This window comes from Ornithorhynchus anatinus, chromosome 11 (genome assembly GCF_004115215.2).
Source record: "Ornithorhynchus anatinus isolate Pmale09 chromosome 11, mOrnAna1.pri.v4, whole genome shotgun sequence".
Lineage (NCBI taxonomy): Eukaryota > Metazoa > Chordata > Mammalia > Monotremata > Ornithorhynchidae > Ornithorhynchus > Ornithorhynchus anatinus.
In genome coordinates, this window is record NC_041738.1 from 60,487,424 (window position 1) to 60,555,974 (window position 68,551).

Genomic DNA, 68,551 nt, shown 5'->3' on the forward strand with positions numbered 1-68,551 from the left:
AGAGCACTGTTCTAAGCGCTGGGGTAGATACAGGGTAATCAGGTTGCCCCACGTGAGGCTCACAGTTAATCCCCATTTTACAGATGAGGAAACTGAGGCCCAGAGAAGTTAAGTGACTGGCCCACAGTCACACAGCTGACAAGTGGCGGAGCCGCGATTTGAACCCATGACCTCTGACTCCCAAGCCCGGGCTCTTTCCACAGAGCCACACTGCTTCTCAAGCAGTGGGAGAAGCAGCGGGAAGCAGCGGGGCTCAGGGGAAAGAGCCCGAGCCTGGGAGTCAGAGCTCATGGGTTCGACTCCCAGCTCTGCCCCTGGTCAGCTGGGTGACTGTGGGCGAGTCACTTCACTTCTCTGGGCCTCAGTGACCTCATCTGTCCAATGGGGATGAAGACGGTGAGCCCCACGTGGGGCCGTCACCCGATGACCCCGGATCTCCCCCAGCGCTTAGAACAGTGCTCTGCACCCCCTCTACTCCCTCTGCCACCCCCCCTTTACCTCTCCGCAGCTAAAGCCTCATTTTCCCCTTTTCCCTCTGCTCCTCCACCTCTCCCTTCCCATCCCCACAGCACCGTACCCGTCCGCTCAACTGTATATATTTTCGTTACCCTATTTATTTTGTTAATGAATTGTACATCGCCTCGATTCTATTTAGTCGCCACTGTTTTTATGAGATGTTCTTCCCCTTGACGCTGTTTAGTGCCATCGTTCTCGTCTGTCCGTCTCCCCCGATTAGACCGTAAACCCGTCAAACGGCAGGGACTGTCTCTATCTGTTGCCGACTTGTTCATCCCAAGCGCTTAGTACAGTGCTCTGCACCTAGTAAGCGCTCAATAAATACTATTGAATGAATGAATGAATGAACACATACCCACATTATTATAAGGGAGCCACTCTTCTTCTTCTTCTCCACTCCCTCGTGTCAGTGCCCCCCCGCTCGCACTCTGCGCGGCGGCCTCCCGGACGGACGGAAGCTTCAGCCAATGGCAGAGCGGCGGGGGCGGGGCCTGCAGAGGGGGGGCGGGCGCGCGCCCGTACGGGCGTCAGGGCGGGCGTCAGGGCGGACGGACGGACGTAGTTTGTCCCCCGTCGGCCGCCGTCGGCCCCCCGCCGCGCGCCGGCTGCATTGTTTCTTAGGGGCGGAGCGAAGAGGAAATTTAAACGGAGCCGCGGGCGGAGGAGCCGAGTGGACTCCGGTCTCATCGGGTCGCACGGACACAGTGCAACGGCCCCCCACGCAGGTAGAAGGGGGGGGGCGCTGGGGGAGGGGAGAGGGAAGGGATTCCTAGGAGAGGGGGCTGGGGGGGAGGGGGTTGGGGGGGGAGGGGAGAGGGAAGGGGCTCCTAGGAAAGGGGGCTGGGGGGGAGGGGAGAGGGGAAGGGGTTTCTAGGGGAGGGGGCTGAGGGAAGGGGAAGGGGTGGCTGGGGGGAGGGGGAAGGGGTTTCTGGGGGGGAGGGGAGAGGGAAGGGGCTCCTAGGAAAGGGGGCTGGGGGGGAGGGGAGAGGGGAAGGGGTTGCTAGGGGAGGGAGCTGGAAGGGGAAGGGGTTCCTGGGGGAGGGGGCTGGGGGAGGAGGAGGGGGTTCCTGGGGGGAGGGGGCTGAGGGGACTGGGGGGAGGGGGAAGGGGTTCCTGGGGGAGGGGGCTGGGGGGGAGGGGAGAGGGGAAGGGGTTTCTAGGGGAGGGGGCTGAGGGAAGGGGAAGGGGTGGCTGGGGGGAGGGGAAGGGGTTTCTGGGGGGGAGGGGAGAGGAAGGGGCTCCTAGGAAAGGGGGCTGGGGGGGAGGGGAGAGGGGAAGGGGTTGCTAGGGGAGGGAGCTGGAAGGGGAAGGGGTTCCTGGGGGAGGGGGCTGGGGGAGGAGGAGGGGGTTCCTGGGGGGAGGGGGCTGAGGGACTGGGGGAGGGGAAGGGGTTCCTGGGGGAGGGGGCTGGGGGGGAGGGGAGAGGGGAAGGGGTTTCTAGGGGAGGGGGCTGAGGGAAGGGGAAGGGGTGGCTGGGGGGAGGGGGAAGGGGTTTCTGGGGGGGAGGGGAGAGGGAAGGGGCTCCTAGGAAAGGGGGCTGGGGGGGAGGGGAGAGGGGAAGGGGTTGCTAGGGGAGGGAGCTGGAAGGGGAAGGGGTTCCTGGGGGAGGGGGCTGAGGGGACTGGGGGGAGGGGGAAGGGGTTCCTGGGGGAGGGGGCTGAGGGGGGGGAAGGGGTTCCTGGGGGAGGGGGCTGGGAGGAGGGGAGAGGGAAGGGGTTCAATACAGCAATAAAGAGGGACAGTCCCTGCCCGCACCGGGCTCCCAGTCTAGAGTCTTCCCCCAGTGCCCCCCCGCAAACCCCCCAGTAAGCGCACACAGTAAGTGCTCAATAAATGCAGTTGAATGAATGAATTGTACGTTCCAAGCGCTTAGTACAGAAGGGGGAGGGGGCTGGAGAAGGAGGCTTTGAGCCTCACGTGGGACAACCCGATTCCTCTGTATCTCCCCCAGCGCTTAGAACAGTGCTCGGCACATAGTAAGAGCTTAACAAATACCAACATTATTTTTTATCATTATTATTATTATTATTACCGGAGGGGGTTTCCGGGAGAAGGGGGTCCTAGGAGAGGGGGCTGCGGTGCGGGTGGGGGGATCGGGCGGAGGAGAGGGAAGGCGTTCATAGGGGAGGGGGGCTGGAGAAGGGGGATCGGGGGGTTTCTGGGGGGCCTCGGTGGGAGGGGCTCCTAGGGGAGGGGAGTGAGGTGGGGGGATAATGGGGTTCGTGGAGGGGAGAGGGAAGGGGCTCAGAGGGGAGGGGGCTAGACTGTGAGCCTGTTGTTGGGCAGAGATGGTCTCTGTTGCTAAATTGTACTTTCCAAGCGCTTAGTACAGTGCTCTGCACACAGTAAGCGCTCAATAAATACAGTTGAATGAATGAATTGTACGTTCCAAGAGCTTAGTACAGTGCTCTGCACACAGTAAATGCTCAAAAATATGATCGAATGAATGGGGGTGCAGGTTGGGGGGATCATGGGGGTTCGGGGAAGGGGCTGATACGGGAGGGGGCTGGGTTTGGGGGGCAGGGATGCGGGTGGGAATCACGGGGGGAGGGGAAGGGGTTCATTGCAGAGGGGGCTGGGGATGCGGGTGGGGGTTCATGGGGGACTTGCAGGGAGATGGGGGTCATGGGGGAGGAGGAAGGGGTTCAGCAGGGAGGGAATGGGGGACTTACAGGAAAAAGGGGTCTTGGGGGGTTTTCACGGGACATTGGGGGAAGACTCTAGACTGTGAGCTCCGTGTGGGCAGGGATTGTCCCTCTTTATTGCTGTATTGTACTTTCCCAAGCGTTTAGTACAGTGCTCTGCACACAGTAAGCACTCAATAAATACGATTGAATGAATGAAGGGGTTCACAGGGGAGGGGTTGGGGCCTGCGGGGATTGGGGATGCGGGTGGGAGGAATGGGGGACTTGCCGGGGGAGGGGGGATCATGGGGACTCACAGAGGGGGGTTCTCATGGGAGGAAGAGTGAGGGGAGGGCATTCGGTTGAGAGAAATTGGGGGGCCTGCCGGGGCAAGGGATCGGGGGGCTCAAGGAGGGAGTGGGGGCAGGGGCTTAATCAATCGTATTTATGGAGTACTTTCTTTGTGCAGAGCACTGTACTGAGCGCTTGGAAGAGGACAGTAGAACAACAGGCACATTCCTGCCCATAACGAGCTCACGAGCTCTAGAGGGGGAGACAGACTTTAATATACATAAGTAAATAGATAAATGAACGACAGATATATACATATGTGCTGAGGGGACAGGAGGGATGAAGGAGCAAGTCAGAGCAGTTTACCGGGGTGGGGGAGATGAGGTGGGGAAGGGTCGGGGTCTGCGGGGCAGGGGATTTGGGTGGGAGGAATTGGGGACTTGCAGGGGGAGGGGATCATGGCGGGCGTTGGGGAAGGGGTCGGGGACTGTGTCGGGTGGCTTGGGGGGGCTGAGCGCCTCCGCCTCTTGTTCCCAGGTCCCCGGAGCGGAGGCCGGACGGTCAGAGCCGCCCCGATGGCCGAGACGAAGCTCCAGGCAGCGGACCCGGGTAGGTGGGCCAGGGGGATGGACACCCCCCGGGAATCACGTTTCGCCGCAGAGTCCGGGGCCACGGGCGGCTCCGCTTCCCGCTCTGGGCCCGACCGGTGAGGGGACCCCAAGCCTCGCAGTCTCACGCCGGCCTCGGGCCCTGCTTCCCACCCAACGGCTCCGTGTGCTCGCCGGCACCATTCTGTGGGAGGGGAAACTGCGGGACAGCGGGGTTTAATGCCACGATTCTTCACCGGGCCGGTGAAATAGGCTCCCAGCGAGAACTGCAGGCCCCAAATATCAGAGGGCTCCATTCTGGGCCTTTTTCTTTTTTTTTTTAAAGGTTAAATGATCTTCACTTCTATTCCTCCTCCCCCTGGTCTCCCCGACTGGACTGTAAAGTCTTTGAGGGCAAGGATTGTGTCTACTAACTCTATTTGCTCTCCCAAGTGCTCAGGACAGTGGCTTCCAGTCGATCGATCAATTTATTCATTTATTTGTGTTTACTGAACGCTTACTGTGTGCAGAGCCCTGTATCGAGCACAATACAATAAACAGACACATTCCCTGCCCACAACGAGCTTGGAATCTAGAGGGTAATAATAACAGTGGTATTTGTTAAGCGCTTACTGTGGGCCAGGCTCTGTGCTAAGCGCTGGGGTGGGTCCAAGTAAAGGGGGTTGGACACCGTCCCTGTCCCTTATGGGGCTCACAGTCTCAGGCCCCATTTTGCAAGTGAGGGAACTGAAGCCCAGAGAAGTGAAGCGACTTGCCCAGGGTCACACAACAGACAAGTGACGAGGCTAGGATTAGAACCCGTGACCTTCTGACTCCCAGCCCCAGGCTCTGTCCTCTACGTCATGCTAGGTGCAGAGCACTGTACTAAGCACTTAGGAAAGTGCAGTATAACAGTCGGTAGACGTGGTCCCTGCCTACAGAGAGCCTGCAGTCTAGAGGGAGAGGCAGAAATTAATAGAAATAAATTGTGGATCTACGTGGTGGGGCTGAGGGAGGGGCAAAGAGAGGAAGTAATAATGTTGGTATTTGTTAAGCGCTTACTAGGTGCAGAGCACTGTTCTAAGCGCTGGGGTAGATACTGGGTCATCAGGTTGTCCCACGTGAGGCTCCCAGTCTTCATCTCCATTTTCCAGATGAGGTAACTGAGGCACAGAGAAGTGAAGTGACTCGCCCACGGTCACACAGCTGACAAGTGGCAGAGCCGGGATTCGAACCCGTGACCTCTGGCTTCCAAGCCCGGTCTCTTTCCACGGAGCCACGCCGCTCCTCTTCCGCCTTCCGCACTCTTGGCACTCAGTAAATATTACTGAGGGGATGTGGCGGGGGGGGGGGGGGTTCCGACCCTAACCGTGGGCGAGGGCGGGTGTCCGGGCACGGCGCCTCGGTGCCGCCGTCGGTCCGGGCGGGCGGACGTCTTTGCGGGCCTCCAGAAGAGACCCTCCCTCCTCTTCCCCTGATCCCGGCGTTCCCAGTTTGCCCTCCTGATCGCCCCTTCTCATTCCCTCTCTTTCAGGGGTCGGAGCTGCCGGCCGGCCCGCCAGGCCGGAGAGAATCGCCAGGAGGCCGCCGGGGCCCGGGCCCGCGGTCAGGCCCCAGCCTCTGGCCGGGAAGTCCTTCTACTTGGACCTGCCTGCCGGCAAGAACCTGCAGTTTCTCATGGGGGCCATCCAGCAGCTGGGCGGGGTAAAGCGGAAATCTCTCGTCTCGCGTGGGGGTCGGGGGTCGTGCGGAGCCTTGCGTCCACCCAGCCGAGACCTCGATATGGAGCCCACGGTGGCAGGCCCGAGACCGTCCTGGACGAAATGGGGACCCTCCGCGCTTGGGTCACGCTCTGGGATAATAATAATAATGTTGGTATTTGTTAAGCGCTTACTATGTGCAGAGCACCGTTCTAAGCGCTGGGGTAGACACGGGAATCAGGTTGTCCCATGTGGGGCTCACGGTCTTCACCCCCATTTTACAGATGAGGTGACCGAGGCCCAGAGAAGTGAAGTGACTTGCCCACGGTCACACAGCTGACAAGTGGCAGAGCCAGGATTCGAACCCCTGACCTGTGACTCCAAAGCCCGGGCTCTTTCCACTGAGCCACGCTGCTTCTCCACCCGTCCACCCCTCCTCGGGACCTGCCAACCTCCCAGTCAGCCAGTCGTGTTTATCGAGCACTTACTGCGTGCGGGGCGCTGTAATAATAATAATAATGTTGGTATTTGTTAAGCGCTTACTATGTGCCGAGCAATGTTCTAAGGGCTGGGGTAGACATAGGGGAATCAGGTTGTCACACATGGGGCTCACAGTCTTCATCCCCATTTTACAGATGAGGGAACTGAGGCACAGAGAAGTTAAGTGACTTGCCCACAGTCACACAGCCGACAAGTGGCAGAGCCGGGATTCGAACTCATGAGCCCTGACTCCAAAGCCCGTGCTCTTTCCACTGAGCCACGCTGTACTAAGCGCTGGGAGGAGGACAGTAGAACAATAAACGGACACATTCCCGGACCGCAACGAGCTTACAGTCTAGAGGGACTACGCTACCGGGAAGCAACGTGGCTCAGTGGAAAGAGCCCGGGCTTGGGAGTCAGAGGTCATGGGTTCGAATCCCGGCTCTGCCACTTGTCAGCTGGGATGACTGTGGGCGAGTCACTTCACTTCTCTGTCCCTCAGTGACCTCATCTGTAAAATGGGGATGAAGACTGAGCCTCACGTGGGACCATCTGATTACCCTGTATCTACCCCAGCACTTACAGCAGTGCTCTGCACATAGTAAGCGCTTAACAAATACCACCATATATATGCCACCATATATACCAACATAGAACATTGTAAAATGGGGATGAAAACTGAGCCCCACGTGGGACGACCTGATCACCTTGTATCCCCCAGCGCTTAGAACAGTGCTTTGCGCATAGTAAGCTCTTAACGAATACCACCATTTTAACAAATACCAACATTTATTCTTACAGTCCCTGCCTTCCTCCCCCGGGCAGAGCCAGCTGGCGGGCCTGGGAGTCAGAAGGACCTGGGTTCTAATCCCCACTCCGCCGCTTATCTGCTGGGTGACCTTGGGCAAGTCACTTCCCTTCCTCTGAGCCTGTTACCTCATCTGTCAAAAGGGGAGCGAGACCGTGAGCCCCGGGTGGGACAGGGACCGTGTCCAAACCGATTTGCTCGTACAGCGTTTGGCACGGACCAAGCGCTTACCAAATACCCCGATGATGATGATTGCCAGGTGATCGAGAGCTTCCTGAGCCGAGAGGTGAGCTGCATCGTGTCCAGCCGGCGTGAGGCCAAGATGGACAGCGGCCCGGCGGGCCCGCACCCCGGCCGCCCCGCCAGAGGCAAGCCGGAGACGGCCCCCCAGCCGGCCCCGCGCGGGAGGCAGACCCGGCTCCCCGCCTCCAAGCCGGAGAACTCGGTGAGAGCCGTCCCTGGGCCGGGTGCGGAGCTGGTTCATTCAGTCATATTTATCGAGGGCTTACTGTATCCACAGCGTGTACTAAACGCTTGGGAGAGTACACTACAACAATAAGCAGACACATTCCTTTCCCACAACAAGCTTACAGTCTGAAGGGGGAGGCGGACATGAATAGAAATAAAGAAATGAAAGATAGGGACAGAAGTGTGGTGGAACTGGGTGGGGGGATGGAAAAAGGGAGCGAGTCAGGGAGACGCAGAAGGGAGCGGGAGAAGAAGAAAGGAGGGCTTAGTCTGGGAAGGCCTCTTGGAGGAGATGGGCTTTCAAGAAGGTTTTGAAGCGGGGGAGAGTCGTCGTCTGTCAGATTCATTCAATAGTATTTATTGAGCGCTTACTATGTGCAGAGCACTGTACTAAGCGCTTGGAATGAACAAGTCGGCAACAGATCGAGACGGTCCCCGCCGTCCGACGGGCTTACGGTCTAATCGGGGGAGACGGACGGACGAGGACGATGGCGATAGATAGAGTCGAGGGGAGGAACGTCTCGTAAAAACAGTGGCGACTAAATAGAATCGAGGCGATGTACATTTCATTAACAAAATAAATGGGGTAATGAAAATATAGTTGAGAGGGCAGGACGTGGGCGAGAGGTCTGCCGCGAGATAGATGAAATGGAGGTGCAGCGAGGAGGTTGGCATTAGAGGAGCGGAGTGCACCGGCTGGGTTGGAAGCGGGAGAGTAGCGAGGTGAGGTAGGAGGGGGCGAGGGGATGGAGGGCTTTGAAGCCAGTGGTGTGGAGTTCGAGGGGAGCCCCCAGGGAGGTCCCCCCCCTTTTCTGACCACTGCTTGACCAGAGGCTCCCGGGGCCAGGAGTGTCCGGCTGCCCAGCGGGGGAATGAGGTGCAGGGAGTGCCCAGCGCACCTAGAGAAACATTCCTTCAATAGTATTTATTGAGCGCGTACTAGGTGCAGAGCACTGTACTAAGCGCTTAGCAACGTGGCCCAGGGAAAAGAGCACAGGCCCGGGAGTCAGAGGACCTGGCTTCTAATCCCAGCTCTGCCAATTACTTGCTGTGTGACCTCGGGCAAGTCACTTCACTTCTCTGCTTCCAAGAGAAGCAGCGTGGCTTAGTGGAAAGAGCATGGGCTTGGGAGTCAGGTCCGGGGTTCTCATCCTGGCCCCGCCACTTGTCAGCTGTGTGACTTTGGGCAGGTCACCTCACCCTTGGGCAAGTCACCATTATAACGTGGCTCAGTGGAAAGAGCACGGGCTGGGGAGTCAGAGGTCATGGGTTCAAATCCAGGCTCCGCCACTTGTCGGCTGGGTGACCCTGGGCAAGTCACTTCTCTTCTCTGTGCCCCAGTTCCTCCTTTGTAAAATAGGCATTCAGTAATCCCTGTTCTCCCTCCTATTTAAGACCGTGAGCCCGATGCGAGCCCGGAACCGTGTCCAACCTAATTATCTTGTACCTACCTCAGCACTTTGACACATAGTGAGCGCTTTAGCAAGTACCATAAAATAGAACAGACAAACAGCTGTGCCCTTGGCTGGTTGGGGTCCGGCCCAGTGCTCCCTCACCCGGGCAGGACCGGGCCCCTGGGCCAGAGGTGGGGTGGCTGCCCCCGTGGAACTGCGGCGCTCCGTTGGATGACTCTCCCCGGAGAGTCCTGGGGAGAGGGAGCCTCCGTGGGGGCCTCCTCCTCTTTCTCTCGCTCCCCTCTCTCTCCCTCTTCCTCTCCCTTCTCCCCCTCTCATGGTTGAGTGGTTTTTTTTGAGCACCAGCGTAGGCGTTTGCAAGCAAACAGTAAAAATCAAAAACTCAATCCCCGCCCTCAAGGAACTTCAAATCTAATGGTGTAAGACAGGCAGGCTGGGATTGTCTTCGCCGACTGGGAGCCGAAGGAATAACCTAGATACGACCGGTAACAACAGAAGCAGTTAATAAACCGTCATTACCGGAGAGCTGAGGGGGGCGGATCAGGGAAGGCCTCCTGGAGCAGCAGGAGGAGGAGGAGGAGGGGCGGGCCTTCCTTAGGCTGGGGCAACTGGGGAGGGGAGCAGTACGTCAGGGCTGGGGGTGTGAGATTGTGGCCAGGTGAGAGGGGGAGATGGGGGCTGGGGGGACTGGGGGCACTGGAGCTATTGGTGGAGGGCAGGGAAGCGTCCCGAAAGAAACACGTTTCCGGAGGCGGGTGGGCAACAGCGGGTCGGGGGGCAGGAGACCAGAGAGGAGAAATCTGGGCCGGGGCAGGGAGCCGCTGAGGGCCCGGGCTTGTCCTCGGACTGCCTCCGCCTCCACTTCGGCCCGTCCTGTTCCCCCTATTGGCACCGGGAGTGTGGGGGCCGGGTAGGCCGGCGGGTCGGGGTGCCTAAGTTGTGCCTCCAGCTTTGTAACCTTGTGGTGGCATGTGTGTGCTTGTGTGTCTATCCGTCCACCCCTCGCCCCCTCCCTGTCTTTTTATGTGTCTGTCTATCTTTCTCTGTCCACCTTTGTCTGTCTCTGTTTATCTCCATCTGTGTCCATCTCTGTCCCCGTCTCTCTCTCTCTCTTTCCACCTGGCAGGTGCCCATGAGCCGGGGGAAGGAGCTGCTGCAGAAAGCCATCAAGAATCAGGTTAGTTCCCCCTCTTTCTGGCTCCAGGGGCTTGGGGAAGGTGGGGAGGACAGGGAGAGTCGGGAAGGATGACCGTCTGGCAGAAACCACCCCCTAACCTCCCCATACTGAACCCCGCCCGACTGAGCGAAGGCGGATCCGAGCTGTCCGGTTCTGTCCCTTCGCTGGCCCGGCCCTGGTCGCCGCCACCTCCCGCCGGGCCCCTCAGCTACCGCGCCGGGGGACCCCCACCTAGCCAGGCGACGTCCTCGGTGGGGCAAAGGGGGATGGGGCGGTGGGCCGCTCCGGCGTGGCCGGGTCAGATTTTAACTGCGGTCCCCCTTCCCCCCGACCCACCCCGCGCCCACCTAACCCTCTCCCTTGTTGCAGGGCAGCGGGGGAGGTGGTAACGGCAGCAGCGGCAGCAGCCTCTTGAGCCACGCCCGCTCCTGGGGGGTGCGGATCCTCCACGTGGACGGTGAGACGATGATGATTTGAAAAACAACATGATTATTACTATTACTAAGCACTTACTTTGGGCCAGGCATTGTACTAAGCGCTGAATCAAGTTGGACACGGTCCCTTTCCCCCTCGGGGCTCACGGTCTCTATCCCCATTTTATAGATGAGGGAACCGAGGCCCGGAGAAGCCGGAGCACCCCTCGGGCTCTCCCCCGGCTCGGCCGGACGCTTTTGGCTGTCCAGGCCAGGTTCTGCGTCCAGACCCGAGGACGCCCGGCCGTTGGCCACAGGCCCCCCGTGAAGAGACAGGCCGTGGGGGGCTGACTGGAGACTCCCCCAACTGCCGGGCTCTTCACGAGGGAAGCAGGGTGGCCTGGTGGATAGAGCGTGGGCCTGGAAGTCAGTAGGTCAGGGTTTCTCATCCCGGCTCTGCCATTCTCTGCTGTGTGACCTTGAGCAAGTCACTTTACTTCTCTGGGCCTTAATTCCCTCGTCTATAAAATGGGGAGTGAGACTGTGAGCCCTACATGGGACAGCGACTGTGTCCAACCAGATTTGCTTGGATCCACCCCAGAATTTAGTAGAGTGCCTGGCACTTAGTAAGCGCTAAACAGATGCCATTATTATTCCTATCTGGGCTATGAGCCCCGTGTAGAACCTGATTAGAGGGAGCGCTTAGAACAGCGCTTGTCCCAGAAAACGCTTATAAACCACAATTTTTATTATTGCAATAGAGTTAGCAGACACAATCCCTGTACTTCAGGAGCTTAAAGTCTAGCCGGGGAGGCAGACACTGAAACCGGGTATAGACCAATCAATGTCGTATTTCTTGACCGCTTACTATGTGCAGAGCACTGTACTAAGCGCCTTGGAGAGTACAATATAACAATAAACAGACACATTCCCTACCCACAACGAGCTCGCAGTCTAGAGGGGGAGACAGACGTTGATATAAATAAATGACCGTTATGGACATGAGTGCTGTGGGGCTGGGAGGGGGGAAATGAATAAAGGGAGCAAGTCAGGGCGACGCAGAAGGGAGTGGGAGAGAAGGAAATGAGGGTGTAATCAGGGAAGGCCACTTGGAGGAGATGGGCCTCCCATCAGACTTTGAAGCGGGGGACGGTCATTGTCGGATTTGAGGAGGGAGGGCGTTCCAGACCAGAGGCAGGACGTGGGCGAGAGGTTGGCGACGAGATAGACGAGATCGACCTACCGCGAGTAGGTTAAGCAAGAGGAAGAAGTAGTAATAAAATTGTGGTATCGGTTAAGCGCATCCGAGGGGCCAAACACTGACCTAAGCGCTGGGGTAGAAAGGATAATCAGGTCGGACACAGTCCCTGTCCCTCATGGGACTCACAGCCTAAGGAGGAGGGAGAATGGCTATTGGATCCCCCTTTTGTAGATGAGGCGACTGAGGCCCACAGAGGGGGTGACCTGCCCCAGTTCCCCCAGCAGGCAAGTGGCAAAGCTGGGATTAGAACCCAGGTCCCCCGGCTCCCAGGCCCGTGCCCTTTCCACCGGGCCACGCTGCTGGATGAGTTAGCGTTTAAATGGTGGGGTGGGTGTCCCTCAAAGAGCTTACAGCCGAGGTGGGGGTCGGGAGGTGAGCAGGCCTGACGTTTCCAAATGTACAAGAGGTGGAAGAGCGAGAGCACTGACAGGGAACGGTGGGGAGCAGTTTAATCCAACGCTCACAACAGTGCCTGGCACATAATAAGCGCTTAATAAATACCATTAAAAAAATACTCAACCCAAGGTGGCCGGGGGGAGGGGGAGGCTTGAGTGCCCCTGCCTTGCTGGAGACCTTCGCCTTGCGGGGGAGTGGGGGTCACCCCGACCACTCGGCCAGGCCCGCTCCCCCTTCCTGCCCACACCCTCACCGGAGAGGAGCAGGGTCTGGGTTCGACAGCAAGGGGCAGGTAGGGCCCGGGGAGGGGATGCCCAAGCAGGGGACTCTTGGGCAGGGGGTGCCCAGGCAGGGGACTTCCTGGCAGGGGATGCCCGGGTCGGGAGCTCCAACTGTCCTGTTCTCCGGGCAGATATGATGACCCACATGCAGCAGTGGTCCCTCGGTGGTGCGGGCAGCAAGAAGCAGGAGCCGAAGCCAGAGGTACGGGACTGTCACCCCACCCCCACCTCCTCAGGGCCCGGGCCCGATCGCGGACGCAATGGGCCCGGGCGGGAGCCACCCTCAACCCAACCGATGAGCCGGACTGGAAATAGTCCGGGCCGTCACCAGGCTGGGCCGAGGCCTCGCCCTCCCCAGGCCGGACCAGGACTCCTGCCCCGGAGGCCGTGACTTCATGAGATTTGACTGAGCTCTCCCTTCCCCTCCCAGATCGGTTGAAGACTCTGGCCCCAGAGGTCATCCATTCATTCACTCAACCATATTTGAGTGCTCACTCTGAAGAGCACTATACTAAGCGCTTGGGAGAGTAGAAGCGCTTAGTGCTTGGCACAAAGCAAGCGCTTAACAAGTACCATTATTATTACAGTACGACAATAAACGGACACATTCCCTGCACTCGTAGTGATGGGCTGAGCCCTCCCCAGACTGGGCAGAACTCTCGGCCCAGCGGCCACGGACTCGTGGCGATTGGCCGAGCCCTTCCTGTCCCCAGACTGGACAGAGTTTCCTGCCCCGGAGGCCAAGCGCTCATGCCGTTTGGCTGAGCTCTCCCCTTTCCTCCCCGCTTCCGACCCTTCCCCTCTCCCCTCCCCAGACTGGTCCGAAGCCTCCCGCCTCAGAGGCCGGGCACTCGCGGTGAGGGAATGTCTATCTGTTGCCGAATTGTCCATTCCAAGCGCTCAGTACAGTGCTCTGCACATACTAAGCGCTCAATAGATGCTGTTGGATGAATCTCAGGGCACTCAAGGGCCCTGGCTGTCACTGGCCTTCCCCTGACCTGCCAGGGACAAGCCCGCCTCATCCCATTCCAGCCCAGGTGGCTTCCTGCCGTGGTCTGGGCCAGGAAACCAGGGTCTTCCTGATCGGGCTGGCTTAGGGTGGGGGTGTTGTTCGGGGGTGGGGGGTCTCTAGCCGGGCAGAGACTGGGTAGGATCTCCCAGTTGTGAGGCAGGTGCCCTCTCCGCCCGCCCTGTCCCCCCCCACCCCCAGCCACCCGGGACTAAGCTGTCCCTCAGCCTGTGTTTGCCTCCTGCCCAGGGAACCGGCCCGGGGACGGAGACGCCGACACCCAGAGGTCCGCCCGGAAGCTCGTCTCTGAAGCCGCGCCTCTCCCCCGCCTTCCCCCAGCCCGGCGGACGGCGACCCCGACCCCTCCATTCGCCCGGAGCGTCCGGCTTCCTGCCGGGCCCGGCCGCCCACCTCCCGGGAAACCAGCCCGGTCCGTGTCTGCCCGTCATCCCCGCGTCCCCACCCCGCCCCCGGGGGCGAGGGTGTCCCCGGGCCTCCCCGGGCTGGCCGGCCGCCCCCTCCCTCTGGCTCCGCTCCTCGAGCTGCGCCTGGCAGCGATCGAGGATGGAGCTTTGAAGCCGCCTCCTTCCCCGAGCCTTTGATTTCGTAACGGGTTGGGGCAGGCGGTCCGACAGCTGGCTTCCCCGTTCGGAAATGCCAAGGCCTCTCCGCTGCCAGCCGGGCGAGCTGTGTGTGCGCGCGCGGGCATGTGCCTGTGTGTGTCCCCGTGGTGTCCTCCCGTCCCTCCCCCGCCCGCAGCTGTCACCGTTGGAGGATGGAGGCGGCGGGAGCCGGGCGCAGGTTTTGGGCCCCGTGTGGGTTGCCGTGGGAGAGCCGGTCTCCCAGAAACTTAATTAACTTTGCGCCCAGGATCCACCCCCGCTCCCCGTCCCCTCCCCCGGGGCGGTCTCTCCCAGTCCTGTCGCCCTGGAGATGATGATGATATTTAAGCGCTTACTCTGTGCCAGACACTGTACTTAGCCCTGGGGCTAAATCAAGTTGGACACAGTCCTCGTCCCGTGCGGGGCTCACGGGCCGGTCCCCGTTTTACAGATGAGGGAGCGGGCGCAGAGAGGTCAGGTGACTTGCCCAGGGTCACACAGGAGATGGCGAGGGCCCGAGCCCCCCGGGGAAATACGGGGTGGCCCTGCAGCAGGTGACCGGGGTGACTCTAGACCCCTCTCCCCTCCCCAACTTCTCCCTTCCATCTGGGCCGACCCTCTTCCCTCCTTGGTCTCCTGAGCCACGAGAAGCAATGTGGCTCAGCGGAAAGAGCCCGGGCTTGGGAGCCAGAGGTCATGGGTTCGAATCCCGTCTCTGCCACTTAGCTGTGTGACTGTGGGCGAGTCACTTCTCTGTGCCTCAGTTCCCTCATCTGTAAAATGGGGATTAAGACGGTGAGCCTCACGTGGGACACCCTGATGACCCTGTATCTACCCCAGCGCTTAGAACAGTGCTCTGCACATAGTAAGCGCTTAACAGATACCAACATAATCGGTCCCTGGCCCTTGCGACAGTGCGGGCCGGCTCGGCCTAGTGGATAGAGCACGAGCCTGAGGAGTCAGAAAGACCTGGGTCCTAATCCCAGCTCTGCCACCTGTCTGCTGTGTGACTTTGGGCAAGTCACTTCACTTCTCTGGGCCTCCGTTACCTCATCTGTAAATAATGTTGGTATTTGTTAAGCACTTACTATGTGCAGAGCACTGGGGTAGATACAGGATCATCAGGTTGTCCCACATGAGGTTCACAGTTAATCCCCATTTTACAGATGAGGTATCTGAGGCCCAGAGAAGTGAAGTGACTTGCCCACAGTCACACAGCTGCCAAGTGGCAGAGCTGGGATTTGAACCCATGACCTCTGACTCCCAAGCCCGGGCTCTTTCCACTGAGCCACGCTGCTTCTCTAAATGGGGACTGGGACCGGGTCCAACCTGATTAGCTTGTATCTACCCCAGTATTTAGAATAGTGCTTGACGCCTAGTAAGGGCTAACAAGTATCCTCATCGTTATTATCGGTGCAGCTTGGTTTCAGGGCTCCAGCCCCTCCTGCCCACGATGTAGGGGGTCAGAGTCCCTTGACTCGTCCCTGGGTTCAGGACAGCAAGCCCATCCTCAGCGGGGGAGGGACCCTGCACCTAGCAGAGAGACACCCCCCCCCCCGGCACCAGGTCGGCCTCGTCCGGCCAGCCCGAGCGTACAGGGCGGAGTCCCCGGGGCCGTCCCTCACCCTCCGCATTCTCTCTCTTTGCAGTGGGCAGGCTGAAACCTCCGTACCTCAAGATCGAAGACTGCAGTCGGTAAGGGAGGGGCTTCCGGGTGGGCTCACGGGGCCCTGGCGGGGGCGGGACCCCCCGGGTCACCCACCGGCCAAGCTCCGTGGTCGGATCGAGAGGGCCGGGGGCGAGCGGGGCTTCCCTGCTTGGGCCGGTATGGTCGTGGCGGCCAAGGCCCGTAGTCCCGGCAGAGAGGCGGTGCGACTCAGCGGCTAGAGCCCGGGCCTGGGAGTCAAAAGGCCCTGGGTTCTAATTCCGACTCCACCACGTGTCTGCTCTGTGACCGCGGGCAAGTCGCTTCACTTCTCTGGGCCTCAGTTACCTCATCTGCAAAGTGGGGATTAAGAGCGTGAGCCCCATGTGGGACAGGGATGGGGTCCGGCCTGATGGACTTGGATCAGTGCTTGGCACCTAGGAAGCACTTAACGAGTACCGTAAATGTTACCGTAATTATTATTATTATTAGCTCCAGCAGGCCGGTTCGGGCCAGAGGCGATCACCCGAGCCCAGCCGGGGGCATGAGAAGGGGCCGGGCTTGCCCCCGAACCCCCACCCCACCTTCCTGGCCCCCATCTGTGGGGGTGGGGGGCTGGGCTGAAGCCCTGCTGTGAGTCTGCTGGGCCCTCCGCTCCTCTTTCTCTGCCCGCCCCCCAAACTCCCCTCGGGTTAGGGGGGAGGGCATAGTGCAACCACTGGGTGGGCTGGGGGGAAGCGAGCTGTGCGCGACGACAAGCCCCCGAGCGGATTTTCTCGCACGCCAGGACCTACCGCCCCTTCCAGCACCAGTTCAGATGCTTCCCTGAGCTCACCTTCCTCGGACCCAGGGGATCCAGCCCCTTCGAGCCGCCCAAAGCGGCTCCCGCCCCCCGCAAAGCCAAGTAGGAGCGGCTGGGCCCCGGGGGTGGGGGGGGCGGGGGGGCGGCAGGGGCGTGGCGGGTCAGCGAGAGCTGGGGGATCGGCGCCTCAGCCTGCACACGGAGGTTGGAGTTGGCAGAGGGAGTTGAGGGACGGTAGAACTGTTCAGGATGGGGGGAGCGCAGAGGGGAGCAGGGAAGCCCCCCGACACCCACTCGGCCTGTCCTTCATTCGTTTTTATTGAGCGCATTCTGTGTGCAGAGCACTGTACTAAGCGCTTGGGAGAGGACAACAGAACAACAGACAGACACATTCCCTGCCCCCAACAAGCTGATGGTCTAGTGCGAGGAGAGAGACGTTAATATAAAAAATAAGTGACAGAATCGGACATAAGTGCCATGGGGTTGGGAGGAGGGGAGAAGAGAGGGAGCAAGTCAGGGCGATGCAGAAGGGAGGGGGGCTTAGTCAGGGAAGGCCTCCTGGAGGAGGTGGGCCTTCAAGAAAGCTTCGTCCTTCTTTCAGGGACCCCGAGGGAGGCGGGGGCAGCCCCTGCTCGGCCCTGGGCCACACGCACCCCGGAAGAGGAAAGGATACTGCGAGTGTTGCCAGGATCAACCTTCGACGGAGCTCCGACGGGGTGAGGCCCTCTGCCCGCCAGGGCTCTTCCTCTTCCCAAAACATTTCTGGCGGTGGAATTTTTGCCCTCGTAACCTCTTTCCTAGAGCACGGGGTGGGGGCTGTGGCCAGAGGCACTGCTCTAGCCCGGCCTCTCTGGCCCGTGCCACCCCGCCGCCCCCGGCCCTGCCGCGGCCTCTCCGAACCTTCCGGGAGGCGGGCGCCCCGGTGGCTGACGGACCGTCCTCCCTTCCCCGCGTAGCATCTCCACAGCTGGCAGCACCGGTGCTTTTGCCCTGGACCCTACCCACTACGCAGACGTGGACCCGGCTGATCGCCCGCCTGAACCGCGGCTTGGCCGAGCTGACGGCCCGCCCTGCCCCACGAGGTTACCCGCCGGCCTCATCGGGCGCCCGGCCTGCGCCCCCGGGAGCCTGGGGCCGACGTCGGGGCCCGGGGCGGGAGGGGCTCTGGCGGCGGTGGGGAGGGGGTATCCGCAGCCCCTGGCCCCTGTTCACCGACTTCTGTGTCCACAGGCCGGCCACCCCAGCTCCACCTTGCCTTGAAGCACCCGCTGCAGAGGTGTCCACTGCAGAGGTGTTCATCACAGCTCCGCCCGAAGCCCGCGATGTCCACCGGCAGCTCCGCCCAGCCCCGCGATTGTCCCACCGCAGCTCCGCCCAGCCCCGCGATGCCCACCGCAGCTCCGCCCAGCCCCGCGATGCCCACCGCAGCTCCGCCCAGCCCCGCGATGCCCACCGCAGCTCCGCCCAGCCCCGCGATGCCCATCGCAGCTCCGCCCAGCCCCGTGATGTCCGCTACATCTCCGCCCAGTCCCGCGATGCCATCGCAGCTCCGCCCAGCCCCGTGATGTCCGCTACAGCTCCGCCCAGCCCTGTAGGCGCTCGTCACGGTTTCCACCCAGCCCTGCCATACCTAGCCCTAAAATGCCTACTGCAGCTCCGCCCAGCCCAACTGGACCCAACCCACCAACACGGGAGCAAGGTGGGCCAGACCTCGGGGACGAGACGAGCAGGAGTGGGCGGGGGCCGGCCGGACCCCCGTGTCCCAGGGTTAGAAGGCACCCCAGAGCCGGGCAGAGGCGGAGCCAGCGGCGGGGCTTCTGCGCCCCCAAGTCCGGAGTGGAGCGTGGAGGTAGCGGATCCCGGTGGGCCCAGCGCCGTGGCCCCCCAGGAGGGACTGGACTCGGACGCTCCCCGACCCCAGACGGCCACCCCCCCGGGGCTGCAAGCGAAACTCAGCACCTCTGGAACGGCGTCGGGAAGAGGCGGTGGACCCCCAGCACAGCCCGCCCTCTCCCGGCCCGGGGACCGCAGCCTCGTCCTCCCCGCTCAAAACTCCGGTCCGGGGCCTCTGGCCGCCCCAGCGCCGCTCCGCCCCTCCGCCCTACCAGTCGGCGAGGGCCGCGAGCCGGGGGGCGGCGGCGCGGCTCCCGCCGACCGGACCCCGGCCCGCCGTCCGAGGAGGAGGGCCCCCGGCCCCCGGCTCCGGCCCCCCGGCGGGCGAGAACGGCTGGTCGGAGTCGGACTGGGACGTGTGGCTCCTGTCGGAGCCGGACGGGCTGCGGCCCTCCCCCGGGGCGCTGCCTGGACGCGGAGGGGCCTGCGTCACGCCCGCGTTGGCCCTGCCCGACGGGGCCTACGCCTCCCAGCTGGACTCCGTGCTCACGCCCAGGGCCGAGCTGACTGGACGGGCGGGGAGGGGAGGACCGGCCCCCGCTGCCTGGCACAAGGACGCAGAGGCCACTTTCTTCAGCGCCTTCACAGCCTGCCTGGGCAACTGGGCCAGTTAAGCTGGGACCCCCTCTCGGGCGGGGGGGGAGGGTCCGGGGCGGCGCGGGGAGGGGGAGACCCCCGGCGGGGGCTGGGTGGGGCATCCGCCCTTGGCTGAGGCTGGTGGTGGCATTGCTGGCACCGTGCTGGCCTCTCCCCACACAGGAGGCACATGGGGCTCACACATGCTTCAGGGCATGCACACATTTCTCTCTTTCTCCTCCCTCTTCTGCGCTCCCATTGTCCCCTCCTCCCCTTCCCTTCCCTCCCCCATCTGCTAAGAAGAGGGCCCACGGAGGGGAAGGGGCCGTAAAGCACTTAGCCACCGCTCCCCCTCCCCCCCACCGCACTTACTGGTGCGTCTCTGATCTCGCCGGGATGTGGGTAGGGGGCTGGCGCCTACCCGCTCCCCCCTCCTCCTCCACCTCAGGGTGGCACGACCACCCCCCGGCCCCCGCTCCCGGAAGGCAAGGGCCTTGAGGCCTTGGATTCCAAGGAGGCGCTAGGGTCCGTGACCTCTCCCCGCTCCCCCCCTACTCTGTCGTCTCCCGGGGACCCCCCCCCCTTCCCTTCCCCTTCCCCCCCGCCCCTGCAGAACCACAGAGCCGGAGCTGGCCGGTGTGGCTATCGATTCCTTTTATTTTTTTTTTTCAATTCCCATTTAGGCCCGTCGCTCCTCTCTCCCCAACCCCCCCTCCCCCTCCCATCTCTCACCACACCCAGCCCGCCGGCCCAGAGCCCGAAGGGGGGGCTGGGCAGAGGAGGGCGGCCGGCCCTCTGTGCTATTGTTGGGACCCAGAACGGGCAGCGGGGAACGTCGCGCGCTGCTGTAACCGTTTCTTTAGTTTCCGTGAGGGCTCCCTGGGCTGTGGGTTTGAAAGTCTGGAAATAAAAAGCCTTGGTGGTCAGCTGGGCCTCCCAGAGTTCCTGTGGGGGCTCCTCCCCGAAGGCTGCCCGGGGTGGGGCTCGCCCCGGTGTTCGGAGAGGGGAGGCAAGACGGCACCTCCCCCTCCTCTCCTCTTCAAGAAGAAGGCCGGGCCCGGTCCTCCCTGCCCCCGCCCCGCTCTGCTGACTCGACACCCCAGTCAGCTCCCAGCTGGACCGGGCCCCTCTGGCGCTGATGTCAGCGGCCCAGGCCTCCGCTCGCGCCCTCCCTTCCCTTGGGGCGCCACGGCGCCCCGGCTGCGTCTGTGCCGCCTAGATGACCTTGGAGTGAGTCTCGCGTGGGCGCCCCGGGACGGGCCCCTTCTGCCCCTCGCCCTACAGACGGGTGCCCGAGGCAACCCCCTGCGCCCACCATCCAGTGGGCCGCTAACGTCCGTCTCCCACTCTAGACTTTAAGCTCGCTGCGGGCCGGAAATGTGTGAGTGTCCTCTCCCGAGGGCTTAGTACAGTGCTCTGCACGCGGTAAGTGCTCAGTAAATTCGACTGACAATGGGTCTTTGCCCCAGGCTTTGCCCGGCTCCGGCACCGAAGTAGACACCCCACTTCCAACGTCCCCTTTCTAGTTCCTGGTGCCGGTGGCCATCTCTAAGTGGGGGGGGGGGTGGTCTGTGTCTCCAGATGGAGCTGGTGTTATTGGGTTTGGGGAGGGGTGGCGTGAAGCCCCCCTCCCGCCCCTCCAACTCAAGGATGGAGCCCTGCCAGCTCGCTCTGGAGCCGGGCCTCCTCACGGCGGAGTAAGTGTTGGCTTTCGTCTACTCGCTCCGTCGGCTGCATTTTACTGTGGGCCAGAGCACTCTTAAGTGGCGGGGAGAAGTAATGCTATAACAGACTCATCCCCTACCCGCAACGAGCTCGCGGTCTAATTCCAGGGCCGCCGGGCGGGGGCCTCCGGGGCAGGAGTGGGCACAGCGGGGGCAGGGGCCGAGATGCCAAACCCCGCCATGAGGAGCCCGAGATGGTGCAGACCCCGGGAGAGGACCAGGGAGTCTCTTGCCCTTCCAGGAACGAAAAGGAAAAGCTAACTGTCAACGGCTCAGGCCCCGCAGGCGGGAGCCGGGCCCTGCCCTCAGAAGCCCCGGGGGAGGTGTAGAAAACCAGGGAAGGCTTCCTGGGGGAGGAGGAGGGAGCGGAGCGGATAGCTGGGTTGGGCAGGAAGACGAACGAAGACCCGGACCTGGGCACCGAGGGAAGGGGAGAGGAGGGGTGGGTAAGGTGGGGGGAGGTGGGGAACCGGGGGAGGGGCCTGAGGGGGAAGGGTCAACTCCCCCTCCCCGATCTCCCCACACCCTAGGCTGGGCCGAGGCGACCGGATCCCCTGAAAGGGGCTGTTTTCCCGGGAAGGTTTTCTGGCCCCTAAGGCTGGGGGGATCTCCAACCGCCTCGGAACCACCCAGCCAGTCAGGCAAAGTCAGTTCGGACGAGTGAAAGGGTCTTCTCCTATTGGGCGGTCGGGGACACTGAGGCTCGGAGACCCGGCCACCCTCCAGCCGGAGGCCTGGGGTCCAGAGCCGGTGGGAGCAGGGTGAGGGTTTGGTTAGTTGGAGCGGGGGCTGAGGGTGTCCCAGAGCCTGGGACCGTCCTGCTCAGTTTCTCGGGAGAGCTGCTGGACAGCTCCCGCGGGCCCAGGCCCAAGCCTCCCTCCCTTCTGTCGGTAGCGGGGGCTCCGGGGAGGGGGAGGGGGCTTACCGGGAGGGAAGGGAGAAAGAAGGAAAGAGGTGGGGGCGGAGGGGCGGGGGAGAGATCTCCAACTCCACGCCTTCTCTCTGGACCGGCCGAGGGGCCGAGGAACGTCCGTCCCGTCCCCACAACAGGTCCGGGGGGATGGGAGGAGGAGGAGGAGAAGGAGGGAGGACGGGGGGCATTTTAGGAGGGAGAGAAGGAGGAGGCCGGAGGCATTTTAGGAGGAGGAAGAGGGCAGGGCGTCTTAGGAGGAGGAGGAAGACGGGGGTGTTTTAGGAGGAGGTGAAGGGGGACGGGGGGCATCTTAGGAGGAGGAGGAGGAGGAGGGAAGGGGGCATCTTAGGAGGGAGAGGAGGGGAACGGGGGCATCTTAGGAGGAAGAGGAGGAGGAGGGTGGGGGGCATTTAGGAGGGGGTCGGGGGGCGTCTTAGGAAGAGGAGGGGCGCGGGGAATCTTAGGAGAAAGAAGAAGGGTGGGGGACATTTGGGGAGGAGGAGGAGGAGGTGGAGGAGGAGGGGGCTAGGGGTCGGGGTCGGGGGGGCCGGGCCCTGAGGTCCTCTCACGTGCTCCCCTCCCTCTTCCCTCCCCTCCCCCTCCTCCTCTCTCCTCTTCCTCTCTCCTCCTCCAGGCTCAGACGGCTCGGCGCGGCGGCGGCGGCGGCAGGATGGGGAGACCCCGGCCCGGCGCAGCCTAGAAACGGCTCCCCCGGCCCGGCCCCGGAGGGTCCCCCGGCCCCGGCCCCGGAGGGTCCCCGGCCCGGCCCCCGCGGCTCCCCGGGAAGATTATGAGGGAAACATGAGGCTGATGCGGCGCTGGGTTTTGGCGGCTTCCTTGGTCCTCCTCCTCCGGCCAGGTAGGGTGGACAGAGAGCCCACCCCGCGGGCTGCGGGGGCGGGGGGTCTCCCTCCCTCCCGGGGGACACCCCCCCCCCGCCCCCTGCCCATCCTCCCGCGGGGCCCGGGGCTGCGGGCTTTTTGCTGCAGTGGAGCCGGTCCTGGGCCCGGGGTGCGAAGCGCGGGGAGGACCGGCCCGGCTCGGGGGGGGGGGCTCGGGGGGGTCCGGCCGGGCTCCAGCAGGTGTCCTCCTCCTCCTCCTCGTCGTCCTCCACAGGTCCCGGATCCTCGAGGTCCCCGCCTCCCGGAGCCCTGCGCTGGGGTCCGGTGGGGCCGGGCCCCGGGCCCGGGGAGCCGCCCGCCTCCGAGCTGACCCGGCCCAGCCGGCTGGTGCGAGGCCGGGCCGGGGGAGAAGTCCGCAAGCAACAGCTGGACACCCGGGTCCGCAAGGAGCCGCCCCGGGGGCCGGTGAGTCGGGCCTAGGGCCCCGCGGGGGAAGCCGGGGTCTGCCCCGAGCCCGCAGGACGGAGGGATGGCGGGGGAGGGGTCGGCCCCCCCAGCCCCGAGCTCCCTGGAGGCGGGGGGGGTGCCGGGGGAGCCGACTTGAGAAGGACTGGACTCCCGCTTCCTTCCCTGGCTCGTCCCCAATCTCCGGCCCCGGGGGCTTCCCTCGTCTGCACCTCAGTTGCCCCTCGGGGGAGGGGAAGGGGCGAATTGGGGCTGGGGCTCCGGGTCAGGGCTGCCCCTCTTCCGTGCCTCAGTTTCCCCCCCCCCCGATGGGGTTCAGGCGGGAGAGAGAGAGGCCTAGAGAGGAAGGGGTTTATTGGGCTTTGAGCTCTGGGTCCGGGGGGGGGGGGGCGGGGAGTGCGTCCCTGGTCCGTGCCTATTTCCCTCGGATGGGGTTAGGCGGGAGAGAGGTCTGAGAGGAAGGGTTTGTTGTCCGGAGGGGGTGGTCCTAGATCGGTGCTCGTTTCCTGGAGGGGGGTCTCCAGGTGGAGGAGAGGGTCTGAAGGGAAGGGGTTTTATGTGCTTTGAGCTCTGGGTCGGGGGGGGGGTTGTCTCCTAGTGCGTGCCTCAGTTTCCCCTGGGGGGGCTTCAAGTGGGAGGAGAGGTCTGAGGGAAGGGCTTTATTGTGCTTTGAGCTCTGGGTCGGGGGGGGGTGTCTCCTAGTGTGTCTCGATTTCCCCTGGAGGGGGCTCCAGGTGGGAGGAGAGGGATCTGAAGGGGAAGGGCTTTATTGTGCTTTGGGGCCTGGGTCGGGGGGGGGGGTGTCTCCTAGTGCGTGCCTCGGTTTCCCCTGGGGGCTCCAGGTGGGAGGAGGAGGGGTCTGAAGGGGAAGGGCTAATTATGGCAGTCTGACTCTCCTTCTGTCACCTCGGTGGAGTGGAGGTTTTGAGTGGTGGAGGGAGGGGTGTGCAGGGGTGGGGGGCGGTGACCGGGGTCGCTGGCTCCATTCTCGGGTCGGGGTGGGGCCTCAATGGGGGAGTCAGGAGGCGGGGAGACCGAGGCCGGGCCCGAGGGAAGACCACTAGAAGCAGGCCGTGGAGGTGAGATGAGAAGAGGCCGGAGAGATCTCGGAGAGCTGCCCCCCTGAGGGAGGGAGGGAGGGGCCGGAGCCGAAGCCTTAACAATTTCGGCAGCTGGGGACGGGGGGAGAAAGCGGGGGCTGGTGCTCAGGGCATCTGTCGGATTGGCAGCCCTCCCCGGCTAATGCGTTGGCAGGAAGCCCCGGTGGAGCAGGCGGGACCGAATGGGACGGCAAGGAGTTGGCATGGATGTACAGAGCCCGGTGGGGGGGCCCGCTGGGGGCGGGCCTGGGGTGGAGGCAGGGCTGGACCCCCAGACCCCAGGGGTGCTAGTCCATCTTCCAGCTTCGGTCTCACTGGGAGGACCAGGGGCAGGGTCTTGGGGCAGGTCCCGGACAGGTCGGGGGGCCTGGGATCCAACGGGCAGCGGGCCCCGGTCCTGAAAACCAGTCAGAAGTATTCACTGAGCGATTACTGTGTGCAGAGCGCTGGGGAGAGCACAAGAGAACAATAGGACAGACCCAATCCCTGCCCCAAACGAGCTTACGGTCTAGGCAAGCGGACGGACGAGTGACCCAGAGGCTGGAGTTAAAGTGTTCGGGGGTGGGAGGGGGTTCCCCACCCCAGACCTTCCACCCCTCGCTCCAGAATTTCAGGCCACTGTGAACGGATGGACCGACGGGGCCAGAGGTTGCCGTGGGGAGCGGGGAGAGGAGGTTTGCGGCTCCCACCCGGGCCGGAGGCTCTGACCACTGGACCGCTGGAGACCCCGCACTAGCCAGGCAGCTCTGTCCCCTGGAGAGAGCTCTGTCCACTGAGCTGGACGCTCAGACCACCGAGGGACTCTGTCCCAGCCCAGGGTCCCTCTGAGGAGTGGGGAATTCATTCATTCATTCAATCGTATTTATTGAGCACTTAGGGAATGTTTCTCCAGGGGACAGAGGAGAGAGTGGCAGGGGCAGAGGGGAAACAGAAGGGAGTCCAGTAAACAGTCCTCAAGCAATCAGAGGTATTTTTCTTTATGGTATCTGTTAAGTGCTTACTATGTGCCAGTCACTGTACTAAGCACTGGGGTAGATACAAGCTAACAGGGTTGGACGCAGTCCATGTTCCGCAAGGGGCTCACAGCCTTCATCCTTATATTGCAGATGAGGGAACTGAAGTACAGGGAAGTGAAGTGACTGGACCGAGGTCACGCGGCAGACGAGCGGTGGAGTCAGGGTTAGAACTCAGGTCCTTCTGACCGCCAGGTCCACGCTTTATCCACTAGGCCACACTGCTTTGTATTTATTGAGCGTTTACTGTGGGCAGACCACTGTACTAAGCCCTCGGGACCAACTTGGTCTCTCACATAGAGGTTGCAGTCGGGGGAGCCGGAAACTGAGGGTCTCTGGGGGTGGAGAACTTTTGGTCCGGGTGGAACTGCAGGCCCGGGTGACAGGGTGGGGGTGGCGGATTGCATCCGGGGGTGCGTGCTTGCGTGTTTTAGGGATGACGTGTTGTGAGAGATTGAGATTTGTGTGTGGGACTGTGAGTCTGTGAGTATTTGTATGGGATTGTATGTGGCTCTACTATTGGGTGTGAGAGATTGCGTTGTATTTGATGATAAAATGTGATCGGGAGGATGTACTTCCCTTCTGAGCGTGTGCCCTCGTGAATGTGAGCCTAAGGATGGGTGTGTGTGTCGGCATTTGGATAGCCTGGTGAGTGTGGCTTGGGGTTTGCGGGTTTGGGGATGTGTCTTTGGGTAAATCGGTGTGAGTGTGTGACTGTGGGGCTCTGAGGGTATCTGTGTGTGTCAGGGTGGAACTGGGGATGGGGCTGTGTCTGTGTAACTGGGCGTCCTTGAGTGCGCAACTGGGGGTGTAAGTATCTCTGTGATTTGTGTGCGTCGGTGTGGGTGGGTGACTGTGGGGGTGTGACTACCTCTGTGATTTGTGCGGGTCAGCGAGGGGGGTGACCGTGGAGCCGTGTCACTGTGATTTGTGTGTGTCAGTGTGAGTGTGTGTCCAGCCATCCAGGAACATCTGGACACACCTAGAGGGCTTTAGCCGGCCCCAGAGGGGTCCCTTCCATGCTGGGCTTTGCGTCAGCTCTGCTGGGGGCCAGGGATTGCTCCGGTCAGTGGGGGGGGGGGTGGGGGGTCCATCCAGCCCCAGGACCCTCCTGTGGTCCCCAGGGATCTGGAGGCTTGGCTCACCATGCTGTGGTCTCAGCCAGTCAGCCAGTAAATCGTATTTATTGAGCACTTACCGTGTGCAGAGCACTGTATTAAGCACCTGGGAGAATACAATAGAGCAATAAACAGACACAACGAGCTTGAGTCTAGAGGGGGAGACAGACATTAATAGAAATAAATAAGATGACAGGTATCAATCATATTTGTTGAGCGCTTACTGTGTGCAGGGCATTGTACTAAGCACTCGGGGGGGTACACTATAACAATATTGGCTCAAGGTACGGTTGAGGCCCCCGGACGCCAAGGAACCGTGAGCTAGGGAACCCGGACCCTAGGAAGTAGCTAAAGGACTGTATTAAGCGTCCACTTCTTGCAGAACACCGAGCTGGATCTTCGGTAAAGACTGTAAGCTGGTTGTGGGCAGGGAATGTGTCTGTTCTAGGGTTCTATTGTACTCCCCCGAAGCGCTCAATACAGTGCTCTGCACACAGTTAAGCGCTCAAGAAATACGACTGACTGATGAAACCGAGAAGTGACACGTTCATTCATTCAGCCATTCATTCAATCGTATTTATTGAGCGCTTACTGTGGGCAGAGCACTATACTAAGCGCTTGGAAAGTACAGTTAGGCAACAGAGACGATCCCTACCCAACAACGGGCTCACAGTCTAGAAGGGAGGAGACAGACAACAAAACAAAACAAATAGACAGGCATCAGTAGCCATTCCCTGGCCACGGGGAGCTTCTGCTCTCAAAAGGGAAGGAACCAACTATCTAATGCTTACAGAGTGCTTTGCACACAGTAAGCGCTCAATAAACACGACTGAATGAAGTAAGCAGTCCTGATAAATAATGGAACTGATGTATTCGAGTAAGTGCTAAGAGAGAAAACAGCAGAATATCTAAGTGCTAGAGCCGGTCAGCGGGTTTGCGTGACGTGGAGTCTTGCGAACTCATCGAGGAAGAAGCGGGCTTCCGGGCAGGGGGCTAGAAATGGAGGAGGGGGTGGGCGTCAGGAGGCCGAGGACCGCCGCTCCCCGGGGAGCAATGGGAGCAAGGGGATGCTTAGCACAGTGTACTGCACACAGCAGGTGCTCAATAAATATGACTGACTGAATGAATGATGGAGGCGGGAGAGCGGAGAGTGAGACCCAGTTGGAGCAAGTATTATCATAATAATTGTGGTATTCTTTGTGGGCTGCTATATTGCTATATTACACTCTCCCAAGCGCCTAGTACCAGTGCTCAATAAATACGACTAATAGGGAGGGAGGATGGGTATTGATTCCTCATTTTCCCAGATGAGGAAACTGAGGCCCCCGAGGAGTGAAGTGACTAGCCCAATATTACAGCTCTGCCACTTGTCAGCTGTGTGGACTGTGGGCAAGTCACTTCACTTTCTCTGTGCCTCAGTGACCTCATCTGTAAAATGGGGATTAAGACTGTGAGCCTCACGTGGGACAACCTGATTACCCTGTATCTACCCCAGCGCTTAGAACGGTGCTCTGCACATAGTAAGCGCTTCACAAATACCAACATTATTATTACTATTAGGGGGATAAAGCAAAATTGGGTTGGACCACGTGCCATGTAAGGCCTCACGGTCTCGATCCCCATTTTACAGATGAGGGAAACTGAGGTTTCAGAGAAGTGAAGTGACTTGCCCAAGGTCACACAGCAGACAAGTGGCGGAGTTGGGATTGGAACCCATGACCTTCTGACTCCCAGGCCCGTGCTCTATCCACTACACCACGCTGCTTCTGCGGCATGGTGTAGCCCAACGATACTAATCGTAAAAGTGATATTTGTTAAACGCCTACTATAAGTCACGCACTGGACTAAGCGCTGGGGTAACTAAGATTACCAAGTCAGATGCGGTCCCTGTCCCACATGGGCTCGCAGTTCATCCCCCTCCCAGCCCACAGCACTTCATCCCTATCTGTAATTTATTTCTATTAATGCCTGTCTCCCCTTCTCGCCTGTAAGCTTGTTGTGGGCAGGGAAAGTGTCTGTATATTGTTCTTTTATACTCTTCTAAGCGCTTAGTACAATGCTGTGCACACAGTAAGTGCTCAATAAATACAACTGAGTGAGAAACGGGGAGGGAGGATGGGTACTGAATACCCATTTTCCAGATGAGGAAGCTGTGAGGCCCAGAGAAGTGAAGTGACTTACCCAAGGTTACACACAGCAGATAAGTGGCGGAGCCAGGATTAGAACCCGGGTCCTTCTGACTCCCAGGCCCGGGCTCTATCCACTAGGCTACGCTGATTCTCTTTCCGAGGCCTGTCCTGTGCTGGGGCAGCCAGGCACCCAGCACCCAAGCCACACCTGACCTGGGCCCCTCTGAAAAATTCATCAGGAAAACTTCCCCTCTTTAAAAATTTACCGTGGGATTGAAATATTTAAGAGCAACCTCTTCCGCCCACTCCCTCTGGCTGGGCCAGGGTGTTATCTGTGCTCCTTGGCCGGGTCGTGGGGGGCCCATTCGCCCCTCTTGGTACTGGACAGCCACGTTTTCAGTCGTCCCCGGTGTCAGCGCTGATGGGGAGAGGGGAGTCCCGCCTTCTAGGCTGTGGTCGGTTGCAGCATGGCCGGTTGGAATGAGCACGGAGTCAGGATCAGTGGATCAACCAATCGATCAGAGGCCAGGGTTCCAGTCCCGGGGCCACCATTTACGTGCTGGGTGATCTTGGGCAAGTCACTTTTTTATGGTATTTGCTAAGCGCTTACTATGTGCCAGTCACTGGTCTAATTGCTGGTGTGGATACAAGATCATCAGGTTGGACGCAGTCCCTGTCCCTCATGGGGCTCACAGTTTGAATCCCCATTTTACAGATGAGGGAACTGGGGCCCAGAGAAGTGAAGCGACTTGCCCAAGGTCACCCGGGAGATGTGGAGCTGGGATTAGAAGCCTGGTCCCGCCGACTCTCAGGCCTGTGCTCTAACCATTAGGCCATGCTGCTGGGGCTCTGTGTCCTCCGTAAAATGTGGTGAAGAACCTGCCCCTTCCTCCATCCCTCTTAACCCCGTATGGGACAGGGATTGTGTCAGGTCAGATGATCTTGTATCCACCCCAGTGCTTAGCACAGTGCCTGACACATCACAAGCACTTAAAACCATTGTCAACATCATCATCATCACTAGACTGAGTTCCTCAACGAAGAGGAATTGTATCTTTCAACTCTACTGTAGGTAGTCTTTCTAGGACTTGGGTGCTCTGCACCTCATAAGTGCTCAATAAACATCATTGATTGATTCATTGATCATTATCATTTTCAGGGCCCAGCTTATGCTCTCCGTCCCAGGGTGGGCAACTGGGACTGGCCTGCAGACCCCTCCCCACCATAATTCAGACCTCTGTCCCCAACCCCAAAAGCTCCCTTACAATGACAACATGAGTTGGCCTCCCCCGTGGGGGAAGCTAAAGCAGGGAAAGAGAGTGACCTGTTGGTGGAGAGGAATAATAATAATACTTATTATTATTACGGTATTTGTTAAGCGCTTACTACGTGCTAGACTCTGGAGTGTATATAAGCAAATCAAGTTGGACACAGTCCCTGTCCCACTTGGGGCTCACAGTCTCAATCCCCGTGTTACAGATGAGGGAACTGGAGCACAGAGAAGTGAAGTGACTTGCCCAGGTACACAGCGGACAAGTGGCAGAGAGGGGATTAGAACTCGTGACCTTCTGAATCCCAGGCCCGGGCTCTATCCACTACGGCATGCTGCTGCTTCTGGGGAAGACCAGGCCTGATCCTTGGGTCGGGTCAGAAATGGGTGACCGTGTGGCTGTGCCGGTCAGCTTGGAATGGGCAGGGGGAAGAGGCCCAAATTTGGGTCTGGAAGATCCCAGTGCTCCTGAACATGTGACTTCCCCCTCCAGGTGATTGGCATCTCTCACAGCTGGAGGGCCGACATGGACTGGTTTCGTTTCTGAAGGGTACGCGCTGCCTGGTGCCACACCGCCAAAACTGTGCATTTTGTTCAGCTGTACTCAGCACTGGGTGATTCAGAGCATCGAGTTGGACGCTGTCCCCCTGCCTCACGTCTAAAGGGGAGAGAGGACAGGTATTAAGTCCCCATTTCGTAGATGAGGGAGCTGAGGCACAGAGACATTAAGTGACTTGCCCAAGGTCACCCAGCAGACTGGGGGCAGAGCCAGGATTGGAACCCGAGTCCTCTAACTCCAGGCCCGTGTTTTTAGTGCCACACCATGCCAGGGCACTAGATCCCAGCCTGGAAAAGGGGTGGCAGGGTAGCAGGGTGGGAGGAAACAAGATAGGGGGTGTGGGGAAGAGGGACGGGGCAGGGGGAGGAAGAGGGTTTAAGGTGCCCAGACCTTAACTTGGGCCATGATTCCTCCCCTCCCCCAGCCCTGCCTTGGGGTGCCCCGGCTGAGCACGGGCTCAGTGGATAGACCACTGGGCTGGGAGTCGAACGATCTGGGTTCTAATCCCGGCTCCGCCACGTGCCCGCCGGGTGTTCTCTTTCACTTCTCGGGGCCTCAGTGCCCTCATCTGTAAAATGGGGATTAAGACTATGAGCCCCATGGGGGACGGGGACTGTGTCCAACCTGAATAACCGGTAACTACTCCAGTGCTGAGCACAGTGCTTGGCACATACTAAGTGCTTACAAGTACCTAATTAATTATTCATCATTCCAAGTTGCCTGGTCACACAGATTTGCCACACGCAGGGCCTGTCTCTGGCCGTTCCTGGTGCCCAGGCTGCTGCAGCTACCTACTAAGGTTCAAGGTGCAGGGAGAATTGAAAACCCCAACTTCCCTCCTCCCCTTCCCTCTCCTCCTCTTCCTCTTCTTCCTCCTCCTCCTCCTCCACTCCCTTTCCTGCTGCTGCTCCACCGGGAGAAGAGGGACAGGAGGGGAGGCGGGGGAGGCCAGGACCCTGGCCCGGTGGCTTTCATCCGGGAGCCCACGGCCTCTGTCCTCCAGCCCCACCCTGAGAATCGAGGTGGTCCCCGGCCCCGACCCCAGCTGACCCCTTCCTTCCCTGTCTCCACAGACAGAGCACCTGGCTCGGGTGAGCTTCCTCATTCAGGCCTTCAGTTTGGCCTTCATCCTGGATCTGGGGCTGAATCAGTGAGTGAGGCGGGGTGGGCAGCCCGGGGCAGGTGGGCGCACCGGGTGGGGGAGCAGCTGGTGGCAGAAGATTGGTGGAAAGGCTGGGTGGTGGAGAGGTAGTGAGGGTTGGGAGAATGAGATCTTTGGAGTGGGAGTGAGGGTGTGTGGGAGGGTTTTTCTTATTTTTTTTAAAATAATGGTATTTGTTAAGTGCTTACTATGTGCCGGGCACTATATTAAGTGCTGGAATTGTGTGTAGGTGTGTCTCAGGGTCTCCCCGGGCAGGGTATGAGCAGGTTTGTGTGATGTTAGACAGCTGTGCCCTTAGAGAAATTGCAGGGGGTGTGTGTGTGTTTGTGTGCATGTGTGTGTGAAGCTGTGTTTATGGGCCTGGGGAGGTGGTGGAGCTCTTTCCCCTGTCTTCGCCCCATTCCAGGCCAGCCCCCTCCCCAGTGTCTGCCCCCTCCCACCTTCCAGCCCCATCCCCGCCCCCAGCCTCATCCTCATCCCAGTGCCATCCTACCGAGCGGCCGTGCTCAGTCCTACTGGACCGACATCTCAGACCCAAAGCCCCGAGTCGCCCCGCAGAACTATTTCCAGGTCCCCCTCCCGGCCCGGCCCCTGTCCTCGCCCCCTCCCAGACCCTGACCGAGACCCCCCCCCCCCCCGCCCCGCCTCCTCGCCCCAGATCAGGGGAAGCCCGATCCAAACACCGCTGAGCCTCCTCAGTTCAGCCACCCATCTGCCTCCCTGAAGAAAGAGATCAGCAGTCAGGGGTCAGGTCAGGGGGCGGGGGGCGAGGGCCAGGAGTTGGGGGGCCTCTGCTCATCCGGCATCCCCCCCCCGCCCCTACCCCCCCGTCTCCAGCCACCTCTTGTCTTCCCAGTACGTGGAGCGCCACTTCGGTCGCGACGGGAGCCTGCGGCACAGCTCGGTGAGCCCACCCTGGCCGGGGCTGGGGAGGGGTCTTCAGGTGGGCCGGCGGCCGGCTGAAGGCCGTGCTGGCCTTGCCACGTCCCTGCTGGCTACCCCAACTGCCTCCTTGGGGTCGGAAGGGAGAGAGCCCTGGCGGGGAGGGTCGAAGAGGCCCTGCCGGGGAGGGCAGAGGGTCCTTGGGGCAGCCTTGAGGAGGAGGACAGAGGGTTCTTGGGGCAGCCAAGGGGAGGAGGCGGAAGATCCTTGGGGCGGCCTGGGGGAGGGGATGGAGGGTCCTTGGGGCAGCCTGGGGGAGGGGGATGGAGGGTCCTTGGGGCAGCCTCGGGGAGGGGGACGGAGGGTCCTTGGGATAGCCTTTGGGAGGGGGGTGGAGGATCCCATGGGAGAGGGGAGAGGGTCCTTGGAGAGAGGGATAGGGGATCCTTAGGGTAGCCTTGGGGAGGGGGGATGGAGGATCCCGTGAGGGAGGGGAGGGTGCTCCTGGTCAGGGGATGTGTCTGTTCTTGTTGTATTGTCCTCTCCCAACCGCTTAGTACAGAGTTCTGCACACAGTAAGAGCTCAGGAAATACGACTGAATGAATGAATGAATGGTAGAGGGACCTTGGGGCGGCCTCGGGAGGAAGACAGAGGGGTCTTTTTTTCCCCTAGAGCAGCTCACCCCTTCCCACAGTTGCTGGAATCCAGTTCTCTGCCTCCTGACGCCCCGGGCCCGAGGAAGGCCCTATCTGGGGAGAGATGGAGGCGGTGCCCCAGAGCCCCCTCCCCTAAATTCCGTCGGAATCCCCCCATCTGGGGCAGGAGGCGAGGCAACCCCTTCCCCCCGGCAGGCTCCGGGAGCTGGGGCTGGCGGGGGGAGGGGGAGCAAGGCCGCCCCCCGCCCCCGCCGGCTCTTTTAGGAAGATGAATGAGCGTCTATAAATAGCCCCGGCCGCAGCCGCCGCCCCCCACCCTTCTTAGCACCGCGCAGACCCGCAACTGGAGCAGAGAAAATCTCTGGGAGGCTGCGGGGGCGAGCTGGGGGTGGGTGGGAAGGAGGGGCAGGCCCCCATCCCCCCACCCACCCCCCTCACAGGCCCACCCAAGCTGCTCGGGGCTCAGCAGTCAACTCTCCACTGGGGGCGAGGGTGGGGGGTCTCCCCAAGGACCGCTGGGGTCTGAGGGGTCCCCTTCCCGGAGAGGCTAAGAGATCAGGCCCTTTGGGCCGCCCTCCCAGGAGTGACAGCCCCGGGAATCCGCCAGTTCTTCCTCTGGTCTAACCCAGCTCTCTTCTGCTACCATTTAAGGCTGAATTTGAATCTGGAGCTTCTGGGACTTGGAGGCTGTGACCTCTTCTCCAGGCCGGACCGCCCTCCCCGCGATCATTTTCATTTTTTGAACTTAGATATTCTTTTTCTTATGATATTTGTTAAGCGACTGCCCCTCGTTTTCTTTTTTACCTTAATTTTTTTTTATAATAATAATAGTAATAATGTTGGTATTTAAGTGCTTACTATGTGCCAAGCACTGTTTTAATCACCGGGTAGATACAAGGTAATCAGGTTGTCCCACATGGGGCTCACAGTTTTAATCCCCATTTTCCTGATGAGGGAACTGAGGCACAGAGAAGTGAAGTGACTTGCCCAAGGTCACACAGCTGACAAGTGGCGGAGTCGGAATTAGAACCCATGACCTCTGACTCCCAAGCCTGGGCTCTTTCCACTGAGCCACGCTGCTTCTTTTATGGTACTTGTTAGGCGCTTACTATGTGCCAGGCTCTGTACTAAGCCCTAGGATAGATACATGCTATCCGTGCTATACATGGGACAACCTGATTACCATTTCTCAACCCCAGCGCTTAGAACAGTGCTTGGCACATAGCAGGCACTTAACAAATTCCATTATTATTATTATTATTCTAGTCCATGTCCCACGTGGGGCTCCCAGTCTTAATCCCCATTTTACAGATGAGGTAACTGAGGTGCAGAGAAGTGAAGTGGCTTGTCCAGCAAACAAGTGGCGGAGGTAGGATTAGAACTCAGGTCCTTCTGACTCCCAGACCTCTGCTCTATCTACTAGGCCACGCCGATCCTCTAAGCAGCATTCATGTGGTTCTTCTCTTTCCCTTCTTGGGGTGGGATGGATTTTCACATCCTGGCTAAAACGCAGTGACAGGAACTGGAGCTAGAACTCTACTAAGGGGCAGAGCGGGTCAGTCAAGCGGCAGCAGTTACCCCCGGGACCTCCCTCCGTACCCCTGCCGATGGCCTCCGCCAACCTGCTGAATCGTGCTGGTTTTTGTAATAATAATAATGTTGGTATTTGTTAAGCGCTTACTATGTGCAGAGCACTGTTCTAAGCGCTGGGGTAGATCCAGGGTCATCAGGTTGTCCCACGTGAGGGTCATCAGGTTGTCCCACGTGAGGCTCACAGTTAATCCCCATTTTACAGATGAGGGAACTGAGACCCAGAGAAGTTAAGTGACTTGCCCACAGTCACACAGCTGACGAGTGGCAGAGCTGGGATTTGAACCCATGACCTCTGACTCCCAAGCCCGGGCTTTTTCCACTGAGCCCCGCTGCTTCTCGTAGTGTCCCTTCCCCTCTAGACCGCTGCTCCTTGTGAGCAGGGATTGTGTTTACCAACTCTGTGGTATCGCCCTCTCCCAACCGTTTAGTACAGTGCACTGCACACAGCTCAGTAAATACCACGGATTGAAAAAGGCTCAGCCTTAATTGTGGCCCTCTTGAATTCCATCACCTTTTTTTGCTTGGGTTCCTCTGAATTTTCTCACCCTTCCCTCCCCAACCGCTGCCGCCTCCTCTTCCTTCCCCCTTCCCCTTAAGAGCTCAGCATCCTCCACATCCTCTGTTCCCTTGTCCAGTTTCTATCCCAACCTTTAGCACAGTGCCTGGCACATAGTAAGCCCTCAATAAATACCCTTAAAAAAAGAAACAAAAACACTCACACACACAAAAGCCTGTTAGACTGGGAGTCCCTGGTGGGACAGAGACTGTGTCCGATCTGATTATCTTGCATCTACGCCAGGGCTTAGTATACTGCTTGGCACATAGTAAATGCTTAACAAAAACTATGATTAGTATTATTATTATTACTCTCCTCTGCACCTTGGAGCTGGGAGATCCAGGCCTTTCGGGTGGGCTTTGCTACACTGGGCGGGAGCAGGGTTTAGGGGAACGATTACTAGACTCAACAACCCCTCTTTGTCCCCTTTCGTTCATTCGTTTAATCGTATATTTTTAGCACTTACTGCACCGTACTAAGCGCTGGGGAAAACATGATACGACTATATCATTATTATTATTATTAAGTGTCGTCGAGTCGTTTCCGACTCATAGCCACTCCATAGAAATACTTTCTCCAGAACTCCCTGTCCTCTGCCATAATCCACAACCTTTCTAATGGTTCTTCCGTTATCATCGTCTCTGTCCATCTAGCTGCCGGGCTGCCTCTCCCATGTTTTCCTGGACTTTTTTCCCTGGACTTTTCCCAGCATCAGTGTCTTCTCCAGAAAATCAGTCCTCCTCCTCACGTGTCCAAAATATGCCAAGTCGAGTCATTTGGCCTTCCAAAGACCGCCTTCCCTGCCCACAACGAGCTTACGGTCTAGAGATATTTACATTTCAGGGGGCTGGAGAGCACTGCTACTACCAGGGCCGACTGCGTGGAAATCCACAATCCTTCGCTGCCTTATCCAGCTGCCAGGGGTTGCAGTAAGTAGAGGCAGGGGGAATGAGGGAGGCAGCTTTGGGAGACGGTGACCAGGCCTCCGTGGAAGCGGAGGATAAGGGTGGGGTACGAGGCGGTGGGGTGGGGGGGGGGATGGCGGAGGGGGCTGACGCTCTCTCTCTCCCTCAGGGGCGTCTTCTCAGATGGAAACTTTACCTACACACTGGAGCCTCAGGAGACTGCCTCGCCGGTAACCCCTTCCCCACTGTAACCCCAGACCCCCCGTAACCTTAGTCCTCCGACCCCCTTGGAGCCCCATTCCCTCGTCCCCCAGTAACCCCACTGAAATCTCAGTCCCTTGAACCCAGTTACCTCAGTCCCCCACCCCCTGTAGCCCTATTCCCTCGACCCCCCAGTAACCAGTCCCCCGACCCCCAGTAACCTGTCCCGAGACCCCCTGAAACCTCATTCCCCCGACCCTCTGTAGCCCCACTCCCTCGACCCCCCAGTAACCTCATTCCCTCAACCTCCTGTAACCTCAGTCCCCTGACCCCCTGAAACCTCAGTCCCTCAACGCCTGTAACTTGTCCCCTGACCCCCTGTATCCATTCATTCAGTCATATTTATTGAGCGCTTACTTTGTGCAGAGCACTGTACCGAGCGCTTGGGAATGTACAACACAGCAATAAAGAGAGACAATCTCTGCCCACAGTGAGCTCACAGTCTAGAGAGAGGGAGGCAGACGTCAGTACAAATAAACAGACAGCAATATATAGACAGAATGACAGCTATAGACGTAAGTGCTGTGGGGTGGGGAGAGGGAGGAAAGCAAAGGGAGCGATTCAGGGTGACACAGAAGGGAGGGGGAGATGAGGAAAAGTGGGGCTGAGTCCCTGTACCCCCATTCCCTTGAGCCCCCAGTAACCTCAGTCCCCCAACCCCCTGTAACCTCAGGTCCGTGACCCCCTGTAACCTCAGTCCCCTGATCCCCAGTAACCCCACTCCCTCAATTCCCTGAAACCTCAGTCCCTCGACCCCCCCCGTAACTTCAGTTCCCCAAACCCTGGTAGCCCCAATCCCTTGACCCCCAGTAACCTCAATCCCTTGACCCCCTGTAATTTCAGTACCCCGACCTCCTGTAGCCCCATACCCTTGGCCCCTAGTAATCCCACTCCCTAGACTCCCTGAAACCTCAATCCCCCCACCTCCCGTAACCTCAGTCCCCCAACCCCTGTAACCTCAGTCCCTCGACACCCTGTAACTTCAGCCCCCTGGCCCCCAGTAACCTCAGGTGATCCAATGTGACCTTCCAGTAACCCCAGCCTCACTACCCACCCCTAGTAACCCCAGCCCTGATACCCCCCAGTAACCTTACCCCAGTCCCCTGGTGACCTCACCTCTGGTTTCAGTGAAACCCCCTCCCCACTGCCCCATCCCCCGCCGCCCGCAGCTGACTCTGCTCTGGCCCCGACCCAGACCCCAAACCCAAACCCAAAGATGCCACGGGAACGAGTTATAGGACATGGGAGCCGGGCTGGACTGGGCGGACACTCCCAGGGTGTAGAGGTAACCGGGGGAGCTGCTTTTCTCTTGGGGAGGACGGAGGGAGTTGCTCCCTCTCCATCCCCTGTCCCGGGGAGAGTCTGGGTATCAGCCCTCGCCCCTCAACGCCCCCCCCATCCCCAGGAGGGACCCGTTCCCCACCTCATCTATCGGTCCCCCGCTTCCCGCCCGGCTGTGGGCTGCACAGAGCCAGGTGAGGCCAGGTACCGGGGCATGTTGGGCACCTGGGCGTATCGGACACTGGCGCATGCTGGGAACCAGTAACAGGCAGAACGGGGGCGAGGAAAGGGGCGCTGCATGGGGACCAGGCTCGGAGAGGGAGATGGGGAGAGAGGGATGAAAGGGAAGGTGGCCCCTGGGCCCCTCCACCCCTCAACCCGCCTGACTGGTCTTCTGCCCCACCCCCATCAGGGTGCCTGTTTGACGCCCCCGGCCTCGGCCTGGCTGCCCCGCCCCGGGCCCGACTAAGGAGGAAAAGGCAGGTATGGGGCTGCCGAGTCCAGCAGGGCAGGTGGAGCCGGGGGGTGAGGGGGAGAGGGGCTTCCTATGGTGGGAGGGGGCGGCTTTGACGATGATGGTATTTGTTGAACGCTTACCGGGTGCCAAACGCCGTTCTGAGCCCTGAGGTAGATACAAGGTGATCAGGTTGTCCCACGTGGGGCTCACACACTTCATCCCCATTTTACGGATGAGGTCACTGAGGCACAGAGAAGTGAAGTGACTCGCGCAAAGTCACACAGCGGGGCTCAGTGGAAAGAGTCCGGGCTTGGGAGTCAGAGGTCATGGGTTCCAATCCCAGCTCTGGCATTTGTCAGCTGTGTGATTTTGGGCAAGTCACTTCACTTCTCTGTGCCTCAGTTACCTCATCTGTAAAATGGGGATTAAGACTGTGAGCCCCACGTGGGACAACCTTATCACCTTGTATCGCCCCCAGCGCTTAGAACAGTGCTTGGCACAGAGTAAGGGCTTAACAAATACCAACATTATTTATTATTAAGTGGCCGGGCTGGGATTAGAACTCAGGACCTCTGACTCCCAAGCCCGGGCTCTTTCCATTAAGCCACGCTGCTTTGTGCATTCATTCAGTGGTATTTTTTGAGCGCTTACTGTGTGCCAGGCACTGTACGAAGCGCTTGGGAGAGGACACTAGAACAATAAACAGGCACATGCCGTGCCCACAACAAGCTTCCAGGGGCAGGCACATCCGCGGATGGTCCGGAAGAGGTGTAGGCCCGGGGTGTCGGGGGAGGGGAGCGGGGCGCACCCATGGCCCCGGTCCCTCTCACCCGGCGCCCGCCCCCACCCCCAGGTCCGGCGGGGACACCACACGGTCCACAGTGAGACCAAGTACGTGGAGCTGATCGTCGTCAATGATCACCAGCTGGTGAGCACGGAGAGGGAGCACCGGTCGAGGAGCGTGGGCCGGGGGTGAATGGGTTGGCTGGAGAGGACCCAGCTGGACACCTCTCCTAACCCCTGTCCCCCACCTTCCCCCGTCAGTCAACCACATTTATTGAGCACTTACTGTGTGCAGAGCACTGTACTAAGCTATTAGGAGAGTACAGTCGAGTTAAGTAGACGTGATCTCTGCCCTCAAGGAGCTTACGATATTCCCCGGCCCCATCCTTCCCCACCCCCTGCCCCCTCCTCCCCTGGACACTGCCCGTCCCGGGCACCCCTAGGCCCCGGTCTCCTGGCACCGCCCTCCATCGCCCGTCTCCTCTCTTCCTCTCAGTTTGAGCAACTGCGCCAATCCGTCATCCTCACCAGCAACTTTGCCAAGTCCGTGGTGAACCTGGCCGACGTGGTGAGCCCCGCTCCTCTCCCCCACAGCAGGGATGACCCCGGCACCGACGGCGTGCCCACTCAGATCCTGTGGCTGAGTGGAAAGAGCATGGGCCTAAGAGTCAGAGGACCTGGATTCTAATCCCTGCTCCACCACGTGTTTGCTGTGTGACCTCGGGCCAGTCGCTTCACTTCCCTGTGCCTCAGTTACAAAACCTGTAAAATGGGGGTTGAGACTGTGAGCCCCCAGTGGGACAAAGACGGTGTCCAAGCTGATCATCTTATATCTACTCCAGGGTTTAGTAGAGTGCCTGGCACATAGTAAGCCCTTAAAAAATAGCCCAATTATTAACAAATACCATAGGAAAGGTCCCATATGGGGCTCCAGTCTAAAGAAGGAGGAAGAACGGGTACTGAATCCCCATTTGGCAGATGAGGACACCGAGGCCCAGGGAAGTGAGGTGACTTACCCAAGGTCCTACCGCAGACCGGTGGCAGAGCCGGGATTGGATCCCGGGTCCCCCGATTCCTAGGCCCGGGGCTCTTTCCACCAGACCACACTCCCTCTCATCACCCCCTTGCGCTCGGGGCGAGGAATTCCTGGCGGTACTGCGCAGCGGGATGGACGTAGGCCGGGGCCCGAAGGGACCCCGGAGTCTGGCTTCGCTGACGGCCCCCCGCCCCCGTCAGATGTACAAGGAGCAGCTGAACACGCGCATCGTGCTGGTTGCCATGGAGACCTGGGCGGCGGGGGACAAGGTCCGGGTGCAGGACGAGCCGCTGGACACGCTGGGCCGCCTCATGCGCTACCGGCGGGAGGCCATGCCCGAGCCCAGCGACGCCGTCCACCTCTTCTCGTGAGGCGACCCCCGCCCCCGGCCCCCGCTCGCCCCTCTCGGGAGGGAGGACCGGTCCGGCGGCCCCCACCTCATCCCTGGGGAGTGGGTGGGGGGGTCTCCAGCCAGGCCCTCTTCCACCCCTCTCCGCACCAGGGGCAGGACCTTCCAGAGCTCTCGCAGCGGCACGGCCTACGTCGGGGGGATCTGCTCCCCGGCTAGGGGAGGGGGCGTCAACGAGGTGAGGGGGCGACCGAGATGGGGGGGGGGTGGGGGAGGGTCGTCAGGACCCCCCCGGAGGGGGAAGGGAGACGGTCGGGGCGGCGACACGGGTGGAGGAGGGTCGGGCCCGGTGGGGCCCATTCATGCGGCGGTGTTTATTGAGCAGTTGCCCCGCGCAGAGCGCTGTACCGAGCGCTCGGGGGAGGACGACGGAGCAATAAACTGCCCTTCCTCCCCGCAGTACGGCAACGTGGGGGCCATGGCGGTGACCCTGGCCCAGACCCTGGGCCAGAACCTGGGCATGATGTGGAACACGCATCGCACCTCGGCAGGTGGGCGCACGCCCCGCCCCCGTCCCTCGACCTCCCCCGGCCCGAGCCCCCCGGGGTCAGCCCCTCTTCGGGGACAGAGCCTGCCCCGCTGGGGTGGGGGAGGGGGCGCGTCCGGGGGGCCCGGGGATTCCCGGGGGCGAGGAGGGGTGGGGGCTGCCGCCGCCAAGGACCATCCCGGATCGTCCGCAGGGGAGTGCAAGTGTCCGGACACCTGGCTGGGCTGCATCATGGAGGACACGGGGTGAGCGGCGGGGGGCGAGGGGGCCGCGGGTGGGCTTGGGGGGGGGGGACCCGGTGGGACGCCACCCGCAGTGGAAGGTTGCAGGTGGGAGGGGGAGGTCGGTCGGGCCCGCGAGGAGACGAGCGGAGGCCTCAGCCCCCTCCCACACACCTCCCCCCTTTCCCCTCGCCCCCCGCCCCAATTTCCCCCCCAAGTCCAGCTTGGCCCAGGGGTGTGTCTCTGCCCCGTTGAGTCCGGCGCTTTAAAGGGAAGCTGAGGCCTCCGAGGCCCCGCGACCCCCCGGCCCTTAGGGAGAGGCCCCCCGGGTGAGGACCCCGGCCGCCGCCGCCCCGGGTGCGGCCTGCAGCTCCGGACTTTCGCCACAAGGGGCCGCCCCCGAGCCGCCTTAGAGCCCATCTGCGCCCCCCCCCCCAGCCCCCCCTTCTCTCTTCCCCTCCTTCCCCTTCATTCTTTCGATCGTATTTATTGAGCGCTTACTCTGTGCAGAGCACTGGACTAAGCGCTTGGAATGGACAATTCGGCAACAGATAGAGACGGTCCCTGCCCAACGACGGGCTCACAGTCTCTTCCCTCCCTTTCTTCTTCCCCCTTCCCCTTCTCTCTTCCCCCTTTCCTCCCTCCGCTTCTCTCTTCCCTTTCCCTCTTTACCCTCTTCTCTCCCTCCCTTCCCTCTTTCCCTCTCTTCTTCCCCCTTTCCTCCCTCCCCTTCTCTCTTCCCTTTCCCTCTTTACCCTTTTCTCTCCCTCCCTTCCCTCTTCCCTCCCCTTTTTTCTTCCCTCCTCCCTTCTCTCCCCTCCCTTCCCTCTCCCCCATCCCCTTCGCCTTTCTCCTTCCCTCCTCTTTTTCTTTTCCTTTCCTCCCTCTGCTTCTCTCTTCCCTTTCCCTCTTTACCCTTTCCTTTCCCTCTCTTTTTCCCCCTTTCCTCCCTTCCCTTCCCCCCTCTTTTTGTCCCCCACCCCTCTTCCCCCTCTTCCCCCCTCTTCCCTTTCCCTCTTCCCCCCTCTCCTTTTTTCTTCCCCCTCCCCTTCTCTCTTCCCTTTCCCTCTTTCCCCTCTTCCCTCCTCCCCTCCCTCCCCTTCCCTCTCCCCCCCTTCTTCCCCTTTTCCTCCTTCCCCTTCTCTCTTCATTCATTCATTCACTCATTCATTCAGTCATTCATTCGTTCAATCGTCTGTATGGAGCGCTTACTCTGTGCAGAGCACTGGACTTCCCTTTCCCACCCTCCCCTCCCTTCTTTCCCCTCTTCCTGCCCTTTCCTCTCCGGCCTGTCCCTTGTCCCCTGCCCCCTGCCCCCGTCCCCCGTCCCCTTAGGCGCCCCCCGCGGAACGTGCCCCTCGGCCGGGGTCCCCGGGGCGGGGGGGTTGGGGGTCAGAGGTCAGAGGTCACGGGCTCCTCGTGCCCCCCGCAGGTACTACCTGCCGCGCAAGTTTTCCCGCTGCAGCCTGGACGAGTACAGCCGGTTCCTGCAGGAGGGCGGCGGCGGCTGCCTCTTCAACAAGCCCCTGAAAGTACCCCAACCCCCCCACCCTCAAACCCAAGCCCCCCCACCCCAACACCCTCAACGCCCCCCTCCCCAGCCCCTTCCCCGCCACCTCCAACCAAACCCACCGGGCCCCACCCACCCAGGCAAGACGCTGGAGGCCTCGCCGGTCCCTCCGAGAGCCCCCTCCCCTTCTTCGCCCCTTCCCCTTCTTTTCGCCCCCACCCTTTCCTTTCTCCCCCTCCTCTTCTTCGCCCCAACCCCTTCTTTTCGCCCCCACCCCTTCCTTTCTCCCCCTCCCCCCCTCCCCTCTTCAGGCCTGGCCGTCTCCATCAGTCTCCCTCTGCCCAGCCCGGTGGGGGGGGGGGGTGGGGAGGGTCTCCCACCCCGAGAGGTGGATGGGGGTGGTCTCTCCCGGAGGGGGTTCGTGTGTGTGTGTGTGAGAAGATGACCCCTGACCCCCCGCCCCAGCTCCTGGACCCCCCCGAGTGCGGGAACGGCTTCGTGGAGGCCGGAGAGGAGTGTGACTGCGGCTCGCTGGCGGTGAGGAGGGGCTGGGGGGTGGGTCTGGGGGCTTTAATTGGGGGAGGGGGCGCCCAGAGGGCCCGGGGTCGGCTGACCCTCCCCTCCCTGCGCCCCCCAGGAGTGTGCCCGCGGCGGCGGCAGCTGCTGCAAGAAATGCACCTTGACCCACGATGCCATGTGCAGCGACGGGCTGTGCTGCAGGGGCTGCAGGGTGAGGAGGGGCCTGGGGACGAGGCTGGGGGGGGGACGGGGGGCGGAGGGGGAGAGGGGCAAGGACCAGACCCCCTCCTCCTCCCGTCTCCCCCCAGTACGAGCCACGGGGGGTGTCGTGCCGCGAGGCGGTCAACGAGTGTGACGTCCCGGAGACCTGCACGGGAGACTCCAGCCAGGTGAGCTCCGGGCTCTGGGTTCGGATCCTCCCGCCCCGACGGGAGGGCTCGCCCCCGGGGTGGGGTCCGGGGGGGGGGGATCCGGCCCTGGCTCACCTTCGCCCCTTCCCCTTCTCCGTCCCCTTTCCTTCGCAGTGCCCCCCTAACCTGCACAAACTGGACGGTTACTACTGTGAAAACGACCAGGTAAAGGGCCGGGGCGGGGGGATCCCACCCCTGGTCACTCCTCACCCACCCGCCCCCCTGCCATTCATTCAGTCGTATTTATTGAGCGCTTACTATGTGCAGAACACTGTACTGAGCGCTTGGAATGGACAATTCGGCCACAGTTAGAGACACTCCCTGCCCAATGACGGGCTCACAGTCTCCTCAGCCTGTCCCTCGACAGTCCCTCTGGACTGGAAGCTCATTTATAATGATAATCATATTAATAATGATGGTATTTGTTAAGCGCTTACTAGGTGCCAGGCCCTGTAATAGTAATGTTGGTATTTGTTAAGCAGTTACTATGTGCCAAGCACTGTTCTAATAATAATAATAATGATGATGATGGTATTTGTTAAGCACTTACTATGTGTCAAGCGCTGTTCTAAGCGCTGGGGTAGATACAAGGTCATCAGGTTGTCCCCCGTGGGGCTCACAGTCTTCACCCTCATTTTCCAGCTGAGGTCACTGAGGCCCAGAGAAGTGAAGTGACTTGCCCAAGGTCACACGGCAGACGAGCGGCAGAGCCGGGATGAGAACCCACGACCTCTGACTCCCAAGCCCGGGCTCTTTCCACTGAGCCACGCCGCTTCCGCTTACAATGTGCCAAGCACTGTTGTAAGCGCTGGAGCACTGTGCTAAGCACTGGGGTGGATACAGGCTAATGGAGCTGGACACAGTCCCTGTCCCACGTGGGGCTTATTATAGACGGGGACTGCATCTACTAACTGTGTGATACTGTACTCTCCCAAGTGCTGAATACAATGTTCGGCGTATGATAAGCGCTCAATAAATAAATATTATTTATTTATATATTTATATATTATATATTTATGGCCTGGAACACCCTCCCTCCTCTCATCCATCTCTTCCCCCCTCCCGCCCGCGTTCAAAGACTTCTTGAAGACCCATCTCTTCCAAGAGGCCTTCTTAGCTCCATATAATAATGATGATGGCATTTGTTAAGCACTTACTATGTGCCGAGCACTGCGGTAGATACGAGGTGACCAGGTTGTCCCAGGTGGGGCTCACCTTTTTAATCCCCATTTTACAGATGAGGTCACTGAGGCCCAGAGAAGTGATTTGCCCAAAGTCACACAGGTGACCAGTGGCCGAGGCGGGATTATTTATTTGTACATTCCAAGTGCTTGGGACGGTGCTCTGCACATAGTAAGCGCTCAATAAATACTATTGAATGAATGAATGAATATTGATAATAATGTTGGGGATTTGTCAAGCGCTTACTATGTGCCGAGCACTGTTCTAAGCGCTGGGGTAGACACAAGGGAATCAGGTTGTCCCACGTGGGGCTCACGGTCTTAATCCCCATTTTACAGATGAGGGAACTGAGGCACAGAGAAGGTAAGCGACTCGCCCACAGTCACCCAGCTGACAAGTGGCAGAGCGGGGATTTGAACCCATGACCTCTGACTCCAAAGCCCGGGCTCTTTCCACTGAGCCACGCTGCTTCTCTGAGCCACGCTGCTTCTCTACCGTCTGTCTCCCCCTCTAGACTCTAAGCTCCTTGTGGGCAGGGATCGTCTCTACCAACTCGGTTCTGCTGTGCTCTCCCCAGTGCTTAGTAGAGTGCTCCGCACACGGTAAGGACTCGATAAATATGATCGATCGATTGATCGAGAACGTGTCCATCTCCCCCGAAGGGCCGTTGCTACGGAGGCCGCTGCAAAACTCGGGATCGCCAGTGTCGGGCCCTCTGGGGCCAAGGTGAGTTCTTTTTAACACCCTCCCCCCAACCCCTTCTTCTTTCCCCCCCTCCATTCATTCAATCGTTTATTGAGCGCTTACAACATGCAAAGACCTGTACTAAGCGCTTGAGAAAGTCCAATATAACAACAGACACATTCCCTGCCCACAACGAGCTCGCAGTCTCTCCTTCCATCCCCCCTCACCCCTCCCATCCCCCCTCCCTCCTCCATTCATTCATTCAGTCAATCGTATTTACTGAGCGCTTACTGTGTGCAGAGCTCTGTACTAAATGCTTGGGGGATCACAACAATAAACAGACACATTCCCTGCCCACAACGAGCTTACAGTTATTTACATAAATAAATTGCAGATGTTCAGCTCTTACTATTTGCCAGGCACTGTACTAAGCGCTGGGCTGGATACAGCGCTTAGAACAGTGCTCTGCACGTAGTAAGCTCTTAACAAATACCAACATTATTATTACAAGCAAATGGGATTGGACCCAATCCCGAGAAGCCGCGTGGCTCAGTGGAAAGAGCCGGGCTTGGGAGTCGGAGGTCATGGGTTTGAATCCCGGCTCTGCCCCTTGTCAGCTGTGTGACGGTGGGCAAGTCGCTTCACTTCTCTGGGCCTCAGTTCCCTCATCTGTAAAATGGGGATTAAGACTGTGAGCCTCGCGTGGGACGACCTGATGACCCTGTATCTCCCCCAGCGCTTAGAACAGTGCTCTGCAGGTAGTAAGCGCTTAACAAATACCAACATTATTACCACGGGGGGGCTCATGGTCTTAATCCCCACTTTACAGCTGAGGAATCTGAGGCACTGAGAAGTTAAGTGACTTGCCCGAGGTCACACGGCGGGCTCGGAGTGGAGCCGGGATTAGAACCCAGGACCTCTGACTCCCGGGCCTGCACTTTTTTCACTAGACCATGCCGCTTCTATCCTGCCCCCCCAGCTCCTTTTCCTCCCAGTTCCTGAAGGGCTTGACCCCAGGGGAGAGGGGGATGGGAGTGGTCTCGGTGCCAACTTTTTATCTGAGGGTGGCACGGGGTAGAGTTGCGAGAGGGCAGCGTGGGCTGGCTGTGGCCACCCGCCTTGCCCAGGAAGCTGTGGGGTGGAGGTAATGGCCGGACACCACATCGGAGAAGCAGCGTGGCTCAGTGGAAAGAGCCTGGGCTTCGGAGTCAGAGGTCGTGAGTTCGACTCCCGGCTCTGCCACTTGTCAGCTGTGTGACTGTGGGCAGGTCACTTAACTTCTCTGTGCCTCAGTTCCCTCATCTGTAAAATAGGGATTAAAAAAGTGTGTGAGCCCCACGTGGGACAGCCTGATGACCCTGTATCTCCCCCAGCGCTTAGAACAGTACTCGGCACCTAGTAAGCGCTTAACAAATACCAACGTTATTATTATTATTATTAAATCTGAGAGGATAAGGGCCACCCACACCCCTCCGACCCCCGGGCCTTAGATGAGGCCCGAACCTAACCTAGCAGAAAGATCCCGGGGCCCAGGAGGCAGAGGATCTGCGTTCTAATCCCAGCTCTGCCCCTTGTCTGCTGGGTGGCCTTGGGCGAGTCGCTTCGCTTCTCTGTGCCTCAGTTCCCTCATCTGCAAAATGGGGATCCAATTCTGATTAGACTGTAAGCCCGCCATTGGGCGGGGATGGTCTCTGTTGCTGAATTGTCCATTCCAAGCGCTTAGTACAGTGCTCTGCACATAGTAAGCGCTCGATAAATACTGTTGAGTGAATGAATGATCCCCCTCCCATTTAGACTGTGAGCCCCGTGTGGGAACCGATCATCTTGTCCGAGAAGCCGTGTTGCTTCGGGGATAGTCAGAAGGACCCGGGTTCTAATCCCGGCCTTGCCACTTGCCTGCTGGGTGACCTCGGGCGAGCCACTTAACGTCTCCGTCCCTCAGTTCCCTCATCTATAAAATGGGGATTAAGACCGTGAGCCCCGTGCGGGACAGGGACTGTATCCAACCCCATTAGCTTGTATCCATCCCAGCACTTAGTACAGTGCCTGGCACCTAGTAAGTGCCGAACGGAAACCTTTTTTCTTTTTTAAAGAGGCCTTTCCCGGGGCACCTCCCTTGTCCATCAGATGAAGGCGCGGGGGCAGAGCTGGGGGGGGGGAGGAAGGGCGAGGGGACGGGAGGAAGATTGACACCAGCTGCCCTGTCGCCAGGTGCCGCTGACCGGTTCTGCTACGAGCGGCTGAACGTGGAGGGCACCGAGCGGGGCAACTGTGGGCGGAAAGGCTCCGGCTGGGTCCAGTGCAACAAGCAGTGAGTGGGGCCGGACGCCCGGACGGCCACCGGACGGCCACCGGACGGCCACCGGACGGCCGGGGAGGGAGGGAGGGACGGACCAGGCTTGAGTCCTGCCCGGCCCTTTGCCCCAGAAGGCTGGGTTGATCCCGTGATAGCCTGGACGCTGGCGGTGGTGAACGCGTGTTGTAGTGGACGGTGGCACGGGAGCCAACGTCCTTCGAACTACACCTCCCAGCAGCCCACCGAGGGAGCTGCACGTGTCTCCTAGCGTCCCCTCCCTCTCGGTGGTATCGAGCGAGCCTATTTTGAGGGGGCAGGCAAGTCCTCGGCTTGATCGTCCCCCATCTCTGGGGAGCTTAGAGTCCCGTGGACAGCCACACTGACAAACTACTAAATACGGTCGCTGAGAATGAGAAAATAGACATGAATGGCCGACCACAAAGAGATTCCTACATGAAAGGGCAGCGTCGCCCGGTGGACAGAGCGCGGGCCTGGGCGTCCGCAGGGCCCGTGTCCTGATTCCGGCTCCGCTGCTTGTCCGCTGTGTGATCTTGCGCCGGTCACCTCGCTGCAGCTGCACCTCAGTTATCTCGTCAGTAAAATGGGGGTTAATACCGGGAACCCCGTTTGGGACCCGGACCGGATCCAACCTGATTATCTTGTGTCTCTCTTGTATCTACGAGGGCGGCGCCTAGTAACTGCTTGAACCAATACCGTGTGTCTAAAAAAAGAAAGAGCTGAGGGAGTGAGAGGTGGCGGGTGAGGGGGGAGATGGAGGCTGATCCTGGAAGGCTTCTTGGAGGAGGTGACCTTTAGGAGGCTCTGTTGGGGGGCGAGCTTTGGTCCTACGGTACGGGATCGGATCCGGTCCGGCCGGGGCCCTGCCGACCTCCGAACGGGCGGGGGTCCGGCCGAAGCCCCTCAAGCCCCTCGCTCCCCAGGCTCTCTGCCAGGGCGGGAGGGTGGGGCGTGGGGGGGGGGGTGCCCGGCTCCCCTTGCCCCGGGCCGGGGCCGATCCCTCCCTCCGTCCGGCAGGGACGTGCTCTGTGGCTTCCTTCTCTGCGTCAACATCTCGGGGACCCCCAAGCTCGGGGACTTGAGCGGGGACATCAACAGCTTCACGTTTTACCATCAGAGCAAGGAGCTGGACTGCAGGTACCCGCCGGGGTCGGGGGCAGGGGGTGCCAACCCGGGCCCGAGCCCGGGCCGGGGAAGGGGACGTCGGCCGGGGCGACCCGGAACCCCGAGGGGCGGGACGGCTCGGCCCCGGGTCGGAGGGGTCCTGCCCTCTCCCCCGGCCCCGCGAGGGGCGAGGTCGAGGGTCCGGGGCTGAGGCCGGTCCCCCTCCACCTCCCCCACAGGGGTGGGCACGTGCAGCTGGCGGACGGCTCGGACCTGAGCTACGTGGAGGACGGGACGCCCTGCGGCCCCAACATGCTCTGCCTGGACCACCGGTGCCTGCCGGCCGCCGCCTTCAACTTCAGCTCCTGCCCCGGAAGCTGGGACCGAAAGATCTGCTTCGACCACGGGGTGGGCCGGGGCCCCGAGGGGGCAGGGGCTCCCAGGGGCCCCCGGCCCCTTTCGGACTCCTCCCCTTCCCCCCGATCTGAATGGGGATCGCTCGGGCGCCCAGTACAGTGCTCGGCGCCCGGTAGACGCTCAATGGCTACGATTGACTTGACGGAATCGAATTGGATCCGGAGCCTCCGGGACCCCGGGCGAGGCCGGGAGGGGCGGGGGGCCGGAGGGGCACCCTCCGGCCCGGTCCGGCCCTCCGGCCTCACCCCCGCGACCCTCCGCTCCAGGTTTGCAGCAACGAAGGCAAATGCATCTGCCACCCGGACTGGACCGGCAAGGACTGCAGCGTCCACGACCCCCTGCCCGCGCCCCAGCCCACCGGCGAGACGGAGCGATACAAGGGTAGGTGTGGCCGCCCCCTCCTCTCGCGCCCACGCCCCCGTCCCCCATCCGCCCCCCGTTCTGACCCGCTTCGTCCTCAGGGCCCAGCGGCACCAACATCATCATCGGCTCCATCGCGGGGGCAGTGTTGGTGGCGGCCATCGTACTGGGCGGCACCGGCTGGGGCTTCAAGTGAGCACCTCCCCCTCCCCGCTCTGGCCGTGGGGGCGAGTCCCCAGGGTGGTCCCGGGCCGGGAGGCGGAGAGGCGGGGAGTGGGGTTCAAGAGCAGCCGCCCCCTCCCCCGGCCGTGCCGTGCGCCGAACCTAGCTCCGGGACCCTCCGGGCCGCAGGTGGGAACGGACCACCCCCCCCCCCCCCCCCGTTTTAAAACCCAGTTTTTCCCCCCGCCCCCGCCTCCTGCCCGGGTTGCCTCAGGAATATTCGGCGCGGCAGGTACGACCCGACCCAACAGGGGACAGTGTAACCCCGCCGCCTCCACCGTGTCCATCCCACCTGCCCAACTCCATCTGCGCCTCCCTCGTGCCCGTCCCTCGCCGTCTGCATCCCATCCATCCTCCCCCATTGGGCCGGCAGGAGGGGTCCCGGCCCGGGCCCGTCTCCGGCGTCCTCCACCCCAGGGGCAGCTCCCCGACTCCTCCTTCCCCGGTCCCCCTCCTGGTCTTGCCCCGACCTCCCGACCGGAGGCCGAAGCTCCCCACTTCACCCCCAAAGCCCCTCATACCGGCCCCAAGACCCCCCAGGCCTGTCCCGAGGCCTGTCCGTCCGTGTCGTCTCCATCCCATCCCATTCGCTGTCATCCCGGCTGTCCACACTCTGGTCCCGGGCCTGCCTCCGCTCCTGGCCCGGACCCCTTCCCCCCCCAGTGGAGGGGTGTCGGCGGGGGGGAGAGGGGGAGGGATCCTGTCGCCCCCTTCCCCTCCCGCGGTCCGTCGTCTGAGCCCCTCTCTCTGTTCCAGGTCTGGTGGCGCCTAGGCCCCTCTCCCCACCCCACCCTTCCCGTGCCCATTGTCTACACTCTCAGGGGCAAAGGACCCTCCCCCCATCGCCCGGCACCGAAGGGCCACAAGCAAGTCTTCCGGGGGCCACGGGGCCAGAGTCACGGGAGGGACCCCAGCGTGGTGACTCAGGGGCTCCGGTCCGCCCCCACCCCCACCCTGCGCTGGCGGAGGTGCTCCGGGCGGGAGGACCCTCCCCCCTGCCCCGTCCCCGGCCCCACATCCGACTTTGCCCGGCCCAGAACTCTTCCCTCCCCCTCCCCGGCAGCCGTGGTCTGGGACTTGGCCAGGGACCAGGCTCTGCTCCAGACTGTACCAGCGGGCAGGGGGTGGGGGGGAGACAGCCTCTGCCAGCCTCTTGCAGCCCCAGTTTCGCCCTGGCACGGGCCCGATCTCGCCCTCAGCACAGCCCTCAAGAGGAACAGAACGCCGCGGGAACCGGCCTCGGGGAGGTGGCAGGGGGTCGACCCCGGCCCCGTCCGGTGCCCGCCTCCCGACTCTGCACCGTGGCAGGCGGCCGCCTGCTGTCGGGGGCGTCGGCTCCGGCCCGGCCCAGGCCCCGCGGCGGGGGCCCCGGTCCCCGTACTAGCCGTCCAAGTCGGACTGAGCACCGGGATGGATCAGAGCTGGGCCGGTACGGGCCCGTGAAGCCGGAGGCACCGGGGCCTGCACCGGGAGAGCCAGAGCCAGACCCTGATTAACCGCCACCCCACCCCAAATGTTCAGGTTTAGCGGCGCCCTGATCTGGGGCCGCTCCCAAGGGAACTGGAGTTCCCTGCCTGCACTAGGGTCGGGGAGGGTGAACTGCCTTCCGAGGGAGAGGCTAAAGGGGGGCTCTGACCAAGGGGAAGAATGTAGGGGGGTGGGGTCTGGTCCCGGAGGCTTGTCGCACCCCCTTCTCCACCCGCTTTCCTCTCCGAGGGGCCCGTCTGCTTTCCCAGTAGCTCCTAGTTCTGGCTCGGGGGCCCACCCCTCAAGACCGAAGAGGAGCCAGATCCACAGCTTCTCCCAGAGGGAGGGGGGTCCCAGCTCTGCCCACCGTTGGGGGGGGCGATGAGGATGGTGGGTGGTAAAGGTGGGGGGCCCCGTCTGGGGCGGGAGCTCTGGAGCCCAAGCCAGGAAAATCCCCCCCCTACCCCAGGACTGCAGCTCCCCAATACAGGGTCGACGTCCGGGTCTGGAGGGAGGGGCCGAAGGCCTCCGCGGGGCAGGCCGAGTGAGATCTGGTCACTCGCCGCCCGTCCAGGGCACAACTGGATTCTCGGGGGGGTGGGGGGAGGGCGGGTCCGGTCTCCCTGCTGGCCGGGAGCGGGGCGGTCCAGGGTAGGGGTGGGTGCCCCCGGGCTCTGGGGCAGTTCGAGGGCATCGCCAAGGTAACGGTTGACCCCGCCGGGGGCCACCTCCGCCCGCCCACCCACCCTTCCAGGGCAAAGGGATTCTGTACTGGGGCAGCGATGCCTTATCTAGACTCCGGGGCAGAACCCGTGCGTGCGTGTGTGTGTCTACACGTGTTGGCACGAGTGCGTGCACCTGCGTGAATACCTCTGCGCTCACATGTATACACGTGTGTTTACCCGTGTGTCTGCGTGGTGGGGGCCGGGGGCCCGTCGGGATCCTCTCGCTGGCTCGGCACCACCCCTCGTCTAGATTTCTGCAGCTGCTGCCAACTGCCCACACGGCCCCTGTAAATACACCGGGGGGAGGGGAGGGTGGGGGGCTTAGGGCAGGGAATTAAAGACTGACCCGGCGGGGCTTCCAATGGGCCCGCGGGTTCACGCCAGCCTGCCTGCCGCCTGGTTATTTCGGCCTCACCTGCTTCGTTACACCCGTGTGCCCCCCCTCCTCCCTGCCACCCCGGCCAGCTTCCTTCCCCCACTGCCCGGGGGGTGGGAGGGCAATAATAATGGCATTTGTTAAGCGCTTACACTGCGCTAAGCTCTTGGGAGAGCACTCTGTGGTTGGTAGGCCTGATCCCTGCCCTCAGAGAGCTTACAAGGTGGGGGCGGGAGACAGACACTAAAATAGAAAAGCAGCAGCAGGGCCCGAAAGAGACGGATATCGGCGATATGGTGGGATTGTGATCCCCAGGTGGGTTGGCGATACAGGAGATGTGGATACGGGAGTTGGGGGCTCAATCAGGGCTGGCCTCCTGGAGGAGACACCCTGGGGGGTGAGAGTGGGGCACCCCCGCCCCTGCCCTTCAGTGTGATGGGGCATTCATTCAATAGTACTTATTGAGCGCTCACTCGGTGCAGAGCACTGTAACGCAGCATGGCGGAGTGGATAGAGCACAGACCGAGGAGTCGGAAGGTCTTAGGTTCTCATCCTGACTTCACCACTTGTCTGCTGTGTGACCCTGGGCAAGTCACTTCACTTCTCTGGGCCTCAGTTACTACTTCTGTAAAATGGGGATTGAGGATGGGAGTCCCAGGTGGGACAGGGACTGTGTCCAACCCAATCTGCTTGTATCCACCCCAGTGCTTAGTACAGTGCCTGGTACACAGTAAGTGCTTAACAACTACAATTATTATTCGTTCAGTCGTATTTATTGAGCGCTTACTGTGTGCAGAACTGAGAGCCCTTCAACCAAAGGCAGCGGCTGGGGAGCTGCTTAATTAGCCAATCTCAGGATACGGACATGGGGATAGGCGCACACACACACCTCTCCCTACCTTTCTCCCTGCCGATTCAATCATTCAACAGTATTTATGGAGTGCTTACTATGTGCAGAGCACTGTACTAGGCGCTTGGAGTGTGCAATTCTGCAACAGAAACGATCCCTGCCTAATAATGGGCTCACAGCCTATACCCGCCCCCCCCTTTGCTGGGCAAGTGAGACGGACTCCCCAGAAGGCCGGGGAAGGGTGCCGACGGGCAGGTCACCACGGCAATCAAACAGATCCATTAGCCGAGTGACATAAACTCCCCGGCGGCCCAGGAAAGGGCGCTGACGGGCAGGTCGCCGCATCGATCCAAGGGAGAGCACCCTTCCCGGCCACCCACCGGTTGAGATCGACTCGGGCCCGTGACCGGCCAGGACGGTCCCGGGACCCGAGTCACCGACTGAGACCCAATCGGGCAGCAGGTGGGAATTAGCCCGGTTGGGAAGCTGGAGGGGAAGGAGGGCGGACCTCAAGAAATCGTTCTGGTCCCCTGCCCCAGATCCAGTCTAGTACCCCATCAAATCTACCGGGCTTGATGATATCCTGATTAGGTTGCATCTACCTCAGAGCTTAATAGAGTGCTCTGCACAACGTAGGCGCTTTACCGCCGCCGCGATTATTCATAATATCCTACCAAACCCATTAGGCCCCACTCATAGCCAACCAGCTCACCAGCTTCAGTTTACAGCTTTGGGCCTCGAGTCCTGAACTTGACTTCAATTCGGGGTCCCGCTGAGGACGAAGCGTGCGAGACTGAACCACCTGAGATCTGAGGCCCAGGGGTAAGATGACACCGCGAATCGGCCTTTGGGTGCTTCTATGCCAACTGAGAAGATGCCACAGGACCTCTGGGCCACCACCATTCGTGGCCCAGTGGATAGACCAGAGGCCTAAGAGTCTGAAGACCTGGGTTCTCATCCTGACTCTGCCACTTGTCTGCCGGGTGACCTTGTGCAAGTCACTTAATTTCTCAGTGCCTCCCTTCCCTCATCAAGAGGATGACGCCTGTGAGCTTCACGTAGGACACGGACTCTGTCCGATCTGATTGACTTGTATCTACCCCAGCACTCTGGGAGTCAGAGGACCTGAGTTCAAATCCTATCTCCGCAACTTCTCCGCTGGGTCGTCTTTGGGCCGGTCACTTAACTTCTCTGTGCCTCCATTTCTTCACCTGTAAAATGGGGATTAAATCCTATTCCTTCTGCTTCCACTGTGCCCCGTGTAGGACAGGGATCACGTCCAATCTGATTACTTTCTAACTACCTCAGTACTTGTTACAGTGCTTGGCACAGAGTACATGCTTAACGAATACTATAGTTAGGTATCGAGTGCATCCTATAGGCAGTCATCTTGTCTCTAGTCCAGCACTTAGCATTCAAAAAGTGTTGAATAAATAGTGCCCTTATTTAAAATGAAAGAGCTTCTACGGGGGCAGGAATCCGGTTTTATTCTGCTGGACCACCCTGTCCCCTGCCGCGTATCCCCCTCTCCCCCTCTGCTCCCGGGCATCCACCGACTGGCCGGGACTCAAGGGGCCAAAGGCCAATCAGTTTCCTCCAGGTTTCCTCCCGGCGTTTGATCTGCCGCTAACCCCTCTGCAGAGCCCCGTCTGACATCTGACAGCCTCCCGGCTACTCAAGAACTGCCTTCACGTCCACTTGGGTTTAAAAATAAACTTCCGCGTGCCGCGGGCTGGTCGGCCGTTCCCCAGCCCTGCAGACTGACCCTTCCTTCCGGAGGGCCAGAGAGGGGTGGGAACGTCTGAGGGTGGGTGTCCACATCCCCGTAGTCCCAGCCCAGTTCGCGGGGGGTGCCCAAAAGGACGCGGGAGGGCCGAGCTCTGGGGCAGTGGTGGGTTAGGCCGGACTGAGGGGACCGGGCCCACCGGGGGTGATGCCAAGCCCTCCGCCGGCCAGGACGAGGCCACCGGGCCAGCTCTGGCTACCAGGGCATAACATCCCCACCCGGGCCCGGGCCACGACTATGGCCCGGGGTGACGAGGGGCCGCGGGAAGAGGCGAGACCCTGGAGCCACTCGGAGTTCTTCGTACATCAGGGGGCTGCCAACTCAGGCTCCCAGATGCCACAGCCAATTCCACGCCCCTCCCCCGGTTGCCAGCTCCCGTCTGGGTCGCTGGACTTTGCGGCTGACGTCCTCGTCGCCTGCCGGGCACGTTCCCGGGGTCGCGGCTGAGTTTGAAGGAAATGACAAGGAGCGCCAGGTCGGCCGGTCCCTCTGGCTCCTCTCCGGGCCGTGCCCGGCTCCGGCCGCTCCAATGACCACACGCTCTGGGGGCGGGCACTGGGAGTCAAGGACGGGGCCCGCTCTCCCCCTTCTCCCAGAGAAGAGGTCAGCGAGGGAGCGGGGACAGGGATTTTTAGGGGGACGGGGATGGGGAAAGGATGGACTTGAGTATCTGAGGGGGATGAGGCTGGTAGTCCGGGCCAAACCGTGGGGCTCGATGCCCCGGAGATAGGATGGAGGGGGTGGGGAAGAGGGGGGCTCAATTACTTAGTAGTCACTGAACACCGAGGTCTCCGACAGCTTAATTCCCTCCCAATCCCATTGCCGCAAGAATTTCATCAGCTGGAGCAGGGGGGTGAGCTGGCAGCTTGAGGCGTCGTGGCCTCCTGGAAAGACCACAGGACTGAGTCGGGAGGTCTGGGTTCCAATCCAACCTCTGCCAACTGACCCCACGGGCAGATCACTTGACTCTCGCCCTCGGTCTCCCCAATCTGGAAAGTGGGGATTCAATGCCGGTTTTCCCTCACCCTCCGACGGTGAATCCCACGCGGGACAGAAGCAGTGTCTGATCTGACTGTGAGCCCGTCTTTGGGCAGGGATCGTCTCGATCTGTTGCCGAATTGTATATTCCAAGCACTTAGTACAGTGCTCTGCACATAGTAAGCGCTCAATAAATACTATCGAATGAATGAATCTGACCGTCGGCTAATTCATTCATTCGATCGTATTTAATAATAATAATAATGTTGGTATTTGTTAAGCGTTTACTATGTGCAGAGCACTGTTCTAAGTTCTGGGGGAGATACAGGGTCATCAGGCTGTCCCACGTGAGGCTCACAGTTAATCCCATTTTACAGATGAGGCAACTGAGGCACAGAGAAGTTAAGTAACTTGCCCACAGTCACACAGCTGACAAGTGGCAGAGCCGGGAGTCGAACCCATGACCTCTGACTCCCAAGCCCAGGCTCTTTCCACTGAGCCACGCTGCTTCCCCTGCTCACTGTGCTTACTGTGTGCACAGCACTGTACTAAGCGCTGGAATCTACTTCAACGTGACTAAAAGAGAACTCACCTTCCCTACTCAACCCCCTTGGCTAGCCAGTCCATTGTATTTACTGAGCGCTTACTGTGTGCAGAGCACTGTACTAAGTGCTGGGGAGAGTACGAAATAACAATAAAACAGACATATTCCCACGAGTTTAAAATCTAGGGGGGAGGCAGACATTAATAGAAAGAAAGTACAGCCTTGGACAGATCTGAATTAGCGGTGGCTAAGGAAATGAAAGCTTTTGCCTGTAGCTGGCAGGGTCCTAACTAATCCCGTGGCCCCCCCATCTTTCCTCCCTAACCCCCCCTCCTCAGCCGGCGCGGCCCCCATGACGCTGGGGAAATCCAGGCTCCCCCCACCCCCTGCCCTGCACCCTCATCCCCCACTCCTCTGGGCCTCGGTTCCCTTACCTCTAAAATGGGGATTAAGACTGTGAGCCCTCTGTGAGACAGGGACTGTGTACAACGCGATCATCTTGTATGCACCCCAGGACCCAGTCCAGAACTTGGCTCATCTTAAGTGCTTAACGAATATCATTATTAGCCGCGTGGAAAAGGGCACTGATCTGGAAGCGACAGGCTCAGAGACTACTGCATCAGTCTTCTGGCGGACCTCCCTGCCTCCTGGCTTTCCCCTCTCCAGTCCATACTTCGCTCCGCTGCCCGCATCATTTTTCTACAAAAATCCACGTCTCTCCCAACCCCCAGTGGATGCCCATTCGCCTCCGCATCAAGCAGAAACTCCTTCCCTTCGGCTTTAAGGATGCACAATAGGCTTTTCCCCCTTCACCTACGCTCGCCTAACGCCAACCTCGATCTCATCTTTCTCACCATTGACCGCTTGGCCGTGACCTCCCTCTGCACTTCATATCCGACAGACCGCGACTTTCCCCCCATTTAAAGCCCTGTTAAAATCACATTATCTCATCCAAGAGGCCTTCCCTGACTAAGCTGTCACTTCCCTTATCTGCATCGCCTCTGAACCCGAGTCTGTACCCCTTAAGCGCTTTGACATTCACCCTACCCCAAGTCCCACGCCATTTAGGTGTACATCCACCTGAAATTCTTTTTCACGTCTGTCTCCTCCTCTAAACTCTTTGCGGGCCCGGATCATGTCTACCAACTTCGTCGTACTTTACTTTCCCAAGTACTTAATTCAATGCTGTGTCCACAGTAAGGGCTCGATCGATACGACTCACTGATTGAGCAAAGGAAAGAGCCCGGGCTTGGGAGTCAGAGGTCATGGGTTCGAGTCCCAGCTCTGCCACTTGGCAGCTGGGTGACTGTGGGCAAGTCACTTCACTTCTCTGTGCCTCAAGTTTCCTCATCTGTAAAATGGGGATGAAGACTGTGAGCCTCGTGTGGGACGACCTGATTACCCCGTATCTCCCCCAACACTTAGAACAGTGCTCTGCACCTAGTAAGCGCTTAACAAATACCAACATTATTATTATTGTTGTTATCATTATTGAGCCAGGAAACCCGGGTTTGAGTTCCGGTTTTGTCCCGGCCTTCTGTGTGACCTCGGGGCAAGTCGCTTTACCTCTCTGGGCTTCAGTTTCCTCGTTCGTATTCTGGGGTGAAGAGAGATGGGAAGCCTCCTGTGGACAGGGACCGGGTCCGATCTCGTAACTGTCAATCTTCCCTCATTTAGCTCATTTAATAGATGTCAGAATTACACTGAAATGCCGTAATTAATGCCTGCACACCCCCCCGAGCCATTTTAACAAGACATGACTTGATCGGTCAGTGAGTGCTTAACAAATGCCATAAAAAAAACTCACTATGTGCCAAGCACTGTCCTGAGCGCTTGGGTAGATACAAGCTAATCGGGTTGGACACAGTCAGTGTCCCACATGGGGCTTACGATCGGATTCCCCATTTTACAGGTGAGGGAACTGAGGCCCAGAGAAGTGAGGCGACCTGCCAGAAGTCCCACAGAGGACAAGCGGCCGAGCCGGGACGAGCACCCCGGCTCCTACCGGCTCCCGGGCCTGGGCTCCGTCTTCTCTGCGTAAGCATGAGGCTGGCCACCAACCTCCTACAAGCGAGGCCGAGTTTGCATAGTGTGACATGATGAAAGAGGTGAGCCTTGGGCCTCTTCGGAAAGCGGGCGGCCACCCAAAATAATAAAAGAAGCAGATGTCTCACTGGGTGGCATTCCTGCCCCTCTCTAATGAGATTTCTGGTTGGCCCCGCACCGTATGGCTTAACTGCCGTAATCGCACTCGCCTCTGGCCTGGAGGGAAGAGAGGGCAGGGATTCAAAAGAGCTGGCTTCTAGACTCGATTTCCCCGCTGCCACTTCGTTTTTAAAGTGGCGTTTGTTAAGCGCTCACTACGTGCCGGGCACTGTACTAAGCACTGGCAGAGATACGGGCTAATCAGGTGATTATTAATAATGTTGGTATTTGTTAAGCGCTTACTAGGTGCCGAGCACTGTTCTAAGCGCTGGGGTAGATACAGGGTATACTGTTTAAGTGCTTACTATGGGGCAGACGCTGTAAGAGAAGCAGCGTGGCTCAGTGGAAAGAGCCCGGGGTGGGGAGGCAGAGGTCATGGGTTCAAATTCCGGCTCTGCCGCTTGTCAGCTGGGTGACTTTGGGCAAGTCACTTCACTTCTCTGTGCCTCGGTTATCTCATCGGTAAAATGGGCACCAAGACTTGTGAGCTCCTCGTGGGACAACCTGATCACCTTGTATCCTCCCCAGCGCTTAGAACAGCGCTTTGCACAAAGTAAGCACTTAACAAATGCCTTTATTATTATTATTATTCCTAAACGCTGGGGTGGATAAGGGCACATCAGGGTGGATTCAGCCCATGTCCCCTGTGGGACTCACAGTCTTAATCCCCATTTTTACAGATGAGGTAACTGAGGCTCAGAGATGTCAAGTGACTTTCCCAAGGCGACAGAGCAGACAAGTGGCGGAGCTGGGACTAGAACCCGGGTCCTTCTGACTCCCAGGCCCGTGCTCTATCCACTAGGCCATGCTGCTCCTCTGAAGTGACCATTTACCCCCTTTTAGCCCCCTACTTCTTCCAATCATAATGATGGCATTTATTAAGCGCTTAACTATGTGCTGAGCGTTGGAGTCCATACAAGAACATCGGGTCAGATGCGGTCCCCGGCCTCCACGGGGCTCACGGTTCAACAGATAACTTACCCCCATTTGAAAGATGAGGAAACCAGGGCCCAGAGAGGTTAAGCAACTTGCCCACGGTCACCCAGCAGGCAAGGAAATGGGATGGGTAATATGACCCCTGGGAAATAACTCCCTGAAAAAGGGATAATAATAATGTTGGTATTTGTTAAGCGTTTACTATGTGCAGAGCACTGTTCTACACGCTGGGGTAGATATAGGGTCATCAGGTTGTCCCACGTGAGGCTCACAGTTCATCCCCATTTTACAGATGAGGTAACTGAGGCACAGAGAAGTGAAGTGACTCGCCCACAGTCACACAGCTGACAAGTGGCAGAGCCGGGAGTCGAACCCATGACCCCTGACTCCGAAGCCCAGGCTCTTTCCACTGAGCCACGTGCTAAGTGGAGGAAGTTCCCGAGGAAAGACGAAATCCCTCAACGTATTTCGAACACCCGGCAGCTGGTCTGGCGTTCGGCTCTTTCCACGGCCCACCGAGAAGGCTCCTCCAGCTAGGGAAGCGGCGTGGGCCGGTGGACAGAGTGCGGGCCTGGGAGATGGAGGAACCGGGTTCTAATCCCAGCTCCGCCACTCGTCTGCGGCGTGACCTTGGGGAAGCCACTTCCCTTCTTTGTGTCTCAGCTTCCTCATCTGCGAGATGGGGATTCACTACCTGCCCTCCCTCCTACTTAGGCCGTGATCTCCGTCAGTCGATCGATCAGTCGCGTTTATTGAGGGCCTCTTACTCTGAGTACGCTAAGCACTTGGAGAGCACAACAGAAGAGAGTTGGCAGACACTTTCCTCGCTCACATCGAGTTTCGCGTCTCGAAGGGAGGGCCGGGAGGGCCAGGGACTTCGACCTCTTGAATCCGCGTCTACCTCAGCGCTTCGAACGAAGCCTGATATACAGTAAGTGCTGAACAAATACCGTTTCTGTTCTAAGACTCCGGGCACAGGACTGGTTGAGTCCGTTCTCCCGGTAGATCTAGCAGAGAATTGCACTAAGCTAGCGTAATCAGAGCCCCGGAGGACAAGGACTTTTCGAGCTTCCACATCTAAGTCTGTTACCAAATATGGTCGGCCAGTCGCGGTTTTCTGATTCATGCCTCTTCGGGGTCTAAGCCTCCCGGCAGCAAAACGCTACTTACCGACCAGCGCAAATTTTTATTTATCCGTACTATCTGTCTCCCCTCCTCTCGGCTGTAAGCTCCTTGCGGGCAGGGAATGTCACTGTTTATTGTTGCGCTGTACTATCCCAAGCGCTTAGTGCGGTGCTCTGCACACGGTCGGCGCTTAATAAATACGGGTGACTGGATGAATAAATGGGCACCCCACGACCCCTAATCACTTTGAGAAGCTGGGTAGCCTCGTGGAAAGAGCTCGGGGTTGGGAGTCAGAGGACCTGGGTTCGAATCCCGGCTCTGCCACTTGTCAGCTGGGTGACTGGGGGCAAGTCACTTCACTTCTCTGGGCCTCAGTTCCCTCATCTATAAAATGGGGACCGTGAGCCTCACATGGGACAACTTGATGACCCGGTATCTCCCCCAGTGCTTAGAACAGTGCTCTGCACATAGTAAGCGCTTAACAAATACCAACATTATTATAGAGAAGCAGCGTGGCTCCGTGGAAAGAGCCCGGGCTTGGGAGTCAGAAGTTGTGGGTTCTAATCCCGGCTCAGATGCTTGCCAGCAGTGTGACTTTGGGCAAGTCACTTCGCTTCTCTGCCTCATTTACCTCATCTGTAAAATGGGGTTTGAAACTGTGAGCCCCATGTGGGACAACCTGATCACGTTGTATCCCCCAGTGCTTAGAACAGTGCTTTGCACATAGTAAGTGCTTAACAAATACCACCATTTTATTTTGTCTGTTGCGTGACCTTGGGGAAGCCACTTCACTTCTCTTGCCTCAGTTACCTGGTCTGTAAAATGGGGATTAAATCCTATTCCCTGCTGCTTAGATTGTGAACTCCGGGGATTGGGTCCAACCTGATAAACTTGTTATAATAACAATAATAATGTGGGTATTTGTTAAGCACTTCTTATGTGCAGAGCACTGTTCTAAGCGCTGGGGTAGATCCAGGGTCATCAGGTTGTCCCACGTGAGGCTCACAGTCTTCATCCCCATTTTACAGATGAGGGAACTGAGGCCCAGAGAAGTGAAGTGACTTGCCCACAGTCAGACAGCTGACAAGTGGCGGAGCCGGGATTCGAACCCATGACCTCGGACTCCCAAGCCCGGGATCTTTCCACCCCGGTGTTTAGAACAGTGCTAGGCACATTGAAAGTGCCTAGTAAATACCATTATTATGTGATACTCATCCCACCCCAAACTCTGCTTTCACTTAGGTGCTTATCCTGATACCCTGAAATTGATTTTGTTGCCCGCCTGCCCGACAGCATTGTAAGTTCCTTGTGGGTGGGACTTCAAACGACTCTAGTTTACCCTCTGGAGCGCTTAGTACAGCGATTAGTACAGCAGGGTGTTCAATAAATACTACTGATTAGCTAACTCTATGGCAGAAGACCAATCTGGGATGTTGCCTAGCACTGGGAGAGCTGAATCAAACAAAATACAGGCCCTTCACGCTCAATTTCTGGGACCCCCCACCCCACCCCATCCCTTCAGAATCAAGCTGTAAGGGGCCAGAGATAAGGGACTTTTCACTTGTCTTGCTTTGTTCTTTTTTTTAAATAGTATTGGTTAAGCTCTATAGTGCCAGGCACTGTATTAAGCGCTGAGGTAGGTACCAGATAATCGGATTAAGGGCTCATAGCCTTAATCTCCATTTTACAGATGAGGTCACTGAGGCCCAGAGAAGTGAACTGACCTGCCCAGGGTCGCACAGCGGACAAGGGCAGGAGCCGGGATTAGAACTCAGGTCCTTCTGACTCCCGGGCCCGGGCTCTATCTACTAGGCCGTGATGCTTCCATTTTCTTCTCCTTCTACCATCCCATTCAGCATCCCAGCTCTGCCACCTGTCAGCTGTGTGACTGTGGGCAAGTCACTTAACCTCTCTGTGCCTCAGTTACCTCATCTGTAAAATGAGGATGAAGACTGTGAGCCCCACGTGGGGACAACCTGATTCCCCTGTGTCTACCCCAGCGCTTAGAACAGTGCTCTGCCCATAGTAAGCACTTAACAAATACCAACATTATTATTATTATTTGAAATCCTTCTCTTCTTTTCCATGGGTACATTTGGATTCGCATCCTTTATTCACCCCACTCTCAGTCCCCCAGCACTTACGTACATATTCATAATTTATACTAATGTCGATTTCCCCCTAGAGACTGTAAGCTTTCTGTGGGAAGGGAACATGTCTACCAACTCTTTTCTTTCTTTCTTTCTTTCTTTCTTTCTTTCTTTCTTTCTTTCTTTCTTTCTTTCTTTCTTTCTTTCTCTCTTTCTCTCTTTCTCTCTTTCTCTCTTTCTCTCTTTCTCTCTTTCTCTCTTTCTCTCTTTCTCTTTCTCTTCTTTCTTTTTCTTTCTTTCTTCTTTCTTTCTTTTCTTTCTTTCTTTCTTTCTTTCTTTCTTTCTTTCTTTCTTTCTTTCTTTCTTTCTTTCTTCTTTCTTTCTCTCTCTCTCTCTCTCTCTCTTTCTTTCTTTCTTTCATTCCATAGTATTTATAGAGCGCTTACTATGTGCAGAGCACTGTACTAAGCGCTTGGAATGGAAAATTCAGCAACAGAGAGAGACAATCCCTGCCCACTGACGGGCTCACAGTCTAATCGGGGGAGACAGATGGACAAAAACAAGGCAACTTAATCGCAATAAATAGAATCAAGGGGATGGACACCTCATTAACAAAATAAATAGGGTAATAAAAATCTATACAAATGAGCACAGTGCTGGGGGGGTGGAGGAGTGGAGGGAAAGGGGGCTAAGCTGAGGGGAGGAGAAGGGGGGAAGGGGGAGGGAGGGAGCAGAGGGAAAAGGGGGAGCTCAGTGTGGGAAGGCCTCCTGGAGGCGGTGAGTTCTCGGTAGGGCTTTGAAGAGGGGAAGAGAATGAGTTTGGCGGAGGTGAGGAGGGAAGGCGTTCTAAGACAGCGGGAGGACGTGGTCCAGGGGTCGACGGCGGGACAGGTACGAACGGGGGACGGTGAGGAGGTGAGCGGCGGAGGAGTGGAGCGTGCGGGGTGGGTAGGAGAAAGAGAGAAGGGAGGAGAGGTATTATCCTCTCCCAAGGGCTTAGTACAGCACTCTATAAAAAGTAAACACTCAATAAACACGATTGATAGATGATAGATTGATGGATTTACTCCTCCCATCTGTAATTTATTTCAGGTTCTGTCTCCCCAACTTGACCCTAAGATCCTTGAAGGAACGGGTCACATCTACTAATTCTACCGAACCCGCCCAAGGCCTTAGTGGAGTGCTCTCCCACAGCTGCGCGGTAAATCTCGTTAGAGAAGCTGCACAGCCCAGTGGAAAGACCACAGGCTTGGAAGTCGGAGGACGTGGGTTCTAAACCTGTTCTGCCACTGGCAAAAAACTCCTCACTATTGGCTTCTAAGCTGTCCATCACCTTGCTCCTTCTTACCTCCCCTCCCTCCTCTCCTTCTCCATCGCAGCCCGCACGCTCGGCTCCTCTGCCGCCGCCGCTCACCTTCTCCCTGGGCCTCCTTCTCGCCCGTCCCGCCGTCGACCCCCGGCCCGCGTCCTCCCTCTGGCCCGGAACGCCCTCCCTCCTCACCTCCGCCAAACTCTCCCCTTCAAAGCCCTCCTGAAGGCTCACCTCCTCCAAGAGGCCTTCCCAGGCTAAGCCCCCCTTTTCCTCAGCTCCCCCTCCCCTCCGTGTCGCCCCGACGCGCTCCCTCGGCTCTACCGCCATCCCTGCCCCACAGCACTTGTGTGTATATATGTACGTATTTATAATTCTATTTATTGCGTATATATCTATAATTTTATTTATAGTGATGCTGTTGATGGCCGTTTACTGGTTTTGATGTCTGTCTCCCCATTCTAGACTGTGAGCCCGTTGTGGGCAGGGTTTGTCTCTATTTGTTGCTGAATCGTACTTCCCAAGCGCTCAGTACGGTGCTCTGCACCCGGAAGGGCTCAATAAATATGACTGAATGAATGACTTCGCTGCATGACTCTGGGGAATTCACTTCACTCAGAGAAGCAGCGTGGCTCTGTGGAAAGAGCCCGGGCTTGGGAGTCGGAGGTCATGGGTTCGAATCCCAGCTCTGCCACTTAGCTGTGTGACTGTGGGCAAGTCACTTCTCTGTGCCTCAGTTACCTCATCTAAAAAATGGGGATTAACTGAGAGTCTCCCGTGGGACAACCTGATGACCCTGGATCTCCCCCAGCGCTTAGAACAGTGCCCGGCACATAGTAAGCGCTTAACAAATACCAACATTATTATTATTCCCTGGGCCTCGGCTACCTCGTCTGCAAAATGGGGATTAAGACAGGGACCTGGGACAGATGATCTTGTATCTACCCCGCTGCTTGGGTCCAACCAGATTATCTTGTATCTACCCCGGTGCTTGGAACGGTGCTTGGCACTTGGCGAGTGCTTAATAAATACGATAGTTATTATTACCGATCACCCGACTGACCGACTTTAAATGCCGTAACTGCTCATGGCTGAGGTTGCCCCTTCTGGGTCATGCCACAAATCAATCCTTCCACCGGCCAAGCCGCTGAGCTCCTGGGTATCACCGAACACTGTTTCAAAATCATCCTCTGAGCCAATTTACTCTCCCGAGTGCTCCGTACAGGGCTCTGCACACAGCAAGCACTCGATAAATACGACTGATCGATCAATCTAAAGCACGTCTGTCCCCCCCGAAGATGACGTGTAAGAGGACAGAATGTGGTTTCAAGAGTCCTGCCTTAAACCTCTGCTCTCAACACTCTTCTAGGTCAAGTTTGGCATCAACTCCCAGCCCATCACTGAGTTCTACTGTAGCTGGAAAAATACAAATGACTCTTCTAATCCATATTTGGAACTGACAGAAAATTCTTTCAGAAAGTGAACTTCCGAGAGAGTTGACCCCAGAGCTGGCCACTTCCTTAAAACTGTACATCAATGCAGAGAAGAAAAATCAAAAGGGCCGGGTGATTCTGGGGTCGTCAATGGAAGAGTTGCCATCTCCCCACGGTGGGCCCTGGATCGCGCTTACCTTCCTGGCTGAGTTGAGTTCTAGGTTGAAATCTGCCTCGGGAGGAGTCGTTCGGTTCCGCCTTCAAACCCTTGTTCCTCTTGAACATCTAGATATAATTTGTGCCTGAGGTAGAGGGTTCCACGAAAGGCTTGTTACGGAAAATGAGATCGAGTATGACAGGAGGAAAAAGAGTCATTTTTTTTTTTTTTAGCCTGGTATTTGTTCAGGGCTTACTATGTGTCAGGCACTGGTACTAAGCGCTGGGCTAAATTGAAGATAATCAGGTTGGACACAGTCCCTATCCCACAAGGGGCTCACGGTCTTCATCCCCATTTTACAGATGAGGTAACTGAGACACAGAGAAGCTGTGACTTGTCCAAGGTCACACCGCGACAAGTGGAGGAGCCGGGATTAGAACCCTGGTCCTTCTGACCCCCAGGCCCGTGCTCTTCCCACTAGGTCTCGCCGGGCCCCTGATTTTTCCTTCCCCTCTGCTTCTTTTGTGTTTTATCATTTTATCACTCCTGTTGTGTCTGTCACCAGTCTCCTCTCCCCCTCTTACATTCTTAGATCATGTGCCCCTTAAGGGGACCGTGTAAAACTCCCTCCTGTGCGTTCTTTTCCAGCACTTACTCTACACACGGTTAAGTCTTCAATGAATAGTATCACTAGTATTTTCCAAGGATATGAAAAGCAGTGTGGCCTGGTGGAAAGAGAGCAGGTCTGAAACACAGAGTACCTGGGTTCTCATCTCAGGTCCGCCCCTTACCCGCTGGGCAAATCACTAAACTTCTTCGGGTCTCAATTTCTTCCTCTGTAAAATGGGGGTTAAATCCCCGTTCACCCTCCCCCTTGGACTGTGAGCCCTGATCGATCTACAGTATTCACTGAGAGTTTAGTGGGTGTGGAATACTCTCGCTGCATCATGATCTCGTCTATCTCGCCGCGAACCTCTCACTCACATCCTACTTCTGGCCCGGGACAGCCTATCTGCCGGAATCCGACAGACTATTACTCTCCATCCCTTCAAAGCCTTATTGAAGGCCCATTTCCTCCAGATGCCTTCCCTAAGTCCTCCTTTCCTCTTCTCCCTCTCCCATCTGCATCACCCCGACTTAATCCCTTTATTCATCCCCACACCACTTAATAATAATAATGTTGGTATTTGTTAAGCGCTTACTATGTGCCGAGCACCGTTCTAAGCGCTGGGGGAGATCCAGGGTCATCAGGTTGTCCCACGTGAGGCTCACAGTTCATCCCCATTTTACAGAGGAGGGAACTCAGTTCACAGAGAAGTGAAGTGACTTGCCCACAGTCACACAGCTGACAAGTGGCAGAGCTGGGACTCGAACTCATGACCTCTGACTCCCAAGCCCAGGCTCTTTCCACTAAGCCACGCTGCTTTTCTTATGTACCTTTGTTTCGTCTTACGCTTTCGCATGGTCTCCGACCCATAGCGACGCCACGGACGCATCTCTCCCGGAACGCCACACCTCCATCTGCGATCGTTCTGGTAGTGGATCCACAGTGTTTTCTTGATAAAAATACAGAAGTGGTTCACCATGGCCTCCTTCCACGCAGTAAACCCGAGTCTCCGCCCTCCACGCCATTGCTGCATATCTGTATTTTATATTACTGTCTCCTCCTCTAGACTGTAAGCTCGTTGTGGGCAGGGAATATCTACTGTTCTATTGTACTCTCCCAAGCGCTCAGTACAGTGCTCTACACACAGTAAGCACTCAATAAATACAACTGAATAAATGAATGAAAATGCTTGGTAGAGTACAACGGAGTTGGTAGACACGATCCCTGCCCACAAGGAGCTTTCGGTCTAGACGGGGCCTGCGTCTGACCTGATTATCTTGTATTTTCTGCAGTGCTTAGTTCAAGGTCTGACACGTAGTAAGTGCCTAACGAATTCCATTATTATTACTATTGCCCACAAAAACTAAAAGCCTCACCTGAAACATATAACTCCTGCCACCAAATATTCATATATTTTTGGAATTCCACAGTGACCAACTACCCCTCCCCACGTGGAGAGAGTGTGTGTGAGAGACTGATTTCAGCCAGAAGTTGGGAAGGACCTGCTTTTAACTGGTCCCCAGGTTTATTCCCATGCAACCCAGGTCACGGCACCCAACGGCTTCATCACTTTCCCTTTAGACCGCTTTGGTTTTGGAAGGAACGGTCTCGGGGCGTCATCACGCCGTTTTCAATAAGAGATCCCGCAAACCCGGCTGAAGTCCCAGGAGGCGAGTTCCACCCATCCGTGTGCGGAGACGAAACTCACTTCCCGAAAGCCAAAGGGTCTGAGGATGCTGACCCCAATTTTCCATCCGGGCCGGGGCACCACACCGAGTTCAGAAGGAAGGGACGTCGTCGTCCGCTTACTTCATACTCTTCAATCGGAGTTTCCCAGTTCTCCTAACTACCCGCCTCAGGGAGTTGCCTTTCTAGCAACTGAAAGCATTTGGGGAACGGAATCAAAAACGTTTTCAGGTACAAGCCTTTTTTTTTTCTTTGGCTTTTCCTCCGAGCTGGCTGCCAACCAAACATTTGGTCATTAACTCCAGATGTACTTTTGCGGCGTGGGGGAGGACCAGACGTTTTAATGAAATACAGAGAGGGTGAAGGGGTGGAAATGTAAACTCTTAATGGGAAAGAAAGACATCAGCACGGCTACAGGGTATAATCTTGCAATTTAAGGGGCATGCAACTTGAATTAGGTCCAGCTGGTCAACTCCATGCTGCCCAGGGCCGAGGGCTGTGGGTTCCACCGTGTTTTGATGAGGACTTTTCATTGCTGGCCACCAATCCTTCTGAAGAGTAAACTCCCCTACCTTTGAGGTTCCAAAGCAGATCCCCATCCCTTCAGCGCTTCACACACACAATTATTATTATAGTATTTAGTGGACACAGCACGGTCCCGGGAGTCAGAAGGCCCTGGGTTCTGATTCCAACTCTGCCAAGTGTGTTGCGTGACCTAGGACAAGTTACTTCGCTTCTCTGGGCCTCTCTTACTTCATCCATAAAATGGGGATTAAGACGGTAAGCCC

At 58.8% G+C, this 68,551-nt stretch overlaps 2 protein-coding genes across 4 annotated transcripts; both read left to right on the top strand.

Moving 5' to 3' along the window:
- The first annotated feature begins 1,120 nt into the window (after positions 1–1,120).
- Positions 1,121–18,982, top strand: DBF4B (DBF4 zinc finger B). The gene is made up of 15 exons (XM_039913642.1): positions 1,121–1,241; positions 3,969–4,040; positions 5,553–5,722; positions 7,266–7,451; positions 10,016–10,066; positions 10,436–10,523; positions 12,549–12,619; positions 13,676–13,856; positions 15,678–15,723; positions 16,461–16,577; positions 17,077–17,191; positions 17,277–17,284; positions 17,432–17,557; positions 17,706–18,460; positions 18,507–18,982. Exons 2-15 carry the CDS (start codon positions 4,007–4,009, stop codon positions 18,980–18,982), a joined length of 2,424 nt encoding a protein of 807 aa, XP_039769576.1. The 5' UTR covers positions 1,121–1,241; positions 3,969–4,006.
- Positions 18,983–22,342: 3,360 nt separating this feature from the next.
- Positions 22,343–52,064, top strand: ADAM11 (ADAM metallopeptidase domain 11). Of its 3 annotated transcripts, XM_029075966.2 has the most exons (28): positions 22,343–22,440; positions 22,698–22,888; positions 31,151–31,227; positions 32,077–32,143; positions 35,771–35,856; positions 36,002–36,062; positions 37,289–37,378; positions 37,499–37,568; positions 37,787–37,857; positions 38,685–38,759; positions 39,111–39,182; positions 39,851–40,017; positions 40,153–40,237; positions 40,460–40,550; positions 40,740–40,791; positions 42,200–42,299; positions 42,743–42,814; positions 42,915–43,007; positions 43,105–43,185; positions 43,321–43,371; positions 45,051–45,114; positions 47,284–47,383; positions 48,404–48,523; positions 48,730–48,898; positions 49,174–49,288; positions 49,369–49,459; positions 49,704–49,721; positions 50,246–52,064. In XM_029075966.2, exons 1-28 carry the CDS (start codon positions 22,383–22,385, stop codon positions 50,259–50,261), a joined length of 2,403 nt encoding a protein of 800 aa, XP_028931799.1. In that variant the 5' UTR covers positions 22,343–22,382; the 3' UTR covers positions 50,262–52,064. The 3 variants fall into 3 exon arrangements, with proteins under 3 accessions (XP_028931799.1, XP_028931798.1, XP_028931800.1); XM_029075965.2 differs by having other exon boundaries at positions 49,704–52,064; XM_029075967.2 differs by lacking the exon at positions 37,289–37,378 and having other exon boundaries at positions 49,704–52,064.
- Positions 52,065–68,551: the final 16,487 nt, after the last annotated feature.

What these genes read in the sequence shown, in the direction of transcription:
- DBF4B (XM_039913642.1), top strand. Translation starts at nt 4,007, where the DNA reads ATGGCCGAGACGAAGCTCCAGGCAGCGGACCCGG. An exon ending in GCGGATCCTCCACGTGGACG is followed by an intron (nt 10,524 to 12,548) that starts GTGAGACGATGA and finishes TTCTCCGGGCAG; the next exon opens with ATATGATGACCCACATGCAG. An exon ending in AACGGCGTCGGGAAGAGGCG is followed by an intron (nt 18,461 to 18,506) that starts GTGGACCCCCAG and finishes CGGGGACCGCAG; the next exon opens with CCTCGTCCTCCCCGCTCAAA.
- ADAM11 (XM_029075965.2), top strand. Translation starts at nt 22,383, where the DNA reads ATGAGGCTGATGCGGCGCTGGGTTTTGGCGGCTTCCTTGGTCCTCCTC. An exon ending in GGGGAGGGGGCGTCAACGAG is followed by an intron (nt 40,238 to 40,459) that starts GTGAGGGGGCGA and finishes TCCTCCCCGCAG; the next exon opens with TACGGCAACGTGGGGGCCAT. An exon ending in GTGACTGCGGCTCGCTGGCG is followed by an intron (nt 42,815 to 42,914) that starts GTGAGGAGGGGC and finishes TGCGCCCCCCAG; the next exon opens with GAGTGTGCCCGCGGCGGCGG.